The sequence below is a fragment of the Rattus norvegicus genome, chromosome 2 (assembly GCF_036323735.1).
Source record: "Rattus norvegicus strain BN/NHsdMcwi chromosome 2, GRCr8, whole genome shotgun sequence".
Classification (NCBI taxonomy): Eukaryota; Metazoa; Chordata; class Mammalia; order Rodentia; family Muridae; genus Rattus; species Rattus norvegicus.
In genome coordinates this window covers 123,475,733-123,547,821 of record NC_086020.1, presented here as the reverse complement: position 1 = coordinate 123,547,821, position 72,089 = coordinate 123,475,733, and the positions used below count along the sequence as shown (strand labels likewise).

The 72,089-nt window shown below is 41.7% G+C and overlaps 1 long non-coding RNA gene across 1 annotated transcript; it reads right to left on the bottom strand.

Annotated features, from left to right (window-relative positions):
• Positions 1-13,785: 13,785 nt before the first annotated feature.
• On the bottom strand, positions 13,786-42,079 carry LOC103691533 (uncharacterized). Its single transcript, XR_591062.3, has 3 exons — positions 41,971-42,079; positions 41,056-41,152; positions 13,786-17,177 (listed from the first exon to the last, which is right to left on the bottom strand). It is a non-coding gene; the product is annotated as an uncharacterized LOC103691533 (long non-coding RNA).
• Positions 42,080-72,089: the final 30,010 nt, after the last annotated feature.

Sequence of the window (72,089 nt, the reverse complement as noted above, 5' to 3'; positions counted from 1 at the left end):
AAAGGGAGACATAACTACAGATTCAGAGGAAATTCAAAAAATCATCAGATCTTACTATAAAAACCTATATTCAACAAAACTTGAAAATCTTCAGGAAATGAACAATTTCCTAGACAGATACCAGGTATCGAAGTTAAATCACGAACAGATAAACCAGTTAAACAACCCCATAACTCCTAAGGAAATAGAAGCAGTCATTAAAGGTCTCCCAACCAAAAGGAGCCCAGGTCCAGACGGGTTTAGTGCAGAATTCTATCAAACCTTCATAGAAGACCTAATACCAATATTATCCAAACTATTCCACAAAATTGAAACAGATGGAGCACTACCAAATTCCTTCTACGAAGCCACAATTGCTCTTATACCTAAACCACACAAAGACACAACAAAGAAAGAGAACTTCAGACCAATTTCCCTTATGAATATCGACGCAAAAATACTCAATAAAATTCTGGCAAACCAAATTCAAGAGCACATCAAATCAATCATCAACCATGATCAAGTAGGCTTCATTCCAGGCATGCAGGGATGGTTTAATATACGGAAAACCATCAACGTGATCCATTATATAAACAAACTGAAAGAACAGAACCACATGATTATTTCATTAGATGCTGAGAAAGCATTTGACAAAATTCAACACCCCTTCATGATAAAAGTCCTGGAAAGAATAGGAATTCAAGGCCCATACCTGAACATAGTAAAGGCCATATACAGCAAACCAGTTGCTAACATTAAACTAAATGGAGAGAAACTTGAAGCAATCCCACTAAAATCAGGGACTAGACGAGGCTGCCCACTCTCTCCCTACTTATTCAATATAGTTCTTGAAGTTCTAGCCAGAGCAATCAGACAACAAAAGGAGATCAAGGGGATACAGATCGGAAAAGAAGAGGTCAAAATATCACTATTTGCTGATGACATGATAGTATATTTAAGTGATCCCAAAAGTTCCACCAGTGAACTACTAAAGCTGATAAACAACTTCAGCAAAGTGGCTGGGTATAAAATTAACTCAAATAAATCAGTTGCCTTCCTCTATACAAAAGAGAAACAAGCCGAAAGAGAAATTAGGGAAACGACACCCTTCATAATAGACCCAAATAATATAAAGTACCTCGGTGTGACTTTAACCAAGCAAGTAAAAGATCTGTACAATAAGAACTTCAAGACACTGAGGAAAGAAATTGAAGAAGACCTCAGAAGATGGAAAGCTCTCCCATGCTCATGGATTGGCAGGATTAATATAGTAAAAATGGCCATTTTACCAAAAGCAATCTATAGATTCAATGCATTCCCCATCAAAACACCAATCCATTTCTTCAAAGAGTTAGACAGAACAATTTGCAAATTCATCTGGAATAACAAAAAACCCAGGATAGCTAAAGCTATCCTCAACAATAAAAGGACTTCAGGGGGAATCACTATCCCTGAACTCAAGCAGTATTACAGAGCAATAGTGATAAAACCTGCATGGTATTGGTACAGAGACAGACAGATAGACCAATGGAATAGAATTGAAGACCCAGAAATGAACCCACACACCTATGGTCACTTGATTTTTGACAAAGGAGCCAAAACCATCCAATGGAAAAAAGATAGCATTTTCAGCAAATGGTGCTGGTTCAACTGGAGGGCAACATGTAGAAGAATGCAGATCGATCCATGCTTATCACCCTGTACAAAGCTTAAGTCCAAGTGGATCAAGGACCTCCACATCAAACCAGACACACTCAAACTAATAGAAGAAAAACTAGGGAAGCATCTGGAACACATGGGCACTGGAAAAAATTTCCTGAACAAAACACCAATGGCTTATGCTCTAAGACCAAGAATCGACAAATGGGATCTCATAAAACTGCAAAGCTTCTGTAAGGCAAAGGACACTGTGGTTAGGACAAAACGGCAACCAACAGATTGGGAAAAGATCGTTACCAATCCTACAACAGATAGAGGCCTTATATCCAAAATATACAAAGAACTCAAGAAGTTAGACCGCAGGGAAACAAATAACTCTATTAAAAAATGGGGTTCAGAGCTAAACAAAGAATTCACAGCTGAGGAATGCCGAATGGCTGAGAAACACCTAAAGAAATGTTCAACATCTTTAGTCATAAGGGAAATGCAAATCAAAACAACCCTGAGATTTCACCTCACACCAGTGAGAATGGCTAAGATCAAAAACTCAGGTGACAGCAGATGCTGGCGAGGATGTGGAGAAAGAGGAACACTCCTCCATTGTTGGTGGGATTGCAGACTGGTAAAACCATTCTGGAAATCAGTCTGGAGGTTCCTCAGAAAATTGGACATTGAACTGCCTGAGGATCCAGCTATACCTCTCTTGGGCATATACCCAAAAGATGCCTCAACATATAAAAGAGACACGTGCTCCACTATGTTCATCGCAGCCTTATTTATAATAGCCAGAAACTGGAAAGAACCCAGATGCCCTTCAACAGAGGAATGGATACAGAAAATGTGGTACATCTACACAATGGAATATTACTCAGCTATCAAAAACAACGGCTTTGTGAAATTCGTAGGCAAATGGTTGGAACTGGAAAATATCATCCTGAGTGAGCTAACCCAATCACAGAAAGACATACATGGTATGCACTCATTGATAAGTGGCTATTAGCCCAAATGCTTGAATTACCCTAGATCCCTAGAACAAAGGAAACTCAAGACGGATGATCAAAATGTGAATGCTTCACTCCTTCTTTAAATGAGGAAAAAGAATACCCTTGGCAGGGAAGGGAGAGGCAAAGATTGAAACAGAGACTGAAGGAACACCCATTCAGAGCCTGCCCCACATGTGGCCCATACATATACAGCCACCCAATTAGACAAGATGGATGAAGCAAAGAAGTGCAGACTGACAGGAGCCGGATGTAGATCGCTCCTGAGAGACACAGCCAGAATACAGCAAATACAGAGGCGAATGCCAGCAGCAAACCACTGAACTGAGAATAGGTCCCCCGTTGAAGGAATCAGAGAAAGAACTGGAAGAGCTTGAAGGGGCTCGAGACCCCAAAAGTACAACAATGTCAAGCAACCAGAGCTTCCAGGGACTAAGCCACTACCTAAAGACTATACATGGACTGACCCTGGACTCTGACCCCATAGGTAGCAATGAATATCCTAGTAAGAGCACCAGTGGAAGGGGAAGCTCTGGGTCCTGCTAAGACTGAACCCCCAGTGAACTAGACTATGGGGGGAGGGAAGCAATGGGGGGAGGGTTGGGAGGGGAACACCCCTAAGGAAGGTGAGGGGGGAGGGGGATGTTTGCCCGGAAACCGGGAAAGGGAATAACACTTGAAATATATATAAGAAATACTCAAGTTAATAAAAAAAAAAATAGTGAACAGAGATCAACAAAGTCATCATTACATGGATTTTGTGGTATCTTTACGATATAAATCAGTGAGCTCCCAAGATACTCAGAGCAGACACAGCATATTATTATTAAGATTCAAGATAAGGACACATTCTGGACCTTTCAAAGTCATAAGCGTGTTTTAAATGGTCAGGATATAGATACTTGGATTGAATTGAGTCAACAAATTGTTGCTCTTGAGAGTAAGATATCTCCAAACTATGCAACAGTGCACATGGTGACAGTCAAATTGTCTGCTGGAAAGCCACAGAAGAGCCCATTCAGATCATCTGAGTGGCTCTATAGCTGTCTTCATAGACCCTCTAAAGCAAACTGTGTACAAAACAACACATCAGATGCTCATGAGACACCGCAGTAAGAAATACACCAATGCTTGAAGATTTCACATAAAGCCTTTCTTCTGTGTAGTTTCCTTGTTTTGATATATGTCAGATTCAAAGACAATGCACTCTCAGGATATCCCAACCACAAAGCCAGACTCATGAATACATTTAACTTGAGGAAAGTCTGATATGCCAGTCACTTGTGTATTCCTTTTGTTCTATCCCTAAGACTCAGGAGAGTTGAGTACTACAGAGACCAACGTTGTAACACAGCCATTTGCCTGCAGATATGCACAATGGCCATTGAGCTGATGGAAACTTCCCATGACAGGAGTTTAGGAACAGTGAGATGGATTCTTGCAAGTACCAGGACCTCAGTTTGGTCTTAAAACCCATGTTTTGTTTTGTTTTTAAGTCAAGCGTGGCTGTATGAGGTTATAATCCCAACTCTGGGGAAATGGAGACAAGTAGATGTGTGGAGATCAAGCCTGATTGGTGAGTTCTTCAGTTTTACACACACACACACACACACACACACACACACACACACACACACACACACACCATTGAATCACACACACATACATGCATGCCCCCCGCATGCACTCACACACATACACATCATATAAAAACATGCATGTACACATAGGTACACACACACACACACACACACACACACACACACAAAACAGAGGCACACATGTGCTGATGAGCTCTCTCTCACAAACATAAAGAAAAAAAAATCAAAGAATTTTGCTCATTCATCCCTTCTGTGTTTTCTGTGTTGAAGATACTGTGGAAAAGGCAGAGAAGACAAAAAATTACCTTTGATATCTCTCCTGTCCAGTGAAAAAGAAAGTTTTTTTTATTGATATATTACCACATCATAGGGTGCACATTACCAAAGAAATAGGAGCTATGATATGAAAATACAACTTGAAAGACAACCAAGTCTTTTTGGAGAAGTTGCCATATGCCCAAAGAATTTTGAGATATGAGGAGCATTTGGTCTTTCAGGGGGAAAAGAAGAAATGAAGATGATTGAAAGGTGGGAAGGGATGTTCTGAAAAAGGGTCAGTGTGGGCACATGCTAGATGATATCGTCCACATGTTGATTTCCAGTTGACAGTTATCAGACTTCTAACCAAGGAGAAATTGAGTGTGAGTGTGTGTGTGTGTGTGTGTGTGTGTGTGTGTGTGTCCCACTACAAAAGTTTTTGTAATTAAGTATTTTTAAAACTCCAGCTTCTTGTGAACCTGTTAATGATTTAAACTTTCTTATTTTTCCCCACAGCAGATCTGAGGCTTTTCAACTGTGGTCCCACATTGCACTACTGAGAATTGCATGCAAATCTCTTACCAAATGTTGTCTCACAGCAAACTGTAAGAGTAAATAAGACACCAGAAACGGTGGGGCAAGGTCTTCAGGCTGTGTCAGAGAGAAATGGGTCCTGTCAGCTCAGGTTGGAACACGTTTACGCAAGAGGAGCCTTCAACCATTTAAGATTTCACTCATCATCATAATTACAATTCTGCCTGTTTCTGAAGGCTTTATACTCCAGCCCTACATTTTGCTCCAGGCTGACACTGGGGTTTCCCTTCAAAACCTCATAAGAATAGAATCGGGTTAAACCAGTTTAGCAGGCTTCCAGGAGGCTGAGTTACACTCTCCCACACTGCCCTGTTCTTCAGACACTTGTCGCTAAGTTGATGGGTGCCTGGACTGCAATGTCCACATTCTCAGAAACACCCCAAAATAAGTCTGGCCTCTAGGAGCTCAAAGGAGCAATCCAGTGAGTGAGCCGCTGCTCTGCGATAAGACTTCTCCAGAGCTGACTTTGGAATGCTAACTGTGAAGCCATGGGAAATCTTCCTCATCTGGCCTACCAGAATGGCACCTGCATTGATAACACAGTGCGGTTTCCCTAAATACTATTAGAGCAATGGACCAAATCACCCTTCAGAATGAGCTTAATTAGGAGAGCGCCTTGTGCCATGGCAGAAGCACTGGGAGGCCTGGAGATGGGAGAGTAATTCAAGGGAAATAAGGATCACGTAACAGATAATATGATGAGAACTTAAAGGGAGAAAGGAATTGTTTCCTTTTAAAACTTGAAGAGAGGCTCAGCTAAGAGAAACAATTTAAAGTGCGTTGAGACTGCTTCCATTGCAGGACAGGAGCCTTGGCATGGCCAAGAGAGTCTTTGCTTCAAATACACTACTTCACCCAGAAGCTTCTTGTCAGGAAGGTATGGTTAGAAGACAGTTATACATCACCATTGAGAAAGGACCAAGGAGGACAAGAGTCACTTTCTAGCTTGCAGAGCAATGTCGTTGTATCCTCAATGGATAGAATTCTGTAACCAGAGCCTAAGTGTCACTGTCACTACTGGTGACCCCCTTGGGGAACTGTGGGAGTTTTAAAAGTTCTAGCTCCTAAAGACAGAATATGTGCCTTGAGACGAGGACTCTAGAGAAGGCTCACATCTTACATGGAATCACTGAGGCTGAGTAGCAATCGGGATCAGTCACATGATGGACATGGGAGAAATGGGTCTCAGAGTCATCCAGCTGGGTGCTCCTTTGCATTCCTGCACATGGAGACTCAAAAACAGAGGGAATTGTTCAGCCACTGTCTGAGCAGACCAGTCCATAGGGCTCAGATTTCTCAGAAATGATGTCTAGGTCAGGTATCCAGGGGTTGCTAACTTCAGATCCAAAGACTCTGAGGAGAGACCAAGAAACTTTTGGCCCACAGTCAGTCTCAAAGGGAGCATGTCAAAAAAAAAAAAAAAATGCAGGGACGGGAGGAAAGAAGAAAATGGTAGCTGAACTACTGGCTCTTCTATTGGTGGACAAGGCACAGCAGCCAAAGTCACTCAAACTGGGATCTGTTCCCGTGTTGGTGACTGAAATTCTGACCTCTGGAACATGGCTGCACGTAAAGTCTGGTAGAAAGGTAAGTGGGCATGTTTGCATGGTCTACGTTACCGAGAATGATAGGGCAGTAATGGAGTTGCAGCCGTGCCCACATGCTCATATCTTTGTCTATCTGGCTGGGGAATCAAATACCAACTCCATATTGCCCAACAGTCAAAAGGACACCCACACAATACTGTTGTATTAAAAAAAATAATCTTGCAGAGTTCCACTGTGTCCTTTCAAGTGTTTATTTTTAAAGTATGTGTTAAAAACAAAACAAAACAAGCAGAGAATCACATCTCAAGGGAACTACAGACCTAAACATGACAGAAGTAGAAAGGACCCCAGCTTCCGAGCAGAAAGTTCTTACCCACTGAGGCTGAACTACAGAGCGCTTTGGCCATCACAGATGTCCCTGCTCAGGAACTACTCTAAATGTCCTAAAGTTTACTTTTAATCTCCCTACTCCTCCTCCCAAGACTCGGGGACCATTACAGGAGATGGGCCAGAAAGATTATAGGAGCCATAGTTGGGGTAGAGGTGACAAAAAATAAAAACCTTTTTCAGACACATCAGGACAATTGCACATATAAACTCAGAGTGGTTGTGACATTATGGACAGCACCTGTGCAAGCACAAACCCCACCTACAGCACAGAGTGAGGAAATGGGGGGAAAGTCCAAGCCGTATATGAGGAGCTATTGGGACAACTGCTGGGAGAGGGAGCGTCAGTTTTCTTTAAGAATGTGGACTTGGGAACTACTAACAGGCCCCAGCAAATGTATATAGGAAGTATTTACTTTATAAGAATAGAATTTGATGTGTTAAAAAGAATTGACCCAAACAGTTGGGTAGTGTGGAATGGGGGGATGGATTTGGGGGGAGGTTGGAAGGGGGGGTAGAAAATATTGAAAATAAAATGTATAAAAATATCAGATAATTAACAATGTGTAATAAACAAGATAAAAGTAGCTAATAGTTTTCTAAAACTTAATAACAGACATTGTCCCCTAAATCCTAGGATCCCAGAGGATAAAAGTAGTAAAATTAGCAAGACAGCTGGAAAATTAACACCTCCAACGAGCACAAAGCAGTCCAGCATATCTATTGTCAAGAGAAAATATAAAAGTCATCAGAAGAAAAAGATACTTACTTCACAGTAGTATTCAAACAGTAGATGTATCCGAGGCTATGTAAGACAGAAGAGGATGGGGATGGGCTTAAAAATAATGATGGAAAAAATACTTCTACCCATAGAGCATGTTTCAAAATGAATTAAAAAACATTTTTTCAAAAACTGAGTGAAACTATAGTCAGAAATTTCTGAATGGCAAGCAATGTTAAAGGGCACATCTTAGAGGAGGCTTAATTAAATAAAACACCAAGAACTACTCTGAAAAATAAAGAATAATGAAAATCAGTGAAGAAAAATAATTACAAAATTTGTTCTGTATTTGAATCTGATGTAAAGTAAAACCGACTATCTAAAGCTGAATATTTTGAGCATTAAGTGGTGATTGTACTCGGCAAATGTTAACATCACTATGTTGGGCTTCCAACGAGAGGAATGAGAGAAAATGAAAACCAAGTAAGACAGAAGAGGTGGCTCCGTGGGAAAAGGTACTTGCTACCAAGCTTGATAGCTTGAGTTCTGTTCCTGGGACTCACAAGAGGGAAGAAAAAAGCTGACACCCAAAAGCTGTACTAAAACCTCTCCACATATGTCATGGAACAACCATACATACGCACAAGACATAAAGTGGAATAGCTTTTTAAAGAGATCAATTATCTTGACAGAGAGAACTAAGTAGAAAATCAATAAAACGAAAGCTTACCCTTTGAAACAATTGATAGAATGTATAAGCTTTTATTCAGATTAATCAATAAAGTTAAAAAACAAAGCTTATTAATGATAAGAAAGGGAGGCATCACTACATAACCTACAGATATTAAAGGATAATAAAATGTTATGGATCTCTAAACAACTGTATATCACCACCTAACAAGAAAGAAGAAATGGAAAAATTTTTAGAATTGTGGCAGAGAAAGTAGCCTCATGTCAGGAAACAGGGGGTTTTAAGGGAACAAGGAATTCAGCAAATGATATTTTTTTTCTTTCTGCTGCATTTGAGATCACTGAAGATGAGGATAGCCAAGATAAATGGAGAGTTGGTGGCAAGATGTTAAAAATGAAGGGTCTTAAGACCATTTAAAGACAAAACAAGGAGTCCTAAGGGTGGGACATCCTCTAATCCCCGCTGCAGGAGGATGAGGCAGGACAGTCATAAATTTGAGGCCAGCCTTGGCTATGTAGTGAGACATTGTTGTGAGACCGGTCACAAATTTTAAATTTTTGAATAAAGTAAACAGGTACATGTAACATTAGTTACAGAGGACGTGAATGCTGACTTTTCAGTTATGGTTCCATTGAAGTTAAGCAACAGAGGCATGGGCTCAGCTGCCTATGATTACACACAATTAGGCTGATAAGAGAGCCCAGCTTAGGATGGCTGGGTGCAGCCAGAAAGGAGAGCTATGGATGAAACACAGCTCTTTGGTTGGGCTCCAAGACACTTATAAGAAAATGAGTAAGACAGTACAGTTTCTGATTACCTGTGCACTGCAACAATTTTTGTGATTTTATTTTTTTCTCTATTCAGCTTGATACAAAAATGTATTAAAATAAACACCTTAGCAACTAATTTGATATGTCATGAACTTGTCCTACATCCTGGCTGGTTTAGAAATGGCCTGTGTGTGTGTGTGTGTGTGTGTGTGTGTGTGTGTGTGTGTGTGCCAAAAAAAAAGAATAATGTTCTATCCTTCCTTATCTTACTCTCTTGAGACAGGGTACCTTACTTAACCTAGAGCGAGGCTGGTAGCCAGTAAGACCTAAAGATCCATCTGTCCCTGCTCCTGACAGCCCTGGGGGTACAGGCATACATGGCCACACCCTGATATGTTTTGCATTGGTGATGGGGATTTGAATTCAGGTTCTTCTACTTGAGCAATACATAAACACTCTTACCCACCAAGCCATCTCCTGAGCCCCATCCTAAAATATTTAATTATGTTTGGCCAACAATAATATAATATGCGTCATACTAAAACAGCCTTAGGAAGTTGGTGAAAAGCAGAGTCTTATAAAACATTATCGTACTTATGACTGTCAGAGTCAGTCGTGGCAAAGATAAAATAGATCTTCCCTTAAGCAGAAGTACAATGCCGGTGGAATTTTATAGTTCCACTCAGACACTATTAATCTTCTATTAATGGACTTAGGCAGGATTACAAGGTAGAGACAGGCATGAGCACTCACACACATACCTGTGCACACACAGGCAGATATGTCAAACTGTTCTGCCTTTAAAATCACACATTGGGATTCACGGCAGCTAACTGCATTTATTTCTGAAGGCAATTCAGTTCATATTCCATTTGGTAAAATTCTTTTAAAGGTTGAGACAAAGCCAGTTTCAGTTCAGATTCCTTGGAAACAGAGAGGAAGAAATTGCTTCTACTCACAAAGTGCATGCCATCAAGAGACAAGAGATGCTGGTTTGCAGTTTAAAAGTTCTTTTGCAAACAATCTAGAAAACAGACTGTACTGAGGTTACTCCCATATACAGTGCATTCATATTATTTTATTTCAATATTTCTGGCCAGTAATGATAATGTTGAAACACTGTAACATAATGCTCTGCTGGATTGTTACTGAGGATTAGAGTGGTGGTCATAATCCTGAAATGTATTTTTATGGAAAGAATAACTAAATCTTAACAATTTCTGTAACTTGTTGAGCTTCGGAAAACATACTGCTACAGGAGAAATTTCAGTCCTCTTGGGGCTCTCAGTCTCATCAATAAAAGAAGTTAAGAATGGACCCCCCGTTGAAGGAATCAGAGAAATAATAGGACCCCCGTTGAAGGAATCAGAGAAAGGACTGGAAGAGCTTGAAGGGGCTCGAGACCCCATATGTACAACAATGCCAAGCAACCAGAGCTTCCAGGGACTAAGCCACTACCTAAAGACTATACATGGACTGACCTTGGACTCTGACCTCATAGGTAGTGATGAATATCCTAGTAAGATCACCAGTGGAAGGGGAAGCCCTGGGTCCTGCTAAGACTGAACCCCCAGTGAACTAGACTGTTGGGGGGAGGGCAGCAAGGGGGGGGAGGATGGGGAGGGGAACACCCATAAAGAAGGGGAGAGGGGAGGGGGATGTTTGCCCGGAAACCGGGAAAGGGAATAACACTTGAAATGTATATAAGAAATATTCAAGTTATACATGACCTATAGACCATTAATAAGTGAATGTGATTATTATTGCACTAGCAACTCTTTTCTTTCAGACAAGAGCACATAACAAATATTCAGCACAAGTTTTAATGATTCTTTCACTTGAAATCGTTTACCACCACAAGTCATTGTTCTGTAAAAACTGCTGGTTATCAGACTAAAGTATAGTTAACATGGGTCAGTTTTTATAAATAGTTGAGTGGCCTATAAAGGCCACTGTTGAGGATAAAATATTAATAAAGCAGAGTAGTTTGTGAAGAGTGAGGTGAAGCACTGTGAATATAAGAAATCTAATTTCTGTAAATATATTTTCTGCTCTGACAGAGCTGTACCCATTACATTGAGATATGCAAGGCCATCTAGCCCTCTACTGTTTCTGCCTTGACAATCTTTTATATAGCTAGCTACTTGGAGCACAGATATACCATAAAAGGAACTTCAAAATCTAATAGGAGAATGTGAAATTAGTACAGGGGATTATTCAAATAATCTCTCCCAGCTATGTCTGTTTTCTTTGCCACTTGGTGCAGATATAAAAAAAAAAGTTGTGAAGTTGTGAAGAAACCACTTGTATATGGTTTGGAAATCTCTAACAAAAAGAGGTTTTTTTTGCAAAAAAAAAAAAAAAAAAGAAAGAAATATTCAAGTTAATAAAAAAAAAAAAAAAAGAATGGACCCAAACAGAAGCTCAAAGTCAAGCTTTTATTAGTTTAAAAGGCAAGCCCCAGGGCAGGTAAGAAGTGAAACCACAGCTATTGCCAGGAGGAGGAGGAGGGCAAAGGAGAGGGGAGGAAAAGTCAGGCTGTTTAAGCTGGGTGGAAGACTGACACAGGTGGGGGTGCGGAGCTCTAGAGAAAAAGTCAGCAAGTCCAAAGGTTAGGGTGAAAGGCCAGAGTGCTAAGGGAAGTATGCTCAGAGATAAAGGGAAGTAAAGGAAAGTGTTGCTCTTCTGAATCATTCAGAAAGTTGTGCAGACATGACTAGGGTTTCTAAGCTTCTACTCTAAGGGCTTGGGATTCTGGGAAGGAAAAGTTTAGCATCTCGTTTAAGGACTAATTATTTCACCCATCTTTCTACCACAGCTAGAGGAGAGTCTACCTTCTTAAGAGTACACAGAGGGGTTGGGGATTTAGCTCAGTGGTAGAGCGCTTGCCTAGCAAGCTCAAGGCCCTGGGTTCAGTCCTCAGCTCTGGGGGGAAAAAAAAAAGAGTACACAGAGACTGATGACACAAGTGAGATGTTAGGTCTCCACACAGGTGGAAGGTTTCACTTTTGACCAGGAACTTTTCCACTCTTAACAACACAGTGTAGTTTTTAATGGAAAGAATTGTCTATTGATTAATTACAATTTTATACAAAACGTTACAGAATCAATTGGCAAACTGTGTTCCCATTAAAACCTTGACTAATGTCCAGACTACCTGCCTTCATAAAAGCTGCCATTTTAGCTGAAAACACAGGGATTCAGATAAAAGCAAGTATTTGTTCAATATAAGACTGCTTGTTCTTACAGTTCAAAATTATGTTACAATATAAAAGAGACACATGCTCCACTATGTTCATCGCAGCCTTATTTATAATAGCCAGAAACTGGAAAGAACCCAGATCCCCTTCAACAGAGGAATGGATACAGAAAATGTGGTACATCTACACAATGGAATATTACTCAGCTATCAAAAACGAGTTTATGAAATTCGTAGGCAAATGGTTGGAACTCGAAAATATCATCCTGAGTGAGCTAACCCAATCACAGAAAGACATACATGGTATGCACTCATTGATAAGTGGCTATTAGCCCAAATGCTTGAATTACCCTAGATCCCTAGAACAAACGAAATTCAAGACGGATGATCAAAATGTGAATGCTTCACTCCTTCTTTAAAAGGGGAACAAGAATACCCTTGGTAGGGAAGAGAGAGGCAAAGATTAAAACAGAGACTGAAGGAACACCCATTCAGAGCCTGCCCCACATGTGGCCCATACATATACAGCCACCCAATTAGACAAGATGGATGAAGCAAAGAAGTGCAGACCGACAGGAGCCGGATGTAGATCGCTCCTGAGAGACACAGCCAGAATACAGCAAATACAGAGGCGAATGCCAGCAGCAAACCACTGAACTGAGAATAGGTCCCCCGTTGAAGGAATCAGAGAAAGAACTGGAAGAGCTTGAAGGGGCTCGAGACCCCAAAAGTACAACAATGTCAAGCAACCAGAGCTTCCAGGGACTAAGCCACTACCTAAAGACTATACATGGACTGACCCTGGACTCTGACCCCATAGGTAGCAATGAATATCCTAGTAAGAGCACCAGTGGAAGGGGAAGCTCTGGGTCCTGCTAAGACTGAACCCCCAGTGAACTAGACTATGGGGGGAGGGCGGCAATGGGGGGAGGGTTGGGAGGGGAACACCCATAAGGAAGGGGAGGGGGGAGGGGGATGTTTGTCCGGAAACCGGGAAAGGGAATAACACTTGAAATGTATATAAGAAATACTCAAGTTAATAAAAAAAAAAAAAAAAGTTACAGTCTGTAAAGTAGTTGGAATCACCATTAGTTAGAAACATTAGAAACATTAGTCAGAATTATCAAAGAATAACTTTTGTGATTTTCTATAATTCAGAATTATAAATTCAGAAAATAAATGTTCCGACTTATACATAAATAGGAAATATACATTTGAGTAAGAGCCTCTAAATTCTCTGTGAAAAAAATGCTGAAAAGCATTACTAAATACATGTTCACTTGAAATTTACAAATTCTCAAGGAAATTGAGGTTAACTTTTGTATCCATTATAAGAGGGAAATATAAATTAAATTAATTAACAGATTGTTTTCCAGCCCAAATCCCTAAACACTAACTTATTACTCAGTGATTAATTTTCTTAGTGTTCAAAATGAAAGTAGGAATGACTCTAATGAGGAATTTTGTTCAATTAAACTATTAAACAAACTAACTCACTTTAAGGATAGCCTTTGGGTATGCAGGTAAAAGGTCAGGGGATAGTCCACAAAAGTGACATGTTGGTAAAAGGTAAAATATATTAAGTGCAGGGTGTCTGTCTCACAAAAATTTCATGATATCTGTTATTTCAATGTAATTTAAATATGGTCAAATAATCATTTTGTGCCTAATATGTACTTAAAATTCATGGGAACACATGACACATTTCTGCTTTCTGAGTTACCTAGTACCAAATTTTATAAATCTTAGGTCTTTAAATCTTCATACATGGGCATGAAAACCCAAAAAATATATATGTTTGTTTATCTAAAAATTTGATTATGTCATTAAAAGTACAAGTATTAAAATAAATCTAAGCACTCTTATAAAACTAAATCCCAGTTAACAATTGGTTGGTTCATAACATTGCCATTTCTGTGTTTTTAGTTTCTTCAATGTTCAATAATTGTATGTTTAAAATATAAAAGCACTGTTAGAATAAATTTAATAATGAATTAAATAAATAAGATGAATGCATGTAATTACAGATACAAAATAAGGAAATTTCCCTGGTTGAAATCCAAATCACCACCTTCATTACTTTAATGTTGCTAACATAGCATGTCTAAAGACAAGCAACTTAGAGGAGAAAGGGTTTATTTTGGCTCTAACTCCAGAGGGGGGCAGTCTGTCATGAAGGGAAAGCACAGCAGCACAGACAGGAGCTCTTCCTGGCCCCCACCAAGCAGAGAGAGAACAGGAAATGGGCCAGCCTGTGAACCTTAAAGCCCGCCCCCAGTGATGTACTTCCTCCAGCAGAGGTCCACCTTTTAATGGTTCCAGAACTTTTAAAGGTTTCCAGCACTAACAACCGGTGACCAACTGCTCAAACATTTGAGCCTGGGTAGCACAATTCTCTTTCAAAAAGGAGAGTTTTTCAGATCCTCTTCCCATTAAGCTCAATTCACTTTGCCAGTTTAGAAAACAAATAGGCTGAACTTTGTGGTTGATGAAATGCTTGAGAATCTGAGCAGATTAGCAATCAGTAAAGAGATAAATTCGGAATAAAACATCTCCCATTAAAGAAAGCTCAATGTCTTCAAAGTTTGGTGAAATCTACCAAAATTGTAAAGAAAAATTAATTAAACTATCCTCAAACTTATTCAAAAAAAATTTAAAAGAAGAAGAGAGAGGAAGAAAGGAAGGGGGAGGGGAGAGAAAGGAGAAGAGGGAGAGATCTCCAAACTCATTTTGTAATCCAAAACAGCACTGACACTAAAGCCCAAAAAACAAACAAACAAACAAACAAACAAGAAACTAAAAAGAAAATCAGTAATTACATATCCCTAATGAATATTAGTGTCAAAATCCTCAACAAAACCCTAGCAGATTGAATTGAACAGCCCTTTAAATGAAAGGGCTCAGAGTGTGTGAATCAATAAACAAGACACACCATTATAACAAATAGAGAATGGAAATAAGTGATTGGCTGAATGGCTAAGAGAGAGGGCTTTGAAAAACTCAACCTTCTTCCCTGACAAACTCTCAGTAACCTAGGAATGAGCTTCAACAGCGAATGTTTAAGATCTACAAGGCCTGTCTTGCTCTTACAAATTATAGAACAGTCTATACCAGACTACATAGAGTCTGTGGTGGTTTGAATAGGAATGGCTCCCACCGAATCATGCTTGTGTGTGAATGCTTGGCCACAAGGAGTGGCACCATTAAGAGGTGTGACCTTGTGGGAATAGGTGTGGCCTTTTGGGGGAAGTATATCACTGTAGGGTTGGGCTTTAAGGTCTCCTATGCTCAAGCTATGCCCTGTGTGGCTCACAGTAGCTTTGACTGCCTGTGGATCAAGATGTAGCACTCTCCGCTACTACTCCAACACCATGTCTGCCTGCAGGCTGCAGTGTTTCCACCATGATGGTAATGGATTAAACCAGTGAAACTGTAAGCCAGCCCCAATTAACTTGTTTTCCTTTATAAAAATTGTTGTGCTCATGGTGTGTCTTCACAGCAATGAAAACTTAACTGAGACAGCATCCTAGCCAGGGTAGTCGGGGAAGAAAAGTAAAGGAACAACAGTATGTTTGAGTTAATGTCAAATTAACTCTCTGCAGATGGCATGATCTCATGTTTCTAACACACGAGACTCCAATACAGCACATTAGAAATGCTTTTTAAATGGGGCAAATTTGAGGAAACAAAGCAATATATAAGGGAAAAAGAAGGAGGAGGAATTAAGAAAAAAAAATCCATTTAGAATTTCACAGAAAAACAAGCATGATTTAGCATTTCTACAAGAAAAGCAACGCCATCTTATTTGTGGGTTGGAAGTTAGAAATCCTTGAATAATACCTGTACTAACCTAAGTATCCTGGCTCTACCACAACTTTAACCACATTTCTCACAGAAATGGCTTTAAAAGTCATAAAATTTAAATCAAAAGAGAAAAAAATCTCAAATAATCAAATGAATGTCCCCAGAGGACAAAGGGGTAGACCTGAAGGTGTCATGCTCTAGGGTTCATGGTATTCTTACAAAACAACTGTGATTAATACGGTTGACATTGTTATAAAAGCAGCCCTAAAGGCAGTATGAAGCCATACAGCTCAGGAGGAAGGAACCCTTGTGATCACAGCTGAGAACACTTAGTAGAGAAAGACTAGTCTCTTCTACATGTGCTGTTGGGAAAGTCAAGCATCGTCATTCAGAAGAATAATATTAGATGCTTATAAACCATGCCATAGGGGAAAATACACTCAAATGTGTTCAAAACAAAACAAAACAAACAAACAAAAAATCTTTTCATGTATGGTGAGCCCTCTGGAAAATATGGGATACACAGGCACAGCAGACACACAAAAATAAAAGCATAAAAATAACTCTATCCACTCGAAGATCTATGGTATGGTAAGTGTGAACAAGACCATGGAAGAATGGATGGGCTGTTGTTACATTTCAAGTATTCCAGTGTATATGAAAAACTACTTAAAAGAAAAGTCACCAGCTCAAGACAGCAATCTTGAAAAGTAGCAACAATTACAAGCAAGTTGAGGAAGCTCAAAATTAACTGCAGTCAGAAAAGTGCAGGTTAACAACAGATCTCACTTAACTATTATACAGACTGTGAACAGGAAGGACTTATCTCGTCGAGGGAAGAAGGCACAAGCTATGACAGAGCTGTTCTGGCCTTCTAAAGAATGATGTCCTCTCACAACTTGGCAGCAGGATTCCTCAGCATATTTATCTGAATGTGGCACGTAGCACCTGGGAGTTGGAGGCCACCTGAAAACACAAATAGATAAAATGTGTAAATGAATAGACAAGCGAATACAATGAAAGACAAACATGGGCAGGCACGTGTATAGCTCATGACGTGGGTGGATGCCAGAAGCATGAGTTTACTTGAAAACAAATTGAGATATGTATTATAACCTTTCACCAAAACACCTACACACACAAACACACCAAACACACACACACACACACACAGCCCCCCCACATGCACACACACACACACACACACACACACACACACACACTGTGAAATATCCCCAAACGAAGTACAACAGTATTGTGTCTGTGGTTTTTATCCTCTAACAATTAACAAACAGCTCTAATACTGAGCACCTAAAACAGCATTCATTTTTCCCATGAATCCCTCTGTCAAGAATTTAAGCCTGACCTGGGTAGGTATAGTCTGCGTTGGCCACAGAGGTCATTTGTCGTTGGTTGAGTTGGTCTGTCTCTTCATTCCCACAGTCCCGATGTCTGTAATATGCTAGTCTCCATAATTTCACCAGGGGCCTTTTGGCCTCTCTCCATTTACTCTGAATAAGCCAATGCTCACTTGGCTACCTTGGCCATTTGTGTCCTAGGGTCTCAAGCTCACTTTCTAGCCTAGTGGGGACCCAAATTGCTTCCCAGGCAAGATCACTCCAGGAAGCCATCATCTATGCTAATATATATGCCCCCTGTGAGACTATACATCCCCCCAGAGCATTGTTCCTTTTATCAAGTAAGTGGGCTCCGGACTGGACTCTAGTCTTTCTGTTATCCTTTAACAAGTGCAAAGTCAGAAGGGGACATTAGGACTGCAGTGAGCTGGATCCTACCATCGACTGACCACTGACATCTCATACCTTACCCAGGGGAAGAATAAGGCAAATCAGTTAATTTCCAGAGTGATGGACTGGGAGGATGGGTCTGCAAAGCTTCCAGATCACGAGTGCAGAATTCAACCAAGGAGCAGCTTCAGGTATGCGCAGGGACCAAGGTTTCCCAAGTTCTCTAAGACTACCCAGGGCCAAGAATACTGGGCCATGCCTTGTCCAAGTGTTAGAACTGCTTTTACTGTCACCCTTAGAAGACATTTCATTCTTGAACTTATATCCAGTTCTAGTTAAGATGCTAATAGTTGCCATTACAAAATATTCTGCTGGCAAAATATGAAATGCCTAGGATTTTAATTAAGCAGTTTCTAGGGTTTCAAGGAAGAGTGGCTAATATAGTTCAAATTGCCTTTAGAAGTAAATAAAGACAGAGCTTTGCATGCCCATTCCCTGCAATCTAGTGTGGAATGTAAACACATACCATTGTTTTGTGTTTGGTTTTACTTTTGGGAAATAAAGCATTATTCACAATTGGAGAAAGATTATAGTTTATAAATACCATAACAGACACAGTTAAACCCAGAAGTCCATGCTGAAATGTTAAGAAATCACAATAAACAGCTTAAGGAAAGAATCCATTGCAGTGAAAGACACTTAAGAATAAACCAGCATGTGTGTGTTTAACACTTATCTCACTGAAGACAATTTTTAAAAAGCTCTGGAATCTGTGACTATGATATTATATATCACATTATACACAATATATAATATATCACATTATAATGCTAGGAATTTACTTAAGCTTCCCAGGTTTTTTTCTTTAGGAAAAAAATTATTTCCTCGTGTGTGTGTGTGTGTGTGTGTGTGTGTGTGTGTGTGTGTGTCTGTGTCTGTGTCTGTGTGTCTGTGTGTGTACATGTATTGCTCAGTGAGCCCAGAAGAGGTCAGTGAATCCTGTGAAGCTGTAATTACAAGTTCTGAGTACCTGATATGGATGCTGGGAATTTGGCTGTGGTCCTCCTCTGCAGGAGCCAAAAGCACTGTGTCCATGAGTCATGACTCCACTCCCATTCAAGTTTTTAATTTATAATGGAATTTTGGGTGATGAGCCTCCTTTCGTGAAATATGAATTGTCCTCCATGGTCCTGTGTACTGAAAGCTTGGTCATTGCTGGTACTAATTTGGAAGGCTCTGGATACTTTATGAAGTGGGTCTTGGCTGCAGAAAGTAGGTCCTGGGGGCCATGCTTTTGAAGCTTATGCCAGGTCCCAGTCTGTCCATCCCTCTGCTCTCTGTCTGTAGTAAGTCACATCTGCCACATTCTTCTGATGTCAAATGTTCCTCTATCTCACCACGGTCTCTAAATCAATAGAACCAAGGACTGTGTACTGAAGCCTCTGAAACTGGGCTTGTGACAGTCCCCCAGACCTCGGCCAACTGACTCTATGACAGAAGTACTCGGATGGATGCTGGGAATCCAGCATGTGGGCAGCACATCTACCAAAAGGAGTACAAAGACCCGATCCATCAAAGTCAGAGTTCTGGGAAAGTCCCTACAGGTACCACCTTTGCTTTCTGGCTTCTTTAGTTCTGCTTCTGGCTAACTGTTCCTGATAACTGAGGTATGTCACTGCAGGATGTGGGTTTTGAGCTTAGAAGCTCATTCTGAGAAAAACTCAGGTCTGCACTCAGGTCCTGAATACCCACCGAAGTCACCGACCAGCTAATAAAGACTTTCTATTGGCTGGAACCCGTGCCTGAGCAGTCTTCTCTAGTGGACACCTCATAACAAGCTCAGGTACGTAACCCATCTCCTTAAGTTGTTTGTGTGAAGTATTTTATCAGAGGAACGGCACTAACAAGCCAGCAAATGAGGGCAGAAGTGGAGCAGCCACCCCACTGTGACTCCATCTACCTAGCAGGTTCTTGGGGCTTTGGAACTTTTTGTAGGAAGACATTGGAATAGTTTGGGATGCAGGATAGAGAAATCTGAGTGATTCTGAGAGGACCTCAGGCCAGAAAGCTGACGGAGTAAACACTCTACTCTTGCCATTTCAGATAGAGATAAAGACTGTCAGGGGTGGGAGTAGATACAATTCCGCACAGTGATGAGGAAGATGTCTGTACTCTGTTCACACCCTGAGATTTAATGGGAATCTGAGTTTACAAGAGATAGACTCAGAATGGGGAGAAGGCTTAGCTGGTAAAATGCTTGCATGATATAAGCCGAGCACTAGGCGGGCAGAGATAAGGTATTCTCAGGACAATCTGGCTAGCCAGACTAACTAGCCAGAACTAGAGATTCTGTGGGAAACTCTGCCTCAATGTGGAAGGTGCAGAGTGACCAAGAAAACACACAATATCAACCTCGGTCTCCATAAATGCATGCAGACCCACAAGCACTCACACAGGTGTGACTACACACATGCAAACAGGATTATACACAGATATGCATACACCAGGCACATGCATATACTAAAAACAGATAAAAATAATGGACTGGAGAGATGGCTCAGTTGTTAAGAGCACTTGTTGCTCTTGCAGGGGAACCTGGTTTAAGTCCTAGTTCCCACGTCAGCTCACAGCCATCGATACTCCATTTGAGGGAACCCGATGCCCTCTTCTGACCTCCATGAGCATAAGGCACACACATAGTGCACAGATAAATATGCATAAAGTAAAAAATAAATAAAAAACAAAAGGGTGCAGTAATTAATCCTAACATCGAAAATGTTCGAAATAAACTAATATAGCAGACCCCTAACTCCCACCAACCCAGCAGCCTGGAATGTTTTTAGTGTACCTGATATAGAAGTAGCATTCCTCCACTTGGTTACATCCAGCGTCCTGCTGTCCCAGCAAGGTAGTTGGTAAATACTTTGGTTTATAATTGAACTTTATTCTATGACTATAAAAATCCACATAACCTCTTCTATGGTGGAACTTCTATGGTCTTTTGGGGCAAAAATCAATTCATTTTTCTGGGCCATGGTTACTCACATTTGGTTCAGAATAAGTCATCTCTTATTGCCTGTGGAGTGAGGCTTTTGTCAGGTTTAGTCAGTGTTACTGCACTCCACAGAGCCTAGCTAAGTCACCCTTCTCCACCCACAGCACGTTCTACAATTTCCTCTTGCTTGGAAGTTAGAGAGGTTTCGGGATGGACGCTTTCACCTAAAAGCTTTGCCCTTCCGTCAGATTTAAAACGAAAAGGAAGAGATTAATGTACCAGAGCCCTTGTGGTCAAAACATGTATTCTACCCCTGGCACCAGGGCTGTTGTGGTCAAAACATGTATTCTACCCCTGGCTCTGTATGGTGACCTGACATTCTGGACTTCTCCAAACATTATGTATGATTGGTCCCTCTCCTAAGAGTTACTCTTGTGGGTCTATCTGTCCTTCCAGGGGCCCTTCCGTGGAGTAGGTAGTAGCTCTCAGAGCTCCCTCCTAAACCTGCGTAACTTTACTTCTTTCCGTTTCTGTCTTCTTCAGATCCCAGCCCAATCCTAAGCAGGCTTGTCCGGACACCTCAGATTCCCACTGATCTCCGTAGCCCAGCCCCACCCCTACCCTCCCAAAACGGCTGCTCTGTGACCTCTGCTACGGAACTTGCCAGTTTTCTTGGGCACCACTTCAAGGACATGGCTATCTTCCTCTTATCCTTCTTTTCCCCTGGAAGCTTCCAAGATCTACAGTATGCTTGCCCAGTTCTGTTTTTAACCCAACTCTAATAAGGTGCCCCTTCCCAGATTCCTGCTAAGTTTATTTTTAGATTCTTTTACAAAGGAGACTGAAGAGCCATGATTCCCAGGTAACAACCATCTCTTCTCAGATGTCCTTCCTTCTTAAACCGACTGAAAAACTCACAGGAAATGCTGAAAAGCCTGCTGAGAACCCTGTTTCTGAGGACCTTCCCTTCCTCCTGCAGTAGCTACCGGGATTTGTGCTTAGGGAGCTCTGGGTCTAAAGACACAAGTGTCCCCCTCACCTACTTGGCTTATGCTGAGCAACTGTTTCCACTACAAATGAGACAGGTTGAGACTCACGTGATAAACCCAAGCTCATCCTCCCACTGAATAACCGAAGGGGGCTTTCCTACTGAGACGCCAAAAGCATCCACTTTGTTGTTCCGAAACAGTGTATTGTTTCTTTTGAAGACTCAGCCACTGAAAGGTAAAAGCATCCGTTCTTGGTCTTTGAATATTTCAAAGTTAAATCTCAGGCGTGTCTCACGTCCAGGATAACTCTACTTAGTTGATCCCTTTCTAATTATTTTATTTAGAAGCATATTTACCTTACTACCAAACATGCATTCGCGCGCGCGCGCGCGCACACACAGACACACACACAGACACACACACACAGACACACACACACACACACACACACACACACACACACACACACACACACACACACTGCTATTTTAAATTCAGCCTGTTTTCATTCTGACCGGCTATGCCTGAATGCCAATGTGCTTTCTTGGGACCCCAGATGACTTTGTTGCTCTCTGTGTAGCTGACAGCTAGTTGCTAGTTCAAATTTAAATTTTCTTTGCCTGGGCTATTTAAATTATAATTGGCCCTGGCAGCCAGTGGTCACAAAGAGACCCTGGTTACAGAATGTGTATTCTTTAAAAATAATAATGGGGGAAAAATCACTACCGCAGAAACACCCGGGAACAGAGCTATCACGGTCTGATGAACATCTAGACACACTGAACGTGACGAAAATTTTATCTTGCCTTGGAAGCAGAATTTGGGAGCCTTGCTGATCTTACCAGTGAGAGGGCAGAAACATCTAAGGAGCATGGCAGCCCCTGGTGGGGCCTTCAACTTTGTGATTACCTCACAGATGATTAGGGGGGGCTTTGTTTCAATTATCTCACAGATGGGGAGCTTTGTTTTCACTTATGTAGATTTGGGCAATGCTCAGAAAGTGTTTGGAATTTTGAATATTTGATATGAATTAGCTTCCTATTGTAATAGAAATCGCCACATGTTCTGAATCCATTGTCTTTTGTGCTATGCCTTTTATGCTCAACCATGTGTGTTTTACGGTGTGGTCCTTGCACCAAGTCTTGATTCTATTCATCAACATAGAACGAAAACTGCTCCATCCTCTTCCCAAGAATTCATAAGAGTTTACTGGAGGCTACTCCTGCAGAATAAGATTAAGACGAAATTCTTTTCCTTCTTGTGATAATTCAAATGAAGATGAGCTGGATTCTGAGGAAAGCTCAGGCCACAGCTATGCCTTTTAATTGCAATCTTTTAAATAATTCTGTAGGATTAAAGTCCCCAGTTGAGAAACCTTTTATCTCCTTCTGGTCATTGTCTGCCTTTACCCACAATCATGTGCTGATGATCCCAAGGAGAATTTTTCTTTGCATATTTGGATTTATAGAAAAAAAAGATAGACACTAAAAAATAAATAAACTCAGCAAGCTCTTCCTGACAAGGAAAGAGGGTTCCTTTACAAGTTTTGAATGTTCGATACGAATTAGTTTTCTAGAACTTTGTCTTGCATACTCCATAAGGCAGTCAATATGTTCTAATGGCTTTGGTAGAATTATCTAAAGGCTATATCAATTAGTAACAATTTTGGGGATTGATAAAGTATTTTGTAACCAGATTATTTTTCCTTTGTTATTTGCTTAGAAAATTTTATGCTGAGAGAGTATACATTTCTAAGGTCAGTGTCTTATGAAGTGAAGTAGCAAAGATTTTTGGCATGGTCCTAATGATTAAACTATGTCACCAGAACAGTATGTGTGAGGAGATACTAGCTGAGGAATATTTCCTAACACCAGGGTAGAGTCTGTGTATCCAGGTTTTCACTGTAAAGTGAACAGAGTTAATAACAGCATAGCACTGTGCTGAGAAACAGCCATAAGTGCAAGGTCACAAGTGACATCACTGGGACCCAGTCAGACTTCAAAACTGTGGCTTTCTGAAGTCTGGGAATCCACTCAGAATTGTCTGTTTACTGTAGTGATTATATTAGAGCCATAACATTTCCAAGCAATACATCATCTCAACGGGCATTCACTCCTTCTTGTGAGATTCAGTACTTTAAAATGAGCCACGCATTTTGAGTCATCCTGGAGTCCATTTTGTTGGTATTTGAGTCAGAAAGATGGGAATGAGGGGCAGTAGCGAGGGGAAAGAATGCAAATGTGCTTCTGCTTTAAGCTGACACTTAACTAGCATCAATAATTAACTTACTATCGCAGCTTTGCCAAATGCAGAGGTTGGTATGTTTGAAACGGTTTCTCAATGCTAAAAGCTTTCTCCTCCCCTGCACTCCCCTGCAACCCCACTGCATGTGTGTGAGCAAATTTACACACACACACACACACACACACACACACACACCACAATCTCTTTCTCTCTCTCCCCCCCTATACACCCACGCACACATGCATGCAGCTTGCACGCATTCACACTTACACACAGTGCTCTGCAAAGATGGATTATGTCCCCACCCAATTCCCAGCATCAGGACCAGGGAGGACAAATGTTAATGACTGAGGACAGCACTCAACCCTGATAGGCCTGGAGGTGATACCCGAATAGCTTTTGTCTGCTATGTTGCCTTTATACAAACTGTGATCCCCACAGACCAAAGGTCCTTTTCTGTTGTCTTTGCTCTCTGAAGTTACTGTTCTTCATGGAACCCGTTTCTTGGATTGTCAGGAATATCACTGGTTCTTATGTGTGTGTGTAAAACACACATTCATGCACTTCTGCTTCTTTTCCTCTTGTTAGCCTGCCTTTAGTTATAGAGGCCTATTCTGACTAAGAAACCAGAGCAAAAATATAGAAAGTAACATTTTAAAAAATATGTTGAGTGTGTATATGTGTATGTATCTGCTTATGTGTATTGCATATATAAATGTCTATATGTATGCACATGTGTGCATGTATGTATGTGTAATGTATGTGTGTATGCTCATGTGCATGTGTGTTTATATGCATGTGTATGAGAGTGTGTGTGTGTGTGTGTGTGTGTGTGAGAGAGAGAGAGAGAGAGAGAGAAAGAGACAGAGAGACAGAGAGACAGAGAGACAGAGAGACAGAGAGACAGAGAGAGAGAGTTGGTTCTCTCCTTCCTCCCTGTTTGTCCTAGAGATCAAACTCAGGCTGTCAGGCTTAGTGACAGCGACAGCACTTTTATCCCTGAACCATCTCACCAGCAAACACACACACACATACACACACACACACACACACACACACACACACACACACACACACACACATTTCCAGAAAGGCAGATTTCAAAGGTAACATGTGACTCTGAGGATTTGCCCCTCCCTTCGTGTGGAGTGATACAGGAGAAACAGTGAAGGCAGAGGCACCTGGCTGCCTCAAGCTTTCAGCTGCTGCCTGGGCCCAGGTGAGGGGTTGACTCACCGTGTTATCTATGCCAGATGAACTGTAAGAAAACGAGTAACACAATCTGTGGATCCCAGCAGAGATGGACTGATTCCGATAGTTATTTCCTGGGCTCCACCTGGCAGTTTGAATCTCCTTAAAATAGTTCATGCTAATTTAAGGGTTGGGCTGGCCATGCTAATGAGAGAACTCTGTCTCTCATTACTAATTAGTGTGGCTTTGAGCTAGCTCCACATGTGACAAGGAGGGGCTGGAGCCTCTGCTCTAACACTGGGCAAGGAGTCAATCAAAGGTGCCTGCATCATGGAATCCCAGTATCTGTTTGATGACACTCAGGTACATTTTCTACATTAACAGTGCTCAGAGCCAACACACACACACACACACACACACACACACACACACACACACACACACCCTACACATGGACTGCAGTGAGGCTTCACCCACACACACACCCTACACATGGACTGCAGTGAGGCTTCACCCACACACACACAGTGAGGCTTCACACACACACACACACACCACACATGGACTGCAGTGAGGCTTCACCTCTGGACAACCCTTTCCCAGTACTAGCCTGGGCAATTTTTTTTTCTCTGTGTTCTTTGATTGAAATAAACATAATTAGCTTCAGTCATTCCTGAGACTCTAGCGAAGTGTTGAAACCGAGACTGGTTTGAGAAGACATGATTTCCTGCAGAAGCCGTGGGGCCAACTCATTGTGGAGTAGGAGTTTATTAAGAAGAGATTTTAACACAGACTTAAGCACTAGGGTTAAGAGAAAAGAGAGGTAGGTACTGGAGGATGAAACACACCTGAACGTGGCGGGTTGGGGTTTCTGAAGAGAAACTCTTTACAGCTTTCACCATAAGCATACCTATTGTACGAGTGGATGCTGAGCTTATAACTCAAAGAGTAGCTAAGAAACCCACATGAACTCATGCAGTGGCCCCTGTGGCACACTGAACAGGACTGTAGAAATAAGGTAAAACCATATCTCAAAAGGGTTTCGTGGAAAGTTAAGATACGTCTAGGATAACAAAAGTCTATCATCTTGTTTTTAGGAGTCCCAGAAAATCAGATATATATCCAAGAAAGGGATACACCATAATAGAAGGTCATATTTATTCAGACCTCAAGCCAATTCATCGTAATTTTAAACGTTCTTATGTGAAAGGAATCTAATCTCCATATAGGTAAACTTCATGGCAAGTTTTGTTGACCGTGCTAGAATTCTTGTCTCTTAGGTGACGTTTCAACTGACTCCTGGTGTGCTGTCTAGTTTTATGTTATCTTGATGCAAAGTAAAGTCACCTGAGAGGAGGGAACCCAAAATGAGAAAACGCCCCCATCAGACTGGCTGTAGGCAAAGCTATAAGGAATTTTCTTGATTAACAATTGATGTGCAAGGGCCCAGCCCATTATGGGTGGTGTCCTCCCTGGGCTGGTGGTTCTGGTTGCTATAATAAGAAAGGAGGTTGAATAAAACATAAGGAGCAAGACAGTAAGCCCCTCCATGGTCTTTGTATCAGTTCCTGTCACCAGGTTCCTGCCCCAGTTTGAGTTGCTGCTTTGGCTTCTCTTAATGAATGCAACTTGAGAATCTAAGCCAAAAAAGCCCTTTCCTCCCCAAGCATCTTTAGGTCATATTTCATCAAGGTGAGAGCAACCATGGCTAAGGTACCTGGTGAGGGACTCCTTACTTTCTCCACATCCCCTAGGATTTCCCTGCCTCACCTATCAGGAGCTTCTAGCTGGAGTGTGAGCCTTGAGCCGACACACAGCCCTTGGAGTGCACCAAGACCTGTGTGTGTAGATCTCTAGAAGCTCAGCAGCCTTCATCAATCAATTACTTGGATTTTGTTTGGTTTTGTTTTTAAGACTTAGCCATCTTTTTTTTTTTTCGCATAAGGAAAATAGCATTACCTAAGTTGCTGGCCATCATTAAGGTAAAATGATTATTTTATAAAGTATTTATTATATATTATCGAAGTAGGTGCCCAGTTAATGCTTGATGATCATTGGCTGGGAAATCCTCATGTGTTATGACTGATCCTGTAACAACAGTACACCAGAAAGGATGGACAATGTCTGTGTACAGGGTCTATACATCATCTTTCAGATTCCAGGGCTCTGGCTGTCAAGATCAAGCTGAAACATCCCTACAGACCTTTTGTAGGTGACTAGTGATTAGATCGTTATCTTTGAGATTAAAGTTACAAGAACCACAAGACAGAACTCCACCTTAACTATTGAAATTTAACTGATGATAAATTCTTACATAAAACAAAGCTGAGAAAACAACTTTGACACAACATGAAATAGGTGGACCAGAAGCAGAGTCGCTGCCCAGAGCCTTGACTCAAAGAGTACCTCCTTTCCCATGACCCTGGAAGAAGTCTCCACCCTCTTAGGAAAGGGCATCATTAGGTTGCATGTGAGAACTGGCTGAACACTACATAAAGGGGTATATTGCAGAAGAACCTAACGTTTGACTCAGCAAGGACAAAAACGACTGGGTAAATTACAGCTGTCATTAACAAGTGAACTCCTGCAACTTGAAATGGAGGTGACTGAAGCTTTAGCCCCAGAGGAGAAAAGGAAAAAAAACAACAAAAAACAAAAAAAACAAAAAAACACAAAGAGATGCTACAGTTTAAATGAGCCTGAACACTTGTTCTGCTGACTGTGCTAGGTCCATATTCTTTTTTTTTTTTTTTTTTTTTTTTTTTTATTAACTTGAGTATTTCTTATATACATTTCAAGTTTTATTCCCTTTCCCGGTTTCCGGGCAAACATCCCCCTCCCCCTCCCCCTTCCTTATGGGTGTCCCCCTCCCAACCCTCCCCCCATTGCCGCCCTCCCCCCATAGTCTAGTTCACTGGGGGTTCAGTCTTAGCAGGACCCAGGGCTTCCCCTTCCACTGGTGCTCTTACTAGGATATTCATTGCTACCTATGGGGTCAGAGTCCAGGGTCAGTCCATGTATAGTCTTTAGGTAGTGGCTTAGTCCCTGGAAGCTCTGGTTGCTTGACATTGTTGTACTTTTGGGGTCTCGAGCCCCTTCAAGCTCTTCCAGTTCTTTCTCTGATTCCTTCAACAGGGGACCTATTCTCAGTTCAGTGGTTTGCTGCTGGCATTCGCCTCTGTATTTGCTGTATTCTGGCTGTGTCTCTCAGGAGCGATCTACATCCGGCTCCTGTCGGTCTGCACTTCTTTGCTTCATCCATCTTGTCCAATTGGGTGGCTGTATATGTATGGGCCACCTGTGGGGCAGGCTCTGAATGGGTGTTCCTTCAGTCTCTGTTTTAATCTTTGCCTCTCCCTTCCCAGCCAAGGGTATTCTTTTTCCTCATTTAAAGAAGGAGTGAAGCGTTCACATTTTGATCATCCGTCTTGAGTTTCCTTTGTTCTAGGGATCTAGGGTAATTCAAGCATTTGGGCTAATAGCCACTTATCAATGAGTGCATACCATGTATGTCTTTCTGTGATTGGGTTAGCTCACTCAGGATGATATTTTCCAGTTCCAACCATTTGCCTACGAATTTCATAAACTCGTTGTTTTTGATAGCTGAGTAATATTCCATTGTGTAGATGTACCACATTTTCTGTATCCATTCCTCTGTTGAAGGGCATCTGGGTTCTTTCCAGTTTCTGGCTATTATAAATAAGGCTGCGATGAACATAGTGGAGCACATGTCTCTTTTATATTGAGGCATCTTTTATGTTGAGGCATCTTTTGGGTATACGCCCAAGAGAGGTATAGCTGGATCCTCAGGCAGTTCAATGTCCAATTTTCTGAGGAACCTCCAGACTGATTTCCAGAATGGTTTTACCAGTCTGCAATCCCACCAACAATGGAGGAGTGTTCCTCTTTCTCCACATCCTCGCCAGCATCTGCTGTCACCTGAGTTTTTGATCTTAGCCATTCTCACTGGTGTGAGGTGAAATCTCAGGGTTGTTTTGATTTGCATTTCCCTTATGACTAAAGATGTTGAACATTTCTTTAGGTGTTTCTCAGCCATTCGGCATTCCTCAGCTGTGAATTCTTTGTTTAGCTCTGAACCCCATTTTTAATAGGGTTATTTGTTTCCCTGCGGTCTAACTTCTTGAGTTCTTTGTATATTTTGGATATAAGGCCTCTATCTGTTGTAGGATTGGTAACGATCTTTTCCCAATCTGTTGGTTGCCGTTTTGTCCTAACCACAGTGTCCTTTGCCTTACAGAAGCTTTGCAGTTTTATGAGATCCCATTTGTCGATTCTTGATCTTAGAGCATAAGCCATTGGTGTTTTGTTCAGGAAATTTTTTCCAGTGCCCATGTGTTCCAGATGCTTCCCTAGTTTTTCTTCTATTAGTTTGAGTGTGTCTGGTTTGATGTGGAGGTCCTTGATCCACTTGGACTTAAGCTTTGTACAGGGCGATAAGCATGGATCGATCTGCATTCTTCTACATGTTGCCCTCCAGTTGAACCAGCACCATTTGCTGAAAATGCTATCGTTTTTCCATTGGATGGTTTTGGCTCCTTTGTCAAAAATCAAGTGACCATAGGTGTGTGGGTTCATTTCTGGGTCTTCAATTCTATTCCATTGGTCTATCTGTCTGTCTCTGTACCAATACCATGCAGTTTTTATCACTATTGCTCTGTAATACTGCTTGAGTTCAGGGATAGTGATTTCCCCTGAAGTCCTTTTATTGTTGAGGATAGCTTTAGCTATCCTGGGTTTTTTGTTATTCCAGATGAATTTGCAAATTGTTCTGTCTAACTCTTTGAAGAATTGGATTGGTATTTTGATGGGGATTGCATTGAATCTGTAGATTGCTTTTGGTAAAATGGCCATTTTTACTAAATTAATCCTGCCAATCCATGAGCATGGGAGATCTTTCCATCTTCTGAGGTCTTCTTCAATTTCTTTCCTCAGTGTCTTGAAGTTCTTATTGTACAGATCTTTTACTTGCTTGGTTAAAGTCACACCGAGGTACTTTATATTATTTGGGTCTATTATGAAGGGTGTCGTTTCCCTAATTTCTTTCTCGGCTTGTTTCTCTTTTGTATAGAGGAAGGCAACTGATTTATTTGAGTTAATTTTATACCCAGCCACTTTGCTGAAGTTGTTTATCAGCTTTAGTAGTTCTCTGGTGGAACTTTTGGGATCACTTAAATATACTATCATGTCATCTGCAAATAGTGATATTTTGACCTCTTCTTTTCCGATCTGTATCCCCTTGATCTCCTTTTGTTGTCTGATTGCTCTGGCTAGAACTTCAAGAACTATATTGAATAAGTAGGGAGAGAGTGGGCAGCCTTGTCTAGTCCCTGATTTTAGTGGGATTGCTTCAAGTTTCTCTCCATTTAGTTTAATGTTAGCAACTGGTTTGCTGTATATGGCTTTTACTATGTTTAGGTATGGGCCTTGAATTCCTATTCTTTCCAGGACTTTTATCATGAAGGGGTGTTGAATTTTGTCAAATGCTTTCTCAGCATCTAATGAAATGATCATGTGGTTCTGTTCTTTCAGTTTGTTTATATAATGGATCACCTTAATGGTTTTCTGTATGTTAAACCATCCCTGCATGCCTGGGATGAAGCCTACTACTTGATCATGGTGGATGATTGTTTTAATGTGCTCTTGAATTCGGTTTGCCAGAATTTTATTGAGTATTTTTGCATCGATATTCATAAGGGAAATTGGTCTGAAGTTCTCTTTCTTTGTTGTGTCTTTGTGTGGTTTAGGTATAAGAGTAATTGTGGCTTCGTAGAAGGAGTTCGGTAGTGCTCCATCTGTTTCAATTTTGTGGAATAGTTTGGATAATATTGGTATGAGGTCTTCTATGAAGGTTTGATAGAATTCTGCACTAAACCCGTCTGGACCTGGGCTCTTTTTGGTTGGGAGACCTTTAATGACTGCTTCTATTTCCTTAGGAGTTATGGGGTTGTTTAACTGGTTTATCTGTTCGTGATTTAACTTCGATACCTGGTATCTGTCTAGGAAATTGTCCATTTCCTGAAGATTTTCAAGTTTTGTTGAATATAGGTTTTTATAGTAAGATCTGATGATTTTTTGAATTTCCTCTGAATCTGTAGTTATGTCTCCCTTTTCATTTCTGATTTTGTTAATTTGGACGCACTCTCTGTGTCCTCTGGTTAGTCTGGCTAAGGGTTTATCTATCTTGTTGATTTTCTCAAAGAACCAACTTTTGGTTCTGTTGATTCTTTCTATGGTCCTTTTTGTTTCTACTTGGTTGATTTCAGCTCTGAGTTTGATTATTTCCTGCCTTCTACTCCTCCTGGGTGTATTTGCTTCTTTTTGTTCTAGAGCTTTTAGGTGTGCTGTCAAGCTGCTGACATATGCTCTTTCCTGTTTCTTTCTGCAGGCACTCAGCGCTATGAGTTTTCCTCTTAGCACAGCTTTCATTGTGTCCCATAAGTTTGGGTATGTTGTATCTTCATTTTCATTAAATTCTAAAAAGTTTTTAATTTCTTTCTTTATTTCTTCCTTGACCAGGTTATCATTGAGTAGAGCATTGTTCAATTTCCACGTACATGTGGGCATTCTTCCCTTATTGTTATTGAAGACCAGTTTTAGGCCGTGGTGGTCCGATAGCACGCATGGGATTATTTCTATCTTTCTGTACCTGTTGAGGCCCGTTTTTTGACCAATTATATGGTCAATTTTGGAGAAAGTACCATGAGGAGCTGAGAAGAAGGTATATCCTTTTGCTTTAGGATAGAATGTTCTATAAATATCCGTTAAGTCCATTTGGCTCATGACTTCTCTTAGTCTGTCGACATCACTGTTTAATTTCTGTTTCCATGATCTGTCCATTGATGAGAGTGGTGTGTTGAAATCTCCCACTATTATTGTGTGAGGTGCAAAGTGTGCTTTGAGCTTTAGTAAGGTTTCTTTTACGTATGTAGGTGCCCTTGTATTTGGGGCATAGATATTTAGGATTGAGAGTTCATCTTGGTGGATTTTTCCTTTGATGAATATGAAGTGTCCTTCCTTATCTTTTTTGATGACTTTTAGTTGGAAATTGATTTTATTTGATATTAGAATGGCTACTCCAGCTTGCTTCTTCTGACCATTTGCTTGGAAAGTTGTTTTCCAGCCTTTCACTCTGAGGTAGTGTCTGTCTTTGTCTCTGAGGTGTGTTTCCTGTAGGCAGCAGAATGCAGGGTCCTCGTTGCGTATCCAGTTTGTTAATCTATGTCTTTTTATTGGGGAGTTGAGGCCATTGATATTGAGAGATATTAAGGAATAGTGATTATTGCTTCCCTTTATATTCATATTTGGATGTGAGGTTATGTTTGTGTGCTTTCATTCTCTTTGTTTTGTTGCCAAGACGATTAGTTTCTTGCTTCTTCTAGGGTATAGCTTGCCTCCTTATGTTGGGCTTTACCATTTATTATCCTTTGTAGTGCTGGATTTGTGGAAAGATATTGTGTAAATTTGGTTTTGTCATGGAATATCTTGGTTTCTCCATCAATGTTAATTGAGAGTTTTGCAGGATACAGTAACCTGGGCTGGCATTTGTGTTCTCTTAGGGTCTGTATAACATCAGTCCAGGATCTTCTGGCCTTCATAGTTTCTGGCGAGAAGTCTGGTGTGATTCTGATAGGTCTCCCTTTATATGTTACTTGACCTTTTTCCCTTACTGCTTTTAATATTCTTTCTTTATTTTGTGCGTTTGGTGTTTTGACAATTATGTGACGGGAGGTGTTTCTTTTCTGGTCCAATCTATTTGGAGTTCTGTAGGCTTCTTGTATGTCTATGGGTATCTCTTTTTTTAGGTTAGGGAAGTTTTCTTCTATGATTTTGTTGAAGATATTTACTGGTCCTTTGAGCTGGGAGTCTTCACTCTCTTCTATAGCTATTATCCTTAGGTTTGATCTTCTCATTGAGTCCTGGATTTCCTGTATGTTTTGGACCAGTAGCTTTTTCCGCTTTACATTATCTTTGACAGTTGAGTCAATGATTTCTATGGAATCTTCTGCTCCTGAGATTCTCTCTTCCATCTCTTGTATTCTGTTGGTGAAGCTTGTATCTACAGCTCCTTGTCTCTTCTTTTGGTTTTCTATATCCAGGGTTGTTTCCATGTGTTCTTTCTTGATTGCTTCTATTTCCATTTTTAATTCCTTCAACTGTTTGATTGTGTTTTCCTGGAATTCTTTCAGGGATTTTTGTGTCTCCTCTCTATGGGCTTCTACTTGTTTATTTATGATTTCCTGGAATTCTTTCAGGGATTTTTGCGATTCTTTCAGGCATTTTTGCGATTCCTCTCTGTAGGCTTCTACTTGTTCTCTAAGGGAGTTCTTCACGTCTTTCTTGAAGTCCTCCAGCATCATGATCAAAAATGATTTTGGAACTAGATCTTGCTTTTCTGGTGTGTTTGGATATTCCATGTTTGTTTTGATGGGAGAATTGGGCTCCGATGGTGCCATGTAGTCTTCGTTTCTGTTGCTTGGGTTCCTGCGCTTGCCTCTTGCCATCAGATTATCTCTAGTGTTACTTTGTTCTGCTATTTCTGACAGTGGCTAGACTGTCCTATAAGCCTGTGTGTCAGGAGTGCTGTAGACCTGTTTTCCTCTCTTTCAGTCAGTTATGGGGACAGAGTGTTCTGCTTTCCGGCGTGTGGTTTTTCCTCTCTACAGGTCTTCAGCTGTTCCTGTGGGCCTGTGTCTTGAGTTCACTAGGCAGCTTTCTTGCAGCAGAAAAGTTCGTCTTACCTGTGGTCCCGAGGCTCAAGTTCGCTCGTGGGGTGCTACCCACGGGCTCTCTGCAGCGGCAGCAACCAGGAAGACCTGTGCCGCCGTTTCCAGGAGCTTCAGTGCACCAGGGTTCCAGATGGTCTTTGGCTTTTTCCTCTGGCGTCCGAGATGTGTGTGCAGAGAGCAGTCTCTTCTGGTTTCCCAGGCTTGTCTGCCTCTCTGAAGGTTCAGCTCTCCCTCCCACGGGATTTGGGTGCAGAGAACTGTTTATCCGGTCTGTTTCCCTCAGGTTCCGTTGGTGTCTCAGGCAGGTGTCCTGCCGCTCCTGGGCCCTCCCCCACGGGAGCCCAGAGGCCTTATACAGTTTCCTCTTGGGCCAGGGATGTGGGCAGGGGTGAGCAGTGTTGGTTGTCTCTTCCGCTCTGCAGCCTCAGGAGTGCCCACCTGACCAGGCAGTTGGGTCTCTCTCTCACAGGGTCTGGGGGCAGAGAGCTGCTGTGGGCCGGGATCCGCGGGTAGGTCCATATTCTTATGTGACCCCTGTCGGTTGTTCCCCCTCCATGTTTCTCACTCAGGTTCTATAATGACCAAATCGTTTTATCCCCTCAAAATGTCTTTTCTAAAGTCCTGGGAACACACTTACAGTCAAGGAAGTATAGCTGAAATTATGGAAGACACGGTCTCATGACTCATAGGCAGGCTCATGCTTAGCTCACTTCCTTATGCACCCCAGGATCACCTGTCCAAGGAATTGTGCTGTTCATAGTAGGTTGTCCCCACCGTACCAATTAACAATCAGGCTGATCCCCCACAGACACATTCACAATTGAGTCTCCCTCCTCAGGTGACCCTAAGCTGAGTAAAGTTGACACTTAAAGCTAACTAGAACAGTGACCAGAGACACGTCAGTGTTAATTAATTAATTGGCAGTTAGAATTGTCACAGTTTGTGCGGGAGTAAGGCATGGAAGTGGACCCTTCTCTCACCAGGACTGGATACGTGTGGGGAAGCCAGGGTCATGCTCAAGAGCTATTGGTTCCTGAGGTTATGATTGGTAGTTCTAAAGTTGTATTTTACTGTAAGAGAAAAATAAAGATTACATCTGTAGTTTCCTCCCAACTCAATCATTTATTCAAAAAGTAAAAGTTTATCAGCCAATATAAATTTGCTGACTCCTTTAAAGTTTGCAAACTTAAAGCTAACAGCTAAGCTTACTAAGAAAACAAAACATGCACTCTTAAAAATCTATGCAAACCTTTCATAACTAACTAAAGAAGAGTTCTGGGGAGGAGCATGTTGGTCCATGATAAAGCACCTGCCTAGCACACCTGAGGTCCTAGATTTGATCTCCAGAAGGAGAGAATGAAGGAAGAGAGTGTATCAGTCAGGGTTCCCTAAAGGAATCAGGTAGAATATCTATCTATCTATCTGTCTATCTATCTGTCTATCTATCTATCTATCTATCTATCCCTGTACATACATGTATAAATATACATATACACCATAAATGTACATACATACACATACATATAGGATTTATTGAAGTTGTGCATAGGCTATGGTGTGGGTAGTTCAACAATGGTTGTCTCCTGCAAGAAAGGCCAAGAATCCTATGTCAGTTCACTTCAGGAGAATGGATGGCTCAGCAGTCCCAAACAGGTGCTAGAGTCACAGATAATTCCTAGAGTTGCTAGTCTTCAGTCTTCATTGAAATCCCAAAGGAGTAGGTTCTAACGCCAGTGAAGGAATGCCTTAGCAATAGGAAAAATGTGCTTACTAGCAAGGGTGAGGGCAGGAAGGCAAAGGGAAAAAACTTCCTTCTCCCAGGCCCTTTATGTGGACTATCACCAGAAGGTGTGGCCCAGATTTAGGATGGGACTTCCCACCTCAAAGAATCTAATGGGGGGGGGGGTTCCCTGAGAGGCATGTCCAGGTGCTTGGTTTTTATTTGATCCCAGAAGTAGTCAAATCAACAACCAAGATTAGTTATCACAAAAAAAAGAAGGAGAGGAAAAAAAAAAGGAAGGAAAAGAGGAAGGGAGGGAAGGAAGGAAGGAGCAAGATATGGAAAAAGGAAGGTGAGGATAAAGGGATGGGGAGGAGGGAAAGGAGAGTGGGGACAGAGGGATTACAGACGGAAATCATGTAAATTTCCAAAGAAGAAAATTTGGAAGTGGATCTTAGAGAAGTTACCCCAAGGCTTGTATCAGAAGTAGTGGGGGATGTAATTGCTAAGTTTTGCTTCCTGTCTACAGCTTCTTTTTACTAAGGACAAACCTGAACTTTAGATCCAGTCACACTAAAGGTTGAGAATCTGGTTTTAAACCCCAAAGAGTCTTATCTGTGACTGATCTCTGGAGTTTTCAATTGTTCAAACTGTGTAAAGTATTTGCAAGCCTCCTGTCCAGAAGCCAGTTCACGACCTTGCCTGTGGGAGTCAGAAGTTCTGTGCACCACACCCTTGAACATCTGCTTAAATGTCCAGGAGTATGCAAAGTCTGTCTTACTTCAGAGTCAATGGAGAAATGGACTGGCCTCCACCCTAAGCTGACAGTAGGTGACAGGTAGAAGAGCCCTTAAGCTTTGGGTGGTAGATCAGGACTCAGCTCCATTGATAACCTCTGACTCTTTCTCACATGACTGTGACTGACTTTCCTTTTGCCTGGACCACACCTGCCATGGAGAGAGCACTTCCTAACTCTACACCAGGAAGTGTGCTTTAGGTTAGAACCTGGCATTGCTCACCTCTGTCACTGAGTGAGCTCATAAGATCTCACCTTTGCCAGCTATTGTCAGCTTTGCCGCATCTGTAAGCTAAGCTCCACAGGAGCAGAAATCTATATTCCCAGGAGCTAGCACAGTGTCTGGGACATTGACTTTACTAGATACCTCTTGAATATATTAATTCGTTATAAGCAACGAGACTATTTTCTGGGTCAGTGTACTCACATTGCAGAATATTAAGTGTGCTTAGACCTGTACATTGAAGCCAGGCAGAGTGTGTTTGACTCAAAATTAAGCTTTATGTATCTTGGCAGAGATCATTATCTACAGTTTTTATTTTTTTCGAGTAGGACAAAGATTATAAATATGGCTTGAAATTTTATCATGACAATGTTTTGAAACGCCCAGAAAAGAAGAATGGGAGCAAGTGGCACTGGCAAGGTTCTCAGTGATTGCAGCATGAAGTGGAGATGAGAAACCACCCACAACCCCACCCTCCACACCCCCTTTCCATCCCCACCACACACACACAGTCTAGGGACAGTTAGGGTTAGTGTGAGTGACTGGTAAGGTGTCAGTGTTAAGCAAGGGAGATGCTTGCCACTCTTTGGTTCTCAGTTGCCAAGGTGACCATGATAAGCAGAGGAATTCAGAAGTTTGACATAGGGGTTTGTTACTATCTTAGTTTCCTTCCCTCTTGTTGAGATAACATTCTAACAAAGCAACTTAAGAGAAAAAGAATTGACTTGTACACAAACCCAGGTTACAGTCCGTCACACTGGGGAAGTCAAGGTTGCAGGAACTCAAAGCAGCCAGTCATATGAACACTCAAGGACAGACAACATGAATTAATGCATGTTTGCTTACCCCCAGCTAGCTTCCTCTACTTTTATATAGTCTGGTGTCCAGCCCAAGAAATGGTGCCAGCTACATTTACAGTCGATCTTCCTGTCTCAATTAAGCTAATTAAGAAGATCTTTCACAGCCATGCCAGCAGGCCAGCCTAATCTGGACAATTCCTCATTGAGACTCCTTGATGATTCCAGATCGCATCAGATTGACAATTAACTCTAACCATCACAATTACTACCTTGAACTGACAGCTGATGCTGGGCAACCAATAGAAATGTCTGACGAGTGAGGAGAGGAACCACATCAACATCCTTCTGGGAATGTCCTGAGTGCTTGCTCAGCACCAAACAACTAAGCAGGTCCTGGGGCTTTGGAGCAGCAAGGGGATTGGCAAGTAGCAAGCAGACTGGAAGCTATCATTAAAAATAAGTAGGATAATGAGTTCATGTGATGTATGAGTTGTTGATATGACAGGAAAAGGAAGAAACAACAGTCCCTGTGAGATTCATGGTACTTCCCAGAGCTGTGAGGCAAGGGCTTTCCAAGGAGACTGCTCTTTCTAGCACATGGTCTGGATCTCACTTGACATGGAGATGGAATGCTTTATGTTGAAGAATAGACATAGAGAGACAGAGCACCCTAGTGCCAAGGACCAGCCTCAGGTTGGAGACCAACTTCAGCAAGGGGTGTTTGGGAACAATGAAAGTAACAACTAGAAGTCAGTCCTGGTGTACAAGCTGACAGCCTTGTGTTCTGCTGTCTAGTGAGCTCATCAAGACAGCTCAGCTCTTGTATACCAAAGCCCAGTCTTTTATTTACTTATCAATTTATTTATCCTCTTATGGATCCCATGGGTACCTGTATTCACATATACATATACTCATATATAAATATACATAAAAATTTTAAAAAAGAATAGACATAGAATATCTTATAGAATCTGATTGAAATGAGAAATGTGTACTTGACGGACAGCTATAGAAAAGAAGGGAGCCACATACGTCCACTTAATAGACTGCATAGCTTGATTATTTCTTAGGATCAATGAGATCCTCTGATTCAGACTTACTTTTGCAAATAGACAGACTAAGGATATAAAATATATTTAATAAATTCAATGTGTCTTATGGGCATCTGGAGTATGCAGCAGAGATGCTAATTGGAAGATGTAGGTGATCTTTGCCACAACTTTCTCTTTGAAGTTGTATTGGGATTCCCTTCCTTGTCCTGGTTGATTTTGATTTATTTTTATCAACTTGACACAAGCTAGTCTGGGAAGAGGGAGCCTTAGTTAAGAAAATGCCTCTATCAGATAGACCTATGGGAAAACTTGTAACAGCATTTTTTTTTTTATTAATGCTTCATGTGGGGAGGGGACAACCTATGGCAGTGGCACCATCTGTAGGCTGGTGGTCCTGGGTTACATTAGAAAGCAATCTGAGGAAGCCATGGGAACAAGCCAGTAAACAGTGCTCCTCTGTGGCCTCTGCTTTAGCTCCTGCCATGCGTTCCTGCCTTAACTTCCCTCAGTGATGGACTGAAGCCCATAAGCCAAGTATAAACCATTTCCTCCAGAAGTTACTTTTGCTCATGACGTTTATCACAGCGATATAAAACAAGTCAGGGCATTCAGACTCGGGAAAGCAGTAATTCTAATTCTCTGTGTCCTAGCCATGAGGTGCTCAAGCACAGCCATGAGAGGGACAGCTCATTGCTAGAATCGTATCAGGAGCTGGTCTCTGTGTAAATGTAGAGGAGATTATTTTTGGTCATGCTTTACCATGCATTATGGGGCAATTGCTTGGAATTCACAATTGTAATTATTAATATTTGGCACTGTTTAATGTTGGGATATTCTAGCTAAGAATCTTTAACCCTTGAGGTAGAAAACTTAAGTGTTTCCTTGGAACATGCGAGTCATTCCTAGTTGCTTGAAAAACTATTTGAATTTACAGAGAGTTTCATTTCTATTAAATCTAAGTAAATGCCTGTTTTAAAAAGCAATCAATTACAAAGTTTTGAAAGATCAGAAGTCCTAGTTGAATATCCTAAGACTGTAACAATTCCTAAGGTTTCTGCAGCTTGGTCTGTAGTATGCTTGAAGGAAAAACAATCAAGCTGTGTAATTAACTGGAATTAGGTAGGGCAGAATCTGCAGGAACCAAAGCCTATGCAGTACCTTGAGATAACCACAGGTCCCTCAAACCATTTGTTAAACACTTGTTGAACTGCCCATCAATCCTTAATTAGTTTAAGTTAGATGAAAAAGAAAGGTAACACAGTGATATGCCATGTGGTAGATCCATGTTTGAAGTCTAAGAGACATGGGGAATACTAGAACTGCCAGCTGATTCTAGAACACCATGTATACACACTGAAGGAAACGTTTGTTTCCTGTTTTGTTGTAGCATCTTTCTAGAACAAAGTCCCTCTAATTGACTGTACTTTTACAATGCATTTATTACAACATGAGGGGTTGAGAATAATGAGATTTCTGAAGAGAATCTGTCCTGCTTTTTATGAAATATTTCTCAACATGGTACTTTTCAGAGGGGGAAAATCGATAGACATCGTTTTAGGTAACAGAGAAAATCCTAACACTGTGTAACCACTAATTCATCAAGATTTTCAAGGAGAGTATAAATTTCAGATTTTCTTCTAGGTAGTTTTTTGGTCGCTTGTTTGTTTGTTTGACATAGAGACAGGGCCTCTTGTCTCTCAGAGTTGCCTCCCACTTTCTATAATGTTAAAGATCTTGAATTTCTGATCCTCCTGTCTCCACTTCTAGATTACAGGATGGGATTACATTCACATTTTCCATTGATCAAACTCCTCTTGTGTGGGCTCACTGAACACCCCGACTGAGCTACACCCTCAGTTTCTGCACTGAAATGACTGCATTTCAGTTTCTAGTGATACAGTTTGGGGTATAGAATAGAATATTGCCCCCAAGATGAGAAGACATCAACTACTGGCCAACATTTAGCAAGGAGCGCTGAACAGTGACTGCATAAGACACTGCATTCCTTTGACCTCCACTAAGCTCTCCAGAGGGGAAGGCATACCTCACTTACCAACTGTTGGCACCATGTTGACTTGGTTAAGACAGTGGAAGAGTTTTCCTGGCTTATTTGAGGCTTATCTACCTATCATTCCTTTCTGGACTTTCCAAGTGTTACTCAAGAAATATGACTAAATATTTAAATGTATTAGAATAAATCTATTCATCCAGACATGTGTATCTATTTAAATTGTCATCTATGAAACACTGAAACATGATTTTAAACTATTGAAGGAGCATGTGTTGGTTGCTGATGATTTTTCTTATGCTTGTTAAGTGGAGCAAACATTCCTTCCTACCTGGAGATTATGAGTTGCTCAAGTGGCTGGAACCATGGAACTGGAGGCAGCAATGGTTGCACTCAGGAAGAGAGGATGGCAGCCATACCTTATGTGTCTAGGGTGAAGGAAGGAAGTGCTTTAAGCTATAATAGGACAAGAACCTCGGAAAAGTCAGTTGTGTGTAAGTTCTCTGATTCCCACATCTCTTCCTAATACTTGGGGGGTCCATGGATGCTGAGCAAAAATCCTTAAAATCTACCTTGTTACATGTCTCTCTCTCTGGTCTGGTCTGGGGAAGGATCCTGGAATGCGCCCTGTTATAAGCAAATCCCTCCACTCAATACCTTCACAGAGTCACCAGACCCTTGCCTGACAGTATCTTTATCTGCAGTCTTGAGTCATAATAATTACTACAGCACCCCATATTACCCACCATTGCTCCTCAGAGGGTACATGGGTTCCAAATGTCATTCACTGAGCAAGCAGAAAACTAGGACAATTACTGAAAATTACTGGGTTTTAAGTACAATGCACTGAGCCCTCTCCTGTCCTCAACAGATCACACTACTTCAGCACCAAGAAAGCTAGATTTGTGAAGTTGAGGCATTATATATTTTAATTGGTATTTGTCCCTCTTAAAAAAAAAAACTTTTGGGTTCGGTCCCCAGCTCCGGAAAAAAAAAAAAAAAAAAAAAAAAAAGAACCAAAAAAAAAAAAAAAAAACTTTATTCATTTGTTTTTTCCTGCCAATAAAAATCACATCAGGAATTGAAAGCACAACCTTACAAGATGAGACAAATGTTTTTCCACTAAACTAAAGCTCCAGCTCTCTTTTTATACTTCATTTCCAGTCTCATTAAATGGTCCAGTCTACACTTGAACTTAGGATACCCTACCCTCCTGTGGAATGGTGGGATGACAGGTCTATGATACCTGATTCAGCTTTAGTCTTCAATATTGATCAGTTTTCTGAGCTTAACAAACCTTATCCATGACTTTTCTTGTTGAAATTGTGTCTTAAACCTGACACCTTCCAGATCTTTCTTGGTTTCCCTGGGGAAAGCCTTTGTTATCCTCACAATACTTTCAAGCTCTACTGAGCATCCAGTGTGACTGTTACCATGGCTACTTATTTGTAACCATCCTTCCTACAGAATGAGCACATGGCGGGCCTAAGACACATCCCGCCTCTGCTCCCAGCATTTGTGTCATGTGTAATCAAATCCAGTTAAAAGGATCAAGATATCTGGTCTTCAGGACACCTTGAGAATGACCTCTTTTCTCATTAATTCCACGAAACAATTTATCTCTTCGATTATCTATTTCTTTTTATTTGTTTGGTTCAGATTTCAGGATGTGGAGATAGATGGATATTAAAATGATTTTTTTTATTAACTTGAATGTTTCTTATTTACATTTCGAGTGTTATTCCCTTTCCCGGTTTCCGGGCAAACATCCCCCTAATCCCTCCCCCTCCCCTTCTTTGTGGGTGTTCCCCTCCCCATCCTTCCCCCATTGCCGCCCTCCCCCCAACAATCATGTTCACTGGGGGTTCAGTCTTAGCAGGACCAAGGGCTTCCCCTTCCACTGGTGATCTTACTAGAATATTCATTGCTACCTATGAGGTCAGAGTCCAGGGTCAGTCCATGTATAGTCCTTAGGTAGTGGCTTAGTCCCTGGAAGCTCTGGTTGCTTAGCATTGTTGTTCATAAGGGGTCTCAAGTTCCTTCAAGCTCTTCGAGTTCTTTCTCTGATTCCTTCAACGGGAGTCCCGTTCTCAGTTCAGTGGTTTGCTGCTGGCATTCGCCTCTATATTTGCTGTATTCTGGCTGTGTCTCTCAGGAGCGATATACATCCGGCTCCTGTCAGCCTGCACTTCTTTGCTTCATCCATCTTGTCTAATTGGGTGGCTGTATATGTATGGGCCACATGTGGGGCAGGCTCTGAATGGGTGTTCCTTCTGAGTCTGTTTTAATCTTTGCCTCTCTATTCCCTGCCAAGGGTATTCTTGTTCCCCTTTTAAAGAAGGAGTGAAGCATTCACATTTTGATCATCTGTCTTGAGTTTCATTTGTTCTAGGCATCTAGGATAATTCAAGCATTTGGGCTAATAGCCACTTATCAATGAGTGCATACCATGTGTGTTTTTCTGTGATTGGGTTACCTCACTCAGGATGATATTTTCCAGTTCCAACCATTTGCCTACGAATTTCATAAAGTCATTGTTTTTGATAACTGAGTAATATTCCATTGTGTAGATGTACCACATTTTCTGTATCCATTCCTCTGTTGAAGGGCATCTGGGTTCTTTCCAGCTTCTGACTATTATAAATAAGGCTGCTATGAACATAGTGGATGGAACACGTGTCTTTTTTATATGTTGGGGCATCTTTTGGGTATAAGCCCAAGAGAGGTATAGCTGGATCCTCAGGCAGTTCAATGTCCAATTTTCTGAGGAACCTCCAGACTGATTTCCAGAATGGTTGTACCAGTCTGCAATCCCACCAACAATGGAGGAGTGTTCCTCTTTCTCCGCATCCTCGCCAGCATTTGCTGTCACCTGAGTTTTTGATCTTAGCCATTCTCACTGGTGTGAGGTGAAATCTCAGGGTTGTTTTGATTTGCATTTCCCTTATGACTAAAGATGTTGAACATTAAAATGATTTTTAAAAACATGCTACTATAAATGAATTATATTTTTGCCATGTTTTCTAAGCTAACTTATCCTCTGGTGCAGAATAATGCCAATCTATGTAAATTTCTCTCTGCTGACTCATTGACTGCTGATGGATTCTGGGGGACAGGCAGTCATTTTACTCCAATGAGCTCCCACTGGTGAACCCTCTAGGTTCCACTGGACTGTTCCACACCCACGTCACATAGAAGACCCTGGTTAAACTCATCAGGACACAAAACAAAACAAAACAAAACAAAACAAAACACCAGAATGTGTGAAAGGGATCTCTAGGGAAAAGGAAGGATATAAGAGAGGTTGGTTTCTGAGGGTTTCTATCTCTATGAAGGGACACCATGACCACAGCAACTCCTATAAAGGAAGGCATTTAACTGAGGGGTGCCTTTCAGTTCAGAGGTTTAGTCCATTATCATCAGGACCAGAAGCAGAACAGCAGGTATCCATTCATAGTGCCTGAGGCAGCTTACTTCTGAATGGGTAGACAGCTGGAGCATCTTAGACCTCAAATACCACCCACAGTGACACACGTCCTCCAACAAGCCATACCTACTCCCTCAAGGCCATAACTCTTAATAGTGCCACACCCTATGGGCTTAATCAGAATTCATTATACATATGTATGAAATTGTCAGAGAACAAATTTAATAAAAATTATTTTAAAAGAATTTAAAAATAATTCTGTGCTCTAGCATTTTCAAAGTTAGGAAAATTCTCTATGTGCATAGAAAAAGATGATTCTCAGACTCTCCTTGCCAGGAATTTGACCTTAATAGTCTCAGGTCACTGACAACCCATCAAGGGTCTTCACAGCATTGAGCTCTCATCCTATCTATCGAGTTACTAAACGTTGTGTTTAGAGAATTATAAATGCTACTCCTTTTTTAAAAAAAGTTTATTTATTTATGTGTTTGTATATGAACTGTGCAGAGGTCAAAAGACACCTTCTTGGAGTCAGTTCTCTCCTTCCAACATATGGGTCATGGGGATTGAACTCGGGTCTTCAGACTTGGCTACAAGTGACTTTACCTGCTGAGCAGTCCTCTGCAGCAGTAAAAGGAAATCAGTGTCCACCGGCGGTCCTCCATAGGTCAGCACTATGAGAAACGGAAGATGATAAAAGTCCTCATTTGTGGAATAAGAATCAAGTTTATGCAGGAAAACACTTTTCTTTCCAGATGACTCAGGTCTCTGTAATGACACATTGCATCAATGAAACCATTGCCAGCTTTGTCCTGAGACTGTAGAGTTCATAAATATTATAAAGTAGATGGGCCAGGTGGGCCTCTAGTATTCTGAATATTCAAATTAGGTAGCTTCCAGGTGGCAGGCCTTGTGTTTAGCACTGTATTAAGTTATATAGGTACATAAGACTTGGATTTTATCTTAAGGAAACAACACAATGTTAAGTAAAAGTATATGAAGTTTATAAGTTAAACTCTGTCTACAAAATTAATAAATTTTAGTTTGGATATTCTGAGGACTGTAGACCCTCAGTCTCCATTACCCACAAATGATAGCTTCTCCAAGGACCAATAATCAGAAAATGTAAGAAAAAGCAAATAAAAATTTTAAATAAAACTGTGATTCATAGACACATATATATTATGTTTCTAGAAGATTCTATTTCCCCATCATGGTTAATATAATGTGAATTACATTGTTTTCACATGAAAAGAAGCTGTCAAGTAAGCACACATGTTTCCAGTACAATGTGGAATATTTCTAATGCTGACCAGTTTAACTATTATAAATCAGGACTTACAGATCTATGGCTATTAATGTAATTTTACTTGTCCAGCAGGTGCCATGAATATAGCTTGGTTATTTGTTTCATACCAAATTGAGTTATTTCTGTACCTGAAAAACACATGAATTCTAGAGCCCAGCTTGGGGCATGATTCAAGTCTGAGTGACGCAGATGGTATTGTCAAAGACTGTTACTGTTGTTCCTTGGTGGTTAAAGAAGACACAGCTCTTTTGTATCTGAAAAAACAAGCAGCATGAAAGAATTCACATCAGACTTTAATGCAATAGAATTGATGGAAGGTAGAATTCTAAACAAATTTCTTTGTGTAAAATCTGAAAACTATCTCAGCTGGGGAGATATATGGTTAAATATTTTCATCTACACACACACACAACTATCACATCTGTCTCTGATACTTATTAGCATGAACTGAATAAAGGCTTTACATTATACCATGAACACTTCCTGATTATGCACAATTTCATGATAACGGCTGGTATATGTCACGTGGGTGTCTGAAAACCCAGGCAGAATGCATAGTGGGCATTCAGCAGGATGGATCGTTCCTCATTTGCATGTCCCCCCTTAGATTTAACCAAACAATTTACATGAAGTTCTATCATTGTCCTTTTCACTGAGAAAGCAGCAAGCTTCCAAGCAAAAGGACAGTCATTCAGCAATAGTGACAATGCCATGTTTACATGTGGATAACTGGACTGCCACCCAACCCTGTGAGTAAAGCTTCGGTCCCACCTCATGTTGGCATTTCGTCCCCAGCTTTATAAGAGAAGCTTTTGCATAGCATTGGGTAAGACATCTGTCTTAGGGTTTCCTTGCTTCAAAGCAACACCATGGCCAAGGCAACTCATCTAAGGACAACATGTAATTGGAGCTGGCTTACAGGTTCAGAGGTTCAGTTCTTCATCATCATGGCAGGGAACATGGCAGTGTGCAGGTAGAAATGGTAAGAGAAGAGCTGAGAGGTCCACTTCTTGATTCAAAGGCAACATAAGGGGACTGACCGTCTTTTTACGTAGCCAGGAGAAGGCTCTTTCCTACACTGGGTGGACCTCAAAGCTCACATTCGCAGTGACACACTTCCTTCAAAAAGGCTACTCCTCCTAATAGTGCCACTCTTTATGGCCAGGCATTCAAACACATGATCTATGGGGGCAGGGGACAAACCTCTTCAAACCAGCAAAACAATCTTCTTTAATACAGCAAGATTATTAAGTCAGGAAACATGGCTCAGTGCTTGCTGCTCTGGGCACAGTGCAATTCTTAAAAACTTAAAAATGCTTTTAAGTTCAGCACTTGGGAGGCAGAGGCAGGTGGATCTCTATGAGTTCCAGGCCAGCCTGGTCTACAAAGTGAGTTCTAGGACAGCTGAGGCTATTACACAAAGAAACCCTGTCTGGAAAAACCAACACAAAACCAAAACAAAACCAACAATAACTGCTTGCCGCTCTTAGAGGACCACAAGACTACTAAAACAAGTGGATTCAAGTCAGCTATTCTAACAAGTGGATTCAAGTCAGCTATTCTAACAAGTGGATTCAAGTCAGCTGTTCTGGTAATATTTAGCCCTGTGCTAGATAGGTTTTGTTTTATTTTGTTTTTTTTTTCTTCTTTTTTTTTTTTTTTTTGTCAGCTTGACACCAAACTAAGAAAAAGCTAAAGTCACCTGAGAGGAGGGATCTTCAATTTAGAAAATGCCTCCATTGGATTAGGTTGTAGGTCAATCTGTAGGGCATTTTCTTAATTAGTGATTGATGGGAGAGGGCTCAACCCATTGTGGGTGGAACCATCCCTGGCTGGAGGACCTGGTTGTTATATGAAAGCATCCTGAACAAGCCATGAGGAGCAAGTTAGTAAGCAGCTCCTCTGTGACCTCTGTCGGTTGATGTTTGTTTAAGAGAATTAAGATCTGTGAAGTTTAATGAGACAGAAAGAACCATCTTTCAGCAGCTCCTGCCTCCAGGTTCCTGCCCTGGGTGAATTCCTGTCCTGACTCTCTTTGGCAATGAACAGCAATGTGAATGTGTAAGCCAAATTAACCCTTCCTCCTTTAGCTTGCTTTTTGTCACGGTGTTTTGTCAATGCAATAGAAACCAAGACAGGCTTCAAATGCAGGCTACTGGGCTTTGATGTCAGACTCAATGTGACAGATTTGTATTTGAACACCTATCAGAACTCCATATTCCTGACTTCTAAAACACTGAACATCTCACCAAAACTCCTATACACCACAAGAATCAAGACCAAAGTACCTTACCATTTGAAACATATAGCTTCCTCCCTGTGCCTCAAGAAAGCCTGGATTAGGCCACCAATGCAAACCATTTGGCATGCCTTGAGTGAGATTCAACCTTATTTAACAAGTATAAAATATCCATTTAAATATTGCCATGAAGAACAGCCTGACTTTTCATGCCCAGCAGAACCACCACTGTGCTTGCCCACTTATCCACTGAAACCTCACAATGGACTTTGGTGAACAGTCAGATATCACAAAGCTGGCACAGCTTTCTACAGTGATAGGTAGATGCTTTCTGTCCTCATTGTCTTGTTGTGCATATCAGGTCATATTGCCATGTACAATATGTGTTCTATCTATGGCTTGCTAACCTCTCAGGACTGTAGCTGCATCAATGCTGGGGTCATCTCAGACAATGAGTCTGTGACACATAACAGTGTCTGTCTGCTGTAAAATTTGTGATCTGTGAATATTAATATATGAAAATATTGCTTTAAAAGTAGAACAGTCCAAAATTAGATTTGACTTCCATTGTGGCCTGGGGCTTTTGGTGTTAGATAACAGACATGCGAATGCTTCATGGATGGGTCCTAAGATGAATGGTTAATTCTTAGTATGATTCCCAGAAATCACAACTGGAAGTGTTAGAATCCCCTGGGGAGAAAGGGGTAGTGCTCGAACCCAGTCAGTAAGTGACTTAATACTGATCCACAGAGCACAGCGTTTGGAAGTTTAGCTTGAGGTTTAAATAGCCTGACTCATGGGATTCATTTCCAAAGAAGGAAAGAGGTCCCACAGTGAGTCTTTTGTTGTTTAAACATGTAATTCGTGGTCTGATCAAGACTCATCTATGTAAATGCCAGAGAAGGCTTTCATTTCTAAAGGCAACGTAAAGTATCACCATGTTTCCCTATTGAATCAGAGAAGCAGGAGCCTGAGACCTAAGGTCAGATTATCCAGTGTTGGTACACATCAAAATCACTCTAAATACAATCAATAAAAACAATGCTATACACAGCAGCAAGATTGTTTTCATTTGCTTGGCAGTGCAGATTTCCTGGATGCTGTAAAAGACTCAGATCATTCTAGTTTTCAAATATTAAGGGACATGTCGCAAGAAAGGGAGTACTCTGCATGGACAGTATTTACTTCTGATTTACCATCTCCTTTCCTGACCTGTAAAATCATTTCACTTACTTAGCACAGAGTTTTTTATGCTTGCTTCAATGATGAAAGTGATTTTTTTTATACATCTTATCAAAGAAGATGCTGGTTTCTTTTCTTAAGATTTATTATGTATTTACTATACATGTGTGTGCCTCTGTGCATGAGTATGTGCAGGTTTCCTCTGGGCAGAAGAGGGTGTTGGCATTCCCCAGAGCTGGAATTATAGGCGGTTAGGAGTTGCCTAGTGTTGATGCTGGGAACCAAACTCAGACTCCCTGTAAAAGCAGAAACTGCTCTTAACCTCAGAGCTATCTGGAAAGATGTCTCCAGCCCCAAGTGTTCTATTTGCTAATACAAACATTATTCATTTGAGGCCATGAATGTCTTCTAGCCATTGAAGGAGAAGTCACAAGCTTAATGTGCTGCTGTGTCCCTGAGTGCTAGTTTACTTAACTATCATTCCGCCATCATAATAGCATAGCTGTAGTAGCGTTGAAGTCATGTAAAGTGTCCTAAACACATGCCGACTCAGCAAGCTGGCGACAATAAATTCTCGCTGTAATTCTAGGGACCACCCAAGAGCAGTTGCTTAAGAGTTTTGCTTTGACTATTGGTCTTAATTTAAAAGTAGAAATGTTTACAAATACAAGATGAAGATGCTGATTGCTCCCCTGTGGTTTCTTGCAAGAATGAAGGGAGGCAGAGGGGTCAGCAAGAAGGCTCAGTTGGTAACAGCACTTGCTACTAAGCAGGATGACCTGAGTTCAACTGCCAGATTGTGCTGTAGAAGCAGAGACCCAAATGCACTCCTGAAAGTCATCCTCTGATGTTCACACATGTGCTGGTGCTGTGGTAACACACACATACACACACACACACACACACACACACACACACACACACAGAGAGAGAGAGAGAGAGAGAGAGAGAGAGAGAGAGTGTTTTAGTAAGAAAAACAAAAGAAGGGAATATGTTCATATAGTTGAGATTAGAATGCTTAAATTAAGAGTTTATTAATACAGAGTAGACTTAAATGAAGTCCAGAGGAGCTTTTACGACATTAAGAGGAAGCCAGTGAACTATCACAACATCCCAGGGTTATGGGGAGTTAGAGATTCAGTTTCCTCAGAGTTTGCAATTTCTGAATTTATGCTAGTTTTGATAATTGCCTAGAAAAGGATTGTGGACATGCTATCACAGTGGAAGTAATTACAATCTCGAGACACCAAAGAAGAGAGTGGAGATGGGCAAGATGAGGACAAATCTCCTAATGCTGTAACAGAAGAGGCAAAGGTGGGTGACAGTTGGCATCTCAGGACTTACTGTAGTAGGCTCAGGCTAACCATCATGGGATTCCCTGATGATCCAGGTCATTGAGATTCTAATGTTTGAGTAAAAAGTCAAATCACTTCCTCAAAGAGCAGTAATTAATTCCAACATCAGGTCAGACGCTGAAGATATCAAAGGAGCAAGACGGATTTGGTCTTTTCGTTCCTGCATCTAGAACTCTACTGAGAATAGACAAATAAGCAGTTATAATAAAATGTGAAAAGTATTGTGGAAAAAACAGAGAAGAAAGCCTACCCTACCTTCCCAGGTAAGGAAGCTCCTTATAAATGGAGGAAAGGAAGAGAAGACACTTGGAGGAGGATGAAGCAAGGGCTCATTGGAGAGAGGCACAATCTTAGAAATATAGGGAGGCTCATGGGTGGGAGGTCATATTTTTATGGAACTCTGGGAGTAGTCTATTACAACCTCCTTTATGCTGTTTCTAATACTGAAGGCCAGGGGATTTATAATGACCAGTTGTTTATTAGCTCATATATATGCAGGCTGGAAGTCTAAAACAAATGTGCCACCATGCTAGCACCCCATGCTAGAGTGTAGTGAGGGTCTCCTTGATGCATCAAAACATGGCAAGGGCATTATATGGGTAAGGGGAGGAAGGATGGACCAGACTAATCCTTTATAAATAGCCCAAACTGTTCTGGGAAGGTGGTTCTGTCTATATATGGCTACCTTGCAAACACAAGAGCTGGGTCTATTTCTAGAACCCACAAAAGAACTGTGTTGGGGGATGCCGTGCACTTATAGTCATAGCAGCAAGTGATAGAGGCAGGTGGATTTCTGGGGTGCACTGACCAGCCAACCTATTCTAATTGGTGAGCTCCAAGCCAATAAAAACCCTGTCTAAAAATGTAAGGCAGATGGCTCTTGAGATAGAGCACCTCAGGGTGACCTCCAGTCCCCACACTTATACTTGCAAAGGGCAAAGACCTGGGAGCCAATGAACCCCAAAAGTAGGTTTGTTATTCTTATCTATTTGTGTGTGTGCATGTGTGTGTGTGTGTGTGTCTGTGTGTGTGTGTGTGTGTGTGTGAGAGAGAGAGAGAGAGAGAGAGAGAGAGAGAGAGAGAGTTTATATATGTTTATGGTACAGATTTAAGCATATACTTGCTACAGTGTGTATGTAGACATCTGAGAACAACTTTGTCAGTTTCCTCCTTCCCTCTTTAAGTGGATTCCAGGCATACAACTTAGGCAACCACCATCAGCCTTGCCAAGCAAGAGCTTTGTCTACTGAGCCATTTTGCCAGCCCGTGTTTACTCTTCTTGTAGGAGTTTAGATGTATATTTATGATATATTCATGAGGTGGTTAACCTTTTTCCACTCTCTAATCATGGTGGATCAAATCTGCCTTTTAGCATATTTCTTCCCATGATCCTCTTGAACAGTCCCACAGGGGGTGGTTAAAACCACAGTGCTGATGGCATTGAAATGTAGTTAGGGTCCTCTGAGGACACAGAGCTTCCACTCTGTGAATTTGTCATAGCTAGAGAAGCTCTCTTGGCACCTTTGCTCCTGATATAGAAGTGCCACAAACAGGCACTTTTAACTGTCGTGAAATACAGCTGCCTTCTCTTTGGCTATCCCATGTCTTACTCACAAGAGAGCCCAGCTAGTGAAGGTGCTTGCCACTAAGAGCCTGATGCCCTGAGTTCAATGTCCACTATCCTTGTGGTAACCTACTCTATCTGTCCCTCCAAAGGCGCCATGTGAGGAATGAAAGAATACTGAGGTTCACACTCTATATACAATAGGAAATGTTTCATTGTAATGAAACTGGCTTATTGTAGTTGTCAGAGTGGGATTGTTTCATATTCGAAATAATAATGCCCTGTAAGCTTAGAGAAAAAGATACTGGATATTTTAAAGATGCTAAAAGATGTCCCAGCCTTTGCTGCACTAGGTTCTGGACCGTCAGTCTCTCTGTTTTGTGGCTTAATTCTGTCGGCAGAGAAGTGAGGTTGGATGCTTGTTACACAGGGAGCTGGGCCAGCATCACTGTTGAGTGCTGCGCTTTCCAAAGACTGAGTGATTTGCTGGTCTGGTTTATTCCCTTGTCTCCATCTGTTGTGTGGATGGACACACACCTGCATCTAATTTGAATTGCAACACATGTTTTAGCAGGAAGAAGAGAATGTGTGGAGAAGGCGTCCTTGGTAATGCTAGTTGCCTATTTTTACCATCTTGAGTTTGGGGCTAAGGAATATTTTAAGATTATAAAGCAATATTGGCAAAATTGATTGACTGATTGATTGAGTACTTCCTTTCTTCTATCCTTCTTTCCTTTCTTCCTTTCTTCTTTCTTTTTTTGCCAGCTTGAGTACCCCCCCACCCCACAAAAAAGGCAAATGGAATAGCAAAAACGTGAGGCCTTTTAAGAAAAGCATTCAATGTATTTTTCTTTTTCTAAACAACGAAAAGAGTTTCAAGGTTACTTTTTCTATTTTTTTTACTCTGTATGTGTATGTGTGTGCATGCATATACATGTTTGGAAGTCACAGGGCATCTTTCTGTTCTCCTTTTCTACCATATGTGCTCCAGGCATCAAACTCAGGCCCTCAAATTTGACTGCAAGCCCTCTAACCAGCTAAGCCATCTTGGCAGCTCTAGTTTTACTTTTAATGGTCAAAATTAAACTCTGAAAAATGCATTTCCATCAGAAGGTAACTATGATGTTTTTTAAAATATGATACTTTATGATAACCTGTTAGTAACAAAAGCTCACATTAAATTCACAGTGCCTGGAGCATCTAGTTTTGCATTACCTCCCTCCACAGCACACCTGCAGGATTTCTTGCACCATAAGAGGTTTCATGACACCAAACTCATCTTGTTCTAGAGTATCCTCAACATCTAGGACCATTATTGTCCTGAGGTGAAAGGGTGTCTTTCCAAAATGTCAGAATTTATTGACTCGTGATAAATTTACATAGACCCTGTTAGCTCCAATTTTCTGTGGAGTCCTGACTCCATTTAACAGCTGGCCCTTGGCAAACTTGGTTTCTTTTATTCCAATTCTAATATATAAGTGCATGTATAGGCTAAAGAACACTTGCAAAAGGTCTAAGAAGTAACCTTGTTCAAGGAGATCAAAGGAGATTCAGTGGAGGCTGAGCACTGATAAAGGGCAGACACAGCTCAGTAGTGAGCAAACCAGGGAGTGCACCCCAGAGCCAAGTCATACGGTGGCATGGTCGACCTAGGTTGATGGGCTGAATCCACTTGTAGAAGCAAGGTTTAGGATTATAGAGCCACAAGACCATAGAGATGAGATGGAAGAGCAGGTCCAGACAGATGAGTAGATGGACACAATTCAGGAGGACCAGATCAGTTGCAGGACCTGTGCTGAACTGGGTTCTGGGAGCACTTGGGAATTCTCAGCCCGATGGATGGTCCCTTGATGCACTCACCAGGTGGTCACATGACAGGCTGTAGGGTTTTCAGCATTGCAGTGTCAGGGGTCCTCCTCTTCCTGGGGTCCCGGTGCCTGCTTTTCCTGCTAGAATTTGAATCAATTTGCTTTGATAGATTTGTAGGGTAACACTGCTTTCACCTTTGACTATGTTGTCCGCCAGTCTGTGCCTCCTGGTGGTGCTTGACATGGGGTGCAGTCTACATACACAAGGAAGCACTGAATCCTCCTACCTCGGAGTCTGCACCAAATTGGGACCCAAAATTGCTACTTAGCAAATTGGAGCCAACAAGATCCATAGAGCTACCAGGAAAAGGTGCTGCCGGAAGCTGCTGTTCTGTACAATGTGAGGTAACTGTACGTGAGACACAGACTGCTCAACAGTTACTCTTTCGTGGTCTGGCTCTGTGTCTATGATGAAGCTTTTCTGAGATAAACTATGAAGTCCATTTGCCTATGATATCTTTTGAACATCATGCTAATATTTTCAATCATTCTAATAAAGGAATAAATTACCATCTAATTAAATTAACAGCACAGAAATGCTGTACCTCTTAGAAAACAGACAATGCAGGCTTAGTCAAGTAGCATAACAATATTTGTAGTAAAATCCTTCATTGGCATCGCCAGCCAGAGTATAAGGATATGGGCCTCTCTTGGAATCACTCCAATATCACCGAGTGATATTGCCTAGGAGTCAAATTCTCCTTCATTTCTGAGCCTTCTGTCTCATCTCATTGTGGTTCTGGGATCTTCCTTTCCCTTGTTCTTTAAAAGACCATCATGTTTTCCACAAAATCGGGTCTCTCTGTTGAGGAGTCTGCAAGCCTTCTGTCACCCAGGCCTAAGGAGCTGAACCTCTTCCTCAAGTGTTAGTGAAGTATTTTCTGAGGGCCTGCATGCCAGTCACTGATGGCTCTGTTTTCTCTGGGGAATCATTCTCTCATCACCTTAGCACCTTCCACTGGGATCTGCCTAGGGACGTTGTTACCTGTGTTCCTCTTCTCGCTTCAAAGAGGCTAAATCAGAACTGTGGTGTTCTGCATGAAGTCACACTCAAAGATACCAAAAAACAACAGGTACAAGAGAAATGTCTCTGTGCTTGGCCATGGGGAGGTCCTGTATACTCCCTGTTGGCCTGTCACAGGGAGGCTTACAAACATGTTTATACACAGATATATGCTTAGACTGTGTCATCAAATGTAACAAACAAAATATTAACAGAGTCAAATGGAAAACAGACTCTCAAGTTGTATAAGAAGCACAATAATTCCTCAGTAGATGATGAATGAACAAACGAATGAATGAATGAATGAATGATTTGACTTGATATCATAGACTTGGGCTGGATGAACACTAAAAATAATTCAGTGGTCAGAAATAATTTTCACAGGGTTTACATATTACAGTTTTACATTAAAAACTAACAGCAACTTGTGGTCATGGAATGAAATGCTGTAAGGAATCTGCAGTGTCCTGAATTTCCCTAGCTCTTCAAACTTTCACCTTGAGTAGAAACTGAGCCAGTACTCTTTGTTAATATAGAGAGAATGCATGCAATGTGTGTTGAAGGTCATGAACTTCTGCAAGGTCAAGAGAGAGCCAGACAAGATTGTGAGGTCACTTTGGAAAGGCTGAAAAACATCTTTTATATTTCCTGTTTGCAGAAACAGTTTTTGCCAGCACAGCAAAGGGGCTGAAAATAGAATTAATGAGAGCAACAGTTCAGCTGCTCTACTGTGTATCCAGTCAGAATTGGGTATAAAGTACAACAGTGTACATTAATGTGGCGAGAGAAGAGCCAGGTGGTAATAATTTTACTATATCCAAGGATACTGTGCTGGCTAATCTCATGTCAACTTGACTCAAACTCAAGTCAAAAAACATCTCCATACAATCCAGCTGTAAGACATTTTCTTTTTTTTAAAGATTTATTTATTTATTATATGGGAGTAGTACACCGTCTCTGTCTTCAGACACCAGAAGAGGGCGTCAGATCCCATTACAGATGGTTGTGAGCCACCATGTGGTTGCTGGGATTTGAACTCAGGACCTCTGGAAGAGCGGTCGGTGCTCTTAACCACTGAGCCATCTCTCCAGCCCTGTAAGACATTTTCTTAATTAGTAATTGATATGGGAGGGCCTAGCCCATTGTAGGTGAGGTCCTAGGTTCTGTAAGAAAGCAGGCTAGGATGAGCAAACCATGAGGATCCAGCACCCTCCATAGCTTCCGCATCAGCTCCTGCCTCCAGGATCTTCCCTGTTTGAGTTTCTGTCCTGACTTTCTTCAATGATGAACAATGTTATGAAAGTATAAGCCAAATAAAGCTTTTGCTCCCTGCCTTGGTTAGGATTTTATTGCTGTAGAGAGACACCATGACCACAACAACTCTTAAAAGGAAAACATGTAATTGGAGCTGGCTTACAGTTTCAGAGAATAAAGATGTTTTGTAGAGACATTCCTATCCTTCCCTTTGACTGTCAGACTTAGAGACAAGCCACCCAAGGAACAAGACTTTCCCTGGAGTTTCATGCTAGGAGAAGAAAATGGCGGAAGCCTGATGCCAGTCAAAGAGAGGGAGGGGCTTGTTGCCTGGAAAAAGAATTCCTATAGCTCTGACGACTTGGCAGACTATGTACTCGGTGAAGGAGACCACAGTTTGACCAGGACTGCTAAGCTATGCATACCCCTTGCTCTCTGTTTAAACCTGAACCTCATGAAACACCAAGAAGATGGAGTTGGTTGGGGGGTTGGTCATTGGGCCTCTTTGTTCCCAATGTGGGGGCCATATTCATCTTCCAGGACCTGCTAGGACCCTGGCTCTGAACTTCCTGGTAACACCTCTGCTGTAGACTTTTGAGACTTGAATATTCTTACTTGTCTTACACAACTCTAAATCACTTCATTTTGAGTTTTTAAAGTTTTATGTATTTATTATATATAAGTACACTGTAGCTGTCTTCAGACACACCAGAAGAGGGAACCAGATCCCATTACAGATGGCTGTGAGCCACCATGTGGTAGCAGGGACTTGAACTCAGGACCTCTGGAAGAGCTCTTAAACACTGAGCCATCTCTCCAGCCCTCTAAATTACTTCTTTACCAAAGAAAAACTACCAAGAAAAAAATGCATCAGAAATTGGAGGTAGCTAAAATTTGTGTTTAAACGTTCCCCTTCGAAAAGTGATGTGGTGGTTACATCCATGGCTTCACCTGAGGGCTTTGGGGGGAAATGTTGCCAATCAGTGTTCTGGGTGCATGTGCTGACCTTCCCAGTCCTTGTGCTCTCTGCACACACAAAGAGCACAGTAGAGGAGGCAGAGTTTACCTCAGAGCGATAACAGAGGGAGTGACCGAAGTACTCACATTATCATCATGGTGGGGATAACATTCTCCTAGAGAGAGAATAGACAATGGCGGGAGAGACCATTGTGCTAAACTTCATGGTGAAGAAGGCTTTATTTTGTTTCTTAAAGTTTCTGGAACAGCTTTTCTGGGGGGTGTTTCATGTCTAGGAGGTTGACTCTCCAGAGATGGGGTAATACTTATTCCTTGTCTTTTACCGAATGATTTCTGTTAGATGTTAACATTACAGTTCTTTGGAGACTATGTCTACCAGAAATACAACTCAGATCACATCTCTCTCTCTCTCTCTCTCTCTCTCTCTCTCTCTCTCTCTCTCTCTCTCTCTCTCTGATTGGTTATTTTATTTATTTACATTTCAAATGTTTCAAACCCCTTTCCCGGTTTCCCCTCTGTAAACCCCCTATCCTATCCCTCCTCCACCTTTACTATGAGGGTGCACTCCCATCCACCCATTCCTGCCTCAGCACCCTAGTATTCCCCTACACTGGGGCATCAAGCCTTCCCAGGACCAAGGACCTCTCCTCCCATTGATGCCAGATAAGGCCATTCTCTGCTACATATGCGGTTGTAGTAATGGATCCCTCCATGTGTACTCTTTGGTTGGTGGTTCAGTCCCTGAGAGCTCTGGAAGGTCTGGTTGGTTGATTTTGTGTAAGAGGACAATGGAAAGAATTAGAGAGTTTGGGGAAAAGAGTTCAGGCAGTAGAGTATTTGCCTTGCAACAATTAGTACCTGGACTTGTCATCTAGAACTCAGGGTTTAAAAACAAACAACAAACAAGCAAACCCGTGTGTGTGGTATGTGATCCTAATCCCAGCCTCTGGGGGAAAAAGAGACAGGAGACTCCCTGCAGCTTACTGGCCATCCAGTGTGGCCTACCTGACCACTTCCAGGCCACCAAAAAAGTCTGTCCCAAAACAAATCATGTACTCACGAATAGGAAAATGTATATAGAAGAATTAAAGAACAAGAAGATATTAAAAAAAAACTTTATGTAGTCAATCTTTACTGAAAGAAATAACTTCCCAGGGGCTCCATAAAGCCCTGCTATCTTACCCTCCTCCCATCTCTCTGACCCGTGGCCGTTTCATTGAGAGGCATTTTAAATCTTTAAAAGCAGACATCCTGAATCTTTCTCTATCCTCTTACTTGGTATTTCACATTCTGAGAAGAGGCAGTAGTAATACTTTCCCAGGAACTGAGAGAGGTCTATCTCTAATGAACTTCAAGCTTGCTAACTTCTAACAAGCTACATAAGCAAACCAAAATGAAGAAGTGTATTGATAAGAAGCGTGGCATGCTGGTGAGGTCAGAGGTGGAGAGTACAGAGTAACCATGCCACCTTCAGCTGGCAGAGAGAAGAGAGACTTGGGTGGCTCTCAGTCACAGCTGTGTTGTCTCCTCAGGACTGATCCATTACAAGCATTCTTCTCAGTGCAATTTTCCTGATTTGTAATTAGACCAAGAGAGTATTTCCATCCTACAAAGAAAGTGCTTCTTGTGATCAAAATATAAACCTATCCAAAATTTTTCAAAAGGTAAAAAATGTAGACATTCAGTGTAAAAAGCTAACTCACTACTTTCTCTATGATGCCACAACAGACCCCGGAGAACACAGAGTTGAGTCCAACTCCAATTTTTGTTTATGTTGTAGGGAAACACTTTCCCTAATAAATATCCTTTAAACTAGAATAAGATAAGGAGCACAAATTGATAAAGAAAAGCCAAGGAAGGTATCCTTGCTTCAGCCAACATGGAGAAGGGTAATGCTGAAAATGAGGGCGCCTGCCCTGAGGGCATGAGAGCCACAGCATCTCACACCCAGAATCACAGGAGAGGGCAGCAGGAGCCCATGGAGGATGTCACCCATGTCTCACAGAGGCACCTAGACCTTGTGCTCAGAGACAAATGGGTAAGGGACGAGGTGCTTTGGAGTACTGGGCAGAGGACAGTGCTTCATGGCTCCCAGGCAGAAGGCGAGGGGTCTCTTTGAGTAATCTCATGAGCAGCCATAACTGAACCCAAAGATAAGCAGAGGTTATGCCTGGTCCTTTGGCAGGGGTTTAGTTCAACCAAGAACATATCGGTATGGCTAAAATGGGAGAAACTTTCAGTTAGGTCATTTGAGGCCCCCTTGGTTGCAATTCTCAATATAACTTATAGTTGCCTTGAAGTTACCCTTCCTGCCATTTACAAAGGTGTAATCAGGGAAGACTACATTCAAAGGGTCGCAGTAGACTCTAGATAGGTGTAACTTAATACCCTGAAAAGGAAGAGGCCCAGAAAGTGTCCTGGATGCGTGATGTAGGGGAAGAGCTGGAAATGTTGCATCAAAAGACTTTTTTTTGTTGTTTGTGTGTTGGAGGAAGTGTGCTCCTCATCCTTGTGCAGGAGACTCTGGCATTCTTCAGATTGTGACTTTGGTGTCCTTGCACTGTGAAGCAATGTCAACAAGATCTTTCAGGAATAGAGCATGAAATAAGAGACAAAATGACAGCATGTTTGAAGCATGGGGCAAGCCCCTGGTGATGACGAAATGATGTAATGAGGGCAAGACATAAGCTCTAATGCTGAACAGACTAGACTGGAAAAAAGATGTTACGAGCCACAATCATCTCTTGCTACTGAATTACCATGTCTTCCTAAGTGGGCAACTCAACAGATCAGTCCCCAAAGACCACAGGCTCAAACCTGGAAACCACACACACCCCCTTTACTCTCAGATGCCACACTGTGCTCATTATTAAACTTCTAGTACAGCAGCTCTCGACCTATGGTTTTTGACCCCTATAGAGGGTCCAATAACCTTTTCATGGGAGTCACCAAGACCAACAGAAAAAGCAGATATTTATTTACATTATGATTCATAACAGTAGCAAATTACAGCCATGAAATAGCAACAGAAATATTTTATGATTGTGGCTCACCACAATATATATTCAATGGCTGCAGCATAAGGACGCTGAGAACCACTGTTCTAGAACACCCCTTTCTAATATACTTTGACCCAGTGTCATGATCTGACTCAATGTAAAGAATAGTGTCTATCCTGTGTGTGAGAAAATGAACAATGATATTGGCAGCTTAGAGCTGGAGTGGGCAGGGCTGTGAGGTGGTAGTGCTGCGGGGAATGTGCTGGGGTGTTGTGGGGAGTGAGCCAGGATGCTGTAGTGTTCTGAAGAGTGCAGTGGGATGCTGGTGCAGAATTCACTTCTTTCTCGGTTATGCTTGAGATGGAGAACAGTGGGGACCATTGCTGAAAAAGCTTGAAGACCAGATGCAGAATTCTATCCAGGACTGGTAAGAAACAGAAGCCACCCTCTAAAGGGGTAATTCAGAACAGTATTGAGTGGCAAAGTTTCTGGTGTGGGAGACTATTGTAAATCATTAAGCTTTAGAATTCCAAAATGTCCCAGTTGAACTGACCTTTGTACACAGTACCCTATTTTTCTGCAGACCCTTAAGCTGTCAGCCACCATGTTTTCTGTGCTATTTTATGAACCGAAGATTCTTCCTGAATTCGGTGTTTGTGTTATATTTAGTAAAAGACAGCTTCCTGCCCCCATCTGCTCCTCAGAGAGAGCAGTCTTCAACCATCCACCCTGCAGATCCTCTTGCAAAAACACAGCCTCTATTGTGTTAAGGAAATGGAAATTCTTTGATTTATGTGAATATATTTTAAAAGACCTTGGATGCAACTGTCCTTTAGGCTATTATGAATCCACCCTGATTAAATCTTCCTGCAATAGACTAGACTTTCTGTAGCCTTGAATTAAGTCCTAACCATTGCAGTGGGAACCATTGTGTCTGACAGCTTAATGTGATATAACTATTCACACACACACACACACACACACACACACACACTCACACACACACACACTCATTCACTTATTGGTTTCATAAGAACTCAAGAGATAGACTAAGAGCTAGCCTGTTTTCATACTGAAAAAAGATTAATGATAAATTAATTTCCAAGAAACTATATCAAGTGTGAATGAGTTCACACTTTCAAAGTATTTTGAGTTTTCAAGAAAAATATTAAACAACTAATTTAATTGAAAATTTCAAAAATCTAGCTTATTTGCTTATCATGTAGATACATAAACACACATCCACATCATGTATAGTTTGCTTATAACACAGAGAGGAGTCTCCAAGGAGGCACCTGCTGGAACCTTCTTTCAATCTTTATGTATATATCTAAACAAATTTTGCCATTACCAGAGGCATATGCCCAGTGCCACTAATGGAATTTATTAACAGGCAAACAATAAATGATATCCCTTGGGTAATGTCTTATACCCCCTTTTCAACCTTAGTTTCATTTCTATTCAGAGTTTATATATGATGTATGCTTCCAAATGCTATGTGGTTTTGAAACTTTCCGTGTTGATCTGCTGATGCTGTCCTGAGCTTCACTAATCAACACTTAAGTCACCAGACTGAGCTCTTTTATCATAGTTGGTACACAGCACTGGTTGGAAGAGCTAGAAGAATTTCCCATTGGCCCTATTGGCGTCTTTATGAAATCTCTTTTGGTGTGATACCTGTTCTCATTTGTCTAAACTTTTGGTGTTCTTGGCTTTTCCTTCCAGTTTATTGTCTCCTGAGACCCACCTGTGCGTTTTCTCTTTTCTGGTTGTCATTTAGTCCTCACTTCTTTAAAGAGAACATACCTTCCTCAAAAGCACATGCTGATGACATTTAGCCCTGCACCAGGGCTCCCTTCTGAGCCTACTTTTGTATTTCTGCTTTGTGTGTCCCATCAATTGGAATGGTTCCCAGAATCTCAAATTTTGTTTATCTGTACTAAATTAAATTCACCATCCTTGCCCTCAAATTTGTTTCTCTGTGGCTTCTATACTTCAATAACAGCACCACAGTCACTGCCATTGCATCAGCCTCAGGGCTAAAATAGGAGTCAATTACCTCTGCATATCTAAATACCAAATGGCAAAGCATCTAGAGGAATGGAACCGACCAGCCCATCTCTGAATGCATCTAGCAGTTTAATTTGATTTCAGATTGATTAAATATATTCTGTTCCTAATAAAAGACATACGGTATAACAAATTGTCCACAAATGTGCCAAGATGAAGCAGGATAGATGGGTTCTACAGTTTGCACAGGTTGAAATCCAAGCCAGGAGGGGCAGGAGTCCACTTAATATCTGGAGAGGGAAGGCATTGGTAGAGATTTTAGGCTCTTGTGTTCCAGAGCAGAGCACTGAGCAGAGACATGTAGACAGTACCAAAGGTGGGGACAGTGGATTAGATACACTTCTGAGGGAGGAAGTGGGCCAGGTCAGAAGGAGACTTGAAGAGCTCAGGGACTATGCTGTATAAAGGCTAAGGCCACCTCAGAGCCTCCTTCAGTTATAAACAAACCATGTACAGTATGGATGTGTGCTTCACGTGCTGTGTAAAGGATATTTAAAAATATAGGATGCGGCATGTGTGTCACAGTCTTTCCCTTTACCAACAGTCTTTCTCTTCTTCACTCTTCTTTCTTGGGCTTGGGGTGCACCCACTGGAGTTCAGGGTGTTGGACTAGCTCCTGTATGTTGAACTTTGGCACAACCCATTACCTTGTGACCAGAGGACAAAGGCCAGGTCCAGCTCTTTCCCTAGTCATCTCTCACTGTGTCTTCCTCAGGGATTCTCTCTTCCGTCATTCAGGACATGGCCCCTGGTCTTCCTGCAGGCCAGAGCTGCTGCCCTGACCTTTTCAGCGACCAGCTGGTGCAGAGTTCTACTTCTGGCGTCATCACATGATTAGATCTGGTCCAGGTGGGTAATTTCCCCCTCGGTAAAGTCAGCTGACTTGGAGCCCTAAGGAGGCATGCACACCAGGTGTCACACCCTGTAGTCCACCTTTCTCTTTTTATGCCCTTATAAGTCTGTCTGTTTCTCTTTCTCTCTCTCTCCCTCTCTCTCTCCCCCCCCCCTCTCTCTCTCTCTCTCTCTCTCTCTCTTTTGATATCTTATGTATTCACATTTCAAAGGCTACATATGCGACTGGAGCCATGGGTGTGTACTCTTTGGTTGGTGGTTTAGTCCTTGAGAGCTCTGGTGGGTCTGGTTAGTTGATATTGTTGCTCTTCCTATGGGGGTGCAAACCCCTACAGCTCCTTCAGTCCTTTCTCTAACTCTTACATTGGGGTCCCCATGCTCAGTCCAATGGTTAGCTGCAAGCACCCTCATCTGTATCAGTAAGACTCTGGCAGAGCCTCTCAGGAGACACATATCTAGCTCCTGTCAGCAAGCTCTTCTTGGCACCAGTAATAGTGACTGGGTTTAGTAGCTGCATATGGGATGGATCTGCAAGTGGGGCAGTCTTTCTTCAGTCTCTGCTCCACTCTTTGTCCCTGTATTTCCTCCCATGAGTATTTTGTTCCCCCTTCTAAGAAGGAATGAAGCATCTACATTTTGGTCTTCCTTCTTGAGCTTCATATGGTCTGTTACTTGTATCTTAGGTATTCCAACCTTTTGGGCTAATATCCACATATCAGTGAGTGCATACCATGTGTGTTCTTTTGTGACTGGGTTACCTCACTCAGGATAACATTTTCTAGTTCCATCCATTTGCCTATGAGTTTCATGAAGTCATTGTTTTTGATAGCTGAGTAGTACTCCATTATGTAAATGTACCACATTTTCTGTATCCATTCCTCTGTTGAAGGGCATCTGGGTTCTTTTCAGCTTCTGGCTATTATAAATAAGACTGCTAGGCTCTAGGCTCTATGAGAGTGAAAAAAGCTAAATAGATAAAAAAGCAAGCGAACAGGTAAAGATGTGTTTATTTTCTCTATTCTTGTACTGCTTTGAGTTCCTGCCCGGACTTTTCAAAACCAGTGGACTGTAACTTGCGGTTTTAAGCCAAATAACCTGGGCTTCCTTATGTCACTTTTTGTCATGTGTTTCATTGCAGCTGTAGAAGAGCAGACTAGGAGTGAAAAGGAGACAGGGCAGTAGAATTTGGTGTCATTTTAAACAAATACAGCACTCTGAGAGGTCAGTGTGTGTAACTGGAAAAGGTAACATGATGGAGAGAGCATCTTGCTTCTGAGGGAGAAGAGCCCAGTGTTAAAGAGACAGGGGGCTGCCCTGTGTGATCCTTAGAATGTCATGTGCTGAGGTTGGAATTAGGAAACAAGTTAGACACAAATGGCTCAAAGGACATGAAGCTGTCTTATGATGCCTAAAACATGGTGTACTAAGGCTAGACTTGTGAGATAAGCAGACCCTAATGAAATGAATCCAGACTTGAGCACACCCTTTAGAAGGTTCTAAATGACAAACTGATATGAAACCGATTGGAGTTTCCAAAAAGATCCCTTTTTACCCTGGTGCATTCAGACTGGGGGCCAAAGGCAAAATGAGGGACATCACATGGAGGTGGCACCATCAAATAGGGAGGAGGTGATGGGATGACTACTGGAGAGATGGGAACAGACACGGAAATGTCCTTGATGCTGTGTGACCTAGACAACTGCGCCTGGGGACTTCTAAGGAAATCCCCAGTCTGACATAACCAGTCTGGAGGGAAGCAGGCATCCTGAGACAGGCCGTCCTCCCCTCCCGTCCTCAGAGGACTGCCATCTCTTCTTGCTGTAAGAAATCAAGTAACATTTCCATTGCGAAGGATCCATGATATTTTGGGAAGTGTGTTATGTGCTATATTACGAGTTCAGAAAAGAACAAGAGTGGCAGCAAGAAGCAAAGGGAATGAGGACAACAGCGAATGTTCAGAGCGCCTCGAAGGAGTCCTTCCACAGGGTGAGAGGAGGGTTTTGTTTCCCAGTGGCCAAGATTGTCAAAAATGACCTCATGTGAGGAAGAATTTAAGTCTAGGAGAAGGAATCACTGTTTTTCCTTTGATTCTGTGTGTGCAAAAGAGAACATTGTTCATCCTGCACCGTACCATAAAACAAACATCAAGCTGGCTCCTCACTTCCGTGGCCACAGCAGCTACACTCTAAACTTTTCTAGTGATCTCATATAAATTGACAGTTCAGAAAAAAAAAAACACACAAAAACACAAGCACACAGTGACAGAGAAACACATAAACACGCACTAAAACAAACAGGCACATTAACACAAACATGCATGTACAAACACAGTAACACACAAATATACTGTAAGGAAAAACACAAACACACAATAGACATACATACAAGTATAACACACACTGGAACATACAAATTCATGCAAAAACACACACATACACAACATCAACACAAGCATTTCTAAAACTAGTGTTTATCTCTCTACTCTTTGTAATAAATTCTGGAATCTGACCTTGAATTAATTAATTAATTAGTTTTTGATACTAGTAACAAGCCTCTGGCTTGAATGCCAAGCCTGCTAATTGGTGACTGAGCAGAACTTCACAGAGAGCTGGGTAGAGAACTGCCTAGAAGGAAGAATGTCCATGTGACATAGTACTAGTCCCAGTTAGTAATGTGACATAGTCATTCTGAAGAATAGCCCATAGCTCTAGAGCAACCAAGTCCGGGCTGAAAAGACAGAGCTATGTCTGAATACACTTCTCAACCAGTCTAAATTCTGAAGACATTCACCATTGCCAACAGGTAGTCAACACATGTAAAGTGTGGGAAAGTTGGGTACCTCAGGATTAAATGAGGTGAAATCAAAGGCACAAGAAGAACAATTTCAGATTGATGGGGACCCCATCCCCTAAAGCCTGGGTCTGGAAGAGGTTGTGGGCCAGCCTTGGCCTGACTCTGGTAAGTAAGCTCTGACAGTTGCTAAACTGTTCATTTTTGTTTGCTAAGGCTTAAAGCTGCCCCTAGGACCTCATCCGAGGAAGGCTCGGGAGCAAACCAGTTGATTGAAGCCAAAGACTCAGCTTGGCACAAGTGGAGGACTCAGCTGGCAGTTAGAAACACTGAAGCAAGGTTGTGAGGCGCAAAGGAAAAGGAGCAGGTAAGAGAAACAGGATGTATTCCTTTCAACTGCCTCCATTCACAGTTGGGCCCCCACCCTGTTTATCAGAAGTAAATATGAAGAGAAATGAATGAGTGAGGTCCCAGAATGCATGAGGCTGGTCCCTTTTGAGACAGGAAAATCTAGTGGGCGATGCTGGGCAGTGGCTGCTTCCCACAGCTGGTTTGTGGACAGTTCTGTCTGCACTCTCAGCATTGGCAAAGACTCGTGCGAATATTGTCTCATAAAACTATTAACTTCAAAAATGATGTGTCAATTATTATCCTATTGCTAAGAAGTCAAATTGAACTCCAAATAAACATTTTTGAGAACTAGGACAGAAGCCAAACAGCTCTGTGGCAGGTGCCTATTGTGTGCCCAGGTGCTACACATATAAGCATACATATACTTAACAATGAGGTGACTTCATAATATAGTACCGAATGCAGATTGGAACAGATAAAACTCCAAGCCATGTCATAATGTATAATTTGCATAGCTAAATTAAAACAATATTACTCCCTTCTAGAAAGCTGTCTAAGAGTCTAAGTTCAAAGAATTTGACAGACACTAAATTTGAAGAAATTCACACTTGTGATTGGAAAATCAGAGAGTAGGATGACTTTGCTCCGAGATGCTGTGATGGTAAGTTCTCCCCAGGATGTCACACAGAGCAGTTCAAGGAAGCTCAATGCCCCTGCACAGGTGACTATGTGCATGTATCTCTGTGTTAGCAACTGGCAGAAAGTCTAGCTTGTCGTAGCTGTGTCAAAGCATGCTCTCCCACACACCACACAGCCTTGTCCTTGCTTCTCATTATTCCATTATTTCATTACAAAGCCCCATCCATGAGAGGTTGAGCTCAACCTTCCAGTCGGCTCTTCCTTTCACAAGTCTCTCCCAGTCACCAACTCCTTCTCTGTCTCAGGGATATGTTGCTGTGAAGAGACACCATGACCACAGCATTTATTATACAAAAAAAACAAAAAAAAATTAATTTGGGATAGCTTAAAATTCAAAGGTGTAGTTTGTTGTTATCATAGCAGGAAGCATGATGGCATATGGTGCTGGAGAGGTAGCTGAGGTTTCTATGTTAGGATCTGCATAGAGCATGAAGAGATGGTTGCGCTACTAGGCCTGACTTGGGCTTTTGAAACTTCAAAGCCTACCTATCCCAGACCACCCCAGGGACACACTTCTTCCAACAAGGCCACACCTACTCCAACAAGGCTACACCCATTCCAACAAGACCACACCCACTCCAACAAGACCACAACTACTCCTACAAGGCCACACCCACTCCCACAAGACCACACCTACTCCAACAAGACCACACCTACTTCAAAAAGGCCACGGTTTCAATAAGGTCACTCCTCAGGAGTCTTTGGAAACCATATTCCTTCAGACCACCACAACTTCAAAGTCTTAGGGCCTAGCTGGTTTTAGGCCCAAACCATGAAATGTCAGTGCTTAATTATTACAAAGACAATACATTCTTATTAAAAATTCATCAATTTTAAGTTCTCAAAGTTTGGAAAAGGTCACAAACATTAACAATAAACATGAGCTCAGCCATGGAAGCAACACTTTCTTTGCTATGACTAAATTTAAAATTTTTGTGCAAATGTTTTTCCTAGAATAGGGACATAATATAAATACTTGTTTCACAATACCATGATTGTGTTTCAGTATGGGTAAAGATTGGTAATTTCTCAAGATCTACATTTGATAGCTTATCTTAACATCTCCTACTTCCCAAGCCCTATTCTAAGCATTGTAGACTTAATGCCCCAGTCTCTGTCATTACAGACAGTATAATCTAATGAGGCAAAAGCACATTAAGAAAGGAATGGTAATATGGGTGCTGAGGAAAGGAATGGAAGTGGTGTGGAGAGCCAGATCAGCTGCCTTGCTGGCAAGGCCTTGCTAGCCTCTGGAAATCTCACCAGTGTGCAGTCTACAGTTAGATACACTCCTGACAGTTCTCAAAAGAGGAAGTGAGGGTCAATGTGTATGCACTGTTTTTGGGTGTCTAACATGTGTTGATGCACCCACTAAAAGCCTACACAAAGCTATAGCAGGTCACCATCTGTATTGGTTACTCTTTGCATTCCTGGGACCAAATACCTAAGAAGAGACAGCTTACAGGTTATAAGATACAAGTTTACCTGGGTGTATATTTAGGGGAAATACAGTACCCCATGGTGGTGGGGCAGGCATAGCAGTAGAGGGGGAAGGCATCTCAACACAGTGTGTCCACAGTAAGTAAATGAAGAGACAGATGCTGGTTCTTGGCTGAGTTCCTCCACCTTCCCAATTCCATTCAACCTAGCACCTAGTTTGTGGATGATGCCACTCACACTCAGGGTGAGTCTTTCCTGCTCACATAAGTCTCTCAGAAACATCCTCACAGACAAGCCCAGAGGTAAGTCTCCTAGGTGACTCCAAATGAAGCCAGGCTCATGTTGAAGATTAACTGACAAATTTCTACTTTTACTGGAATGAGTTCCTTCCTCCCCTAAGTGAGGAGTATTCAAACTGTCTTCCTTAGACTACCCCTCTCCTTATTTTCCTCACTTCTGTCTAGTTCTTACACATGACCTATAAATAATGTTAAACCTATTGAAGAGTCACAATTTCACACACACACACACACACACACGAGAACTTTGATTTAATTTCTGCAGGATTGACTAAAATACCCTATAGTAGAAACCCCTTAGAAGGTTTGTAAAAGGTCCAAATTTCTGGGTCTCTAAAATTATTGTCGAAAGAAAGTTCTAGAAATGTTTGACACAGGACAAGTTATTCTACCTGAGATCAGCAAGCCATGGTGTTTTGTTCTGTAGAAGGTGTGGTATAACGCTTCTTGGCTCTGATTCTTTTTTTCTTTTTTTTTTTTCTTTTTTTCAGAGCTGGGGACTGAACACCCAGGGCCTTGCCCTTGCTAGGCAAGCGCTCTACCACTGAGCTAAATCCCCAACCCCCTTGATTCTTAATGACTGTGAAACTGTTTGTTTAAAGACTTGCTTTGTCTAAACTTTGAAAATGAAATTTTACTGAAATTTCAAGAAAAAGGAGGCCAAAATTGCATCAGTATTTCTGATATTTATTTTAATCTTGCAAAATTTAATCCATGAAAGAGCATCTACTTCACACCAGGGACACAGTTGGTAGAGTTTGTGTACAGGAAGTGTCTGCTATGTACAAGGTGTTCTGTATTACACATCTGTGCATACAGATCTCACCCTATGCTAAAACTGAAGAAAGAGTGGAGAGTGTACAAAATCCTTGCTTCTCTGCAACGGGGGACTCAGCTCTCTAATCTGAAGCAGATTCATTTAACAAAGTTTCAATATAAAATATGACGTATCATGGTAGAAGCATGTGCCAAGTCCTGAGAGGTCATCAGAAAAACCTATATAAACAGTGATCAAGTGACTGCACCTAGAAGATTGTTTGGTATAAAGAAAAACAAGGATTCTGTTAGAAAACAAAATGTATGGGTTTTTTATGTTTACCTTTTTGAAATCTTAGTTTGAGATTTTCATACATATATATATAATGCATTTTGATTAAGCCCGTCTCCTCCCCTTCCACTTTTCTAGCCCAAATTTATATACTTTTTTCTTAGCTCACTAAGTCCACTTAGTGCCATCAATGTGTACACAGGTTTACAACCATTCATTGACGTATGGGCCAGCCTATCATTGGTCACATCCTTGAAGAAAGTTGACCTGCTCCTTCCTCCAGCAGCATCCATTGCCAATCCTAAGCTAGGGATAGGATTTCATGAGCCCCTCTCCCACAGTTGCTGGCATTTGGCTGACTTGATCTTGTACTGTTCTTGTATGAGCACTCAGAGCAACTCTGAACTCATGTGTGCAATGCCCCCGTTGTGTCTGGAAAATAGTTTGGAGCAGTCCTCCACTATAACCGCTCCTAAAATCTTACCTTCTGCCATATCTTACCCAGTGATCCCTGAGCATTGGTGCAAGAGTGGTACAAATGTTACCACTTTCTTATTGGATCAAAGGCATGTTCCAAACCTAAACCTCAAGCCTGGTACCATTACCTGGGCATGGCTCTAGGAAAGAACTTAGTGCTATTGGCATTCTGTGAATGTTAGTTACAAAAATGCTCTGCAGATAGCTACTAAGTGCACAAGCATAGTTGGAAAGTGTGTACAAATAAACATGCACATAAAAATCCGTAGTGAGTTTTCCTTGTATTCAAAAATTGTTTTACATTGGATAAATAATTTTCCTTGTAACACTTTTGCTCTTACCAAGGTGCAATCCCTAGAATCTTCTTCAGAACATGAAGGAAGGACTTAGTACCAAGACCAAACATGTGGTGGAAAGCAACTGTTCAGTAAGGGACTATGTGAGGTTCTGTGAGAAAGGAGGACTGTAAGGGGAAGTGACCTGTGAGGAGGATGGGCTATGAGGAGGGGGAACTGTAAGGAGAAGGGAAGAGGAGTCAAACTATCAGGAAGAAGGGTCACTATGAGGATGGGGAGGGGTTGAGGAGGAGGTCTGTGGGGAGGAGAGGGACTGAGGCGGAGAAGGACTGTGAGGAGAAAAACTGTGAGGAAAGGGGGAACTGTGAGGAGAACTGACTGTGAAGATCATGACTGTGAGGAGGAAAAACTATGAGGAGGAGGGAGACTGTGAGAAGGAGGGAGACTGTGAGGAGGAAGGAGACTGAAGAGGAGGGAGACTTGAGGAGGAGGAGGTCTGTGAGGAGGAGAGGGACTGTGAGGAGGAAAACTGTGAGGAAGAGAGGGACTGTGAGGAAGAAAGCTGTGAAGAGGAGAAGGCGGAGGAACTGTGAGGAGTGAGACTGTGAGGAGGAGAAACTGAAAAGGAGGGGGACTATTAGGAGAAGAAAATGTGAAGAGGAGTGACTGTGAGGAGGAGGGACTTAGAAAGAAAAGGATGTAAGGAGGAGGGGAACTGTGAGGAGGAGGAACTGTGAGGAGGAGGGACTGTGAGGAGGAGGGACTGTGAGGAGGAGGGACTGTGAGGAGGAGGGACTGTGAGGAGGAGGGGGACTGTGAGGAGGAGGGACTGTGAGGAGGAGGGGGACTGTGAGGAGGAGGGACTGTGAGGAGGAGGGACTGTGAGGAGGAGGGACTGTGGGAAAAGGGACTGTGTGGAGGAGGGGGACTGTGAGGAGGAGGGACTGTGAGGAGGAAGGACTGTGAGGAGGAGGGACTGTGAGGAGGAGGGACTGTGAGGAGGAGGGGGACTGTGAGGAGGAGGGACTGTGAGGAGGAGGGGGACTGTGAGGAGGAGGGACTGTGAGGAGGAGGGACTGTGAGGAGGAGGGGGACTGTGAGGAGGAGGGTCTATGAGGAGGTAGGACTACTGGGAAGAGGGACTGTGAGGAGGAAGACTGTCATGAGGAGGGGCACCATGCTAAGGAGAGCACATACTTTTTTTATACTCTTTTTTAGCTTTTTTTTTTGGTTCTGTGCAGTTGTAAAATGTTTTTGGAAAACTACAGCCTGTGCTGTAGTTTCATTCCTCCCCAAAGAGCTTGTCGTAGTCTGTAAATATTTCATTCAGCAACTAGTCCTAAAACACTCCCAAACCTTCAGTCGCTGCTTGCGTCTCACCCATAGCTTGTAGTTAGTGTGTGACAGGCTCAGTGACTCCTCGTAACCCAGAGTATAACAGAATACTACTGTGGACACATCCTCTCCTCTTGTGGTTAATAAATCTGTTTGTAGACTTCTCAGGACCAGGCATTGGCTTGAGATAATTATATCTGAATCAATAGATCCTCAATTCATATGTCAGACCCTACCCAAGTGTTTACATACTTAATGTGTCTTATACACTCCAAGGCAGCCATCTTGGCTTTGTTTTAAAATTATTCAACCATGTCCCAAGTCACTGTTATCAGCCACTTTAGAAAACTTTGCCAATACCACTCTAAGGACTCATGAAAGAAAGGATTAAAAAGGGGGTTGGGGATTTGGCTCAGTGGTAGAGCGCTTGCCTAGCAAGCACAAGGCCCTGGGTTCGGTCCCCAGCTCCGAGAAAAAAAAAAAAACCTGCCCAGAAAGGATAAAAAGAGTCATTATATCAGTATATTTCA